Raw genomic sequence first — 72,089 nt, 5'->3', positions numbered from 1 at the left:
CAAATTAAAGAAATATTACTACTGCAAGCTGTCATCAAATTGTCTGCCATGTTGTGAATGCTGTTAACATTTTGCTTCCTTGATGACTAAAAAAAAAGATTTAAAGTGCAAATACTTGCAGTACTAGCTGCCAAGTTTTAGTTCTGTTAAAGCTGCAATGAAACTCCTACAATCAGGGTGCAACCCAAAAGATGAGAACAGACACTGTCTAGCGTAGAATAAAAGGTTTCGCTAATTCATCCAAAGGTAGCTGTCTAGGAATTATTGTTTCAATAGAGATTAACTGAACTTTGCATGGGATGTTGACAATTATTGAGCTTGCTGGTTAACCTTTCTGCTATTTTATTGCTTCCTGGAGCAGTGTTGTAATTTGTGTTTTAACTGCTATGTAGCACATCATCCAATGCAGCAACGGGATCAATAATATAGACTATCAGTTGTGAACTGTGGTAATGAGCCACTTAAATAACTGAGATATCAAAAGGGAGCCCAGGGCAGTTGTTTGCAGGATGGAATTATTTTTCAGACAAAGAAAGCCAGGTTCATTGATCAACCGCTGAATGTCCTGATGGAACATGTGAGAGAGGTAGGACAGATTGTGCAGGCCTGATGATCATCATTACTCCTCTAGAAATAGCTGGTGCCGCAAATATCGGAGGAGGTTGCAGATAAAGATTTAGTGCCGTGTCAACGAACCAAAGACATTTGGAAAGATCTGAGGAAAATTATGTCAGATGGTCCATGATAAGCGACAAACTTGGAAAAGTTAATGAAGAGTTCCAAAAGAGCTGAATGCTCCAGAAAAAAGCCGACAACTTAAACATTGTACAGCTGAAAAGCAGCTCTGGAAATACACTTAAGATCAATGTTAATTCCTCAGGGTAGATAAGTGTGATAAGTGGGGTGGCACGGTGGTACAATGGTTAGCACTACTGCCTCACAGCACCAGGGACCCAGTTTCAATTCCTGGCTTGAGTCACTGTTTGTGTGTAGTCTGCATGTTCTCCCTGTGTCTGTGTGAGTTCCCTCCGCGTGCTCCGGTTTCCTCCTACAGTCCAAAAATGCGCTGGTTAGGTGCATTGGCAATTATAAATTCTCCCTCAGTGTACCTGACCAGGTGCCAGAGTGTGGCGATTAGGGGATTTTCATTGCAGTGTTAATAATGTAAGCCAACTTGTGGCTAATAAATAAACTTGTGATAAACTTAGTGATTGGTGACCATTAGGTTACCAACAACAACTATTTAGTAACTGACACAAGCTATGCTCAGAGTCCTTCAATATGCATCTTCTCCATTCAGTTCTAAGATCAGTTGTGATGGTAAAAGACCACGCTCAATGCCATGATTCGCGTGTAAGCGCCCCATTGGTCCACCGGATACCCACCCCTTTAAGGGGCTTGCATAAGAACCTAAATTCATTTATATTGTGTTAGATTTCAAAATTTTTATTAGTACTTTGAGATTATATTCAACGATACAGTTTGTTTTTCTATTAAAGCTGAAATCCAGTGGCATCACATATGATATCTGAAAAGTAATTACACTGAGAGTGCTGTGGGATATGAACTTGTCATGTCTTAAGCTGCAACAATACCTAATATTTCATCAGCTTTATAGTAGGATAATGTATCCAAAAGTTCAATTCCTGAAAAGAGAAGTGAGTTGGTGGGAAGTAAATGTCCTAGGAATGTGGAGTGGCTGTGATGGGAGTCCAGAGACCGTGAACACAAATCCCACTTTTAATATAGATTGTTTCTGCTGCAGGATTTTGTCGCTGATTTCATGTTGACCCGACGCTATTGCTCCGTATTACATTTATATTCCTGAAAGCTGAATGTGCTCTAGGTGCATTCTATTTTGGCTTGGAGAAAATCATGCAGTAGATGATATAGCAACCTGAAGCTGGCTTTAATGTGAAAAAAATCATTTTCAAGTGTAGATGATTATGGTCAGCTGCTACTGAACAAGATAATTAATTTATTTCCTTGATTTAATCATTAATATAAGGTAAAAAAAAATGTGCAGCTCATAATCTTGGAGGCTACACTGGCACAATGGTCATTATTGCCCTTCAGCACTAATGCTGTCAGACGCTCTGGAGTTTGTCTCAATAATGCAGGCCAGATCTCTGCAAATGCCACTTCAGATCCACCTCCAGTTTTGTCCATGGCAGCCAACAATTCTGGTGATTGTCCTTGAAGTGAGCTATCCGGGCTTCCTACTAATACTGCCTATTTTCCCCTTGGGCCCCTTACATAAGGGGGACAATCTGGATTCTTGTTATAAATTCCTTTTGGTTTCTTCTCAGAGCAGTGCTACTATGTAAGTGTGGACTCCCTCAGAAGTCTTCATCTCACTGGGCATATCATGCCATTGATAGGCTGTACCTTGACTGAGTTAAAGGAGCAGGAACTCCCTTTGTAGGGAATACACATTTGAGGTTGCCCCACCTCTCTCAGTCGCCCATAATTGTTTCACATTGATACTATGGTCAGAAGAGGAAATGTTCATTAATGGTTGCACAATGTTCAGCACCATTTGCGATTCCTCAGATGCTGAAGTAGTCAATGTCCAAATGCAGCAAGACTTGGATGACACCCAGTCTTGGGCTGACAAGTGGCAAGTAACATTTGCGCCACACAAGTGCCAGCCAATGGCCATCTCTAGCAAGAGAGTATCTAACCATTGTACCTAAAAGATTGCATCTGTGACAGTGCAGCAATCCTTCAGTACTCCACTGGAATATCATTTTGTAAATACTCTGTAGAATAGAACTTGAATCCATGACCTTTTAACTCAAGAGGGTAAAATTATGCAATGTTTTGGGTCACCAGTAAAAGTCTGGTGAAATGTAATCATTTTGAACATCATACAACTTGCGCAAACAGAGATTTTAAAAGACTTGTTCTCATTTACAAATTAAGTAATTAGGAACCATGACAACTGTCTGTACTGGTGTTAATCGAGTCCTCCAGGATTGTTAAACTCAGTGGTTTGTCTCTAATTCATTTTTCCTGTATTTAGCCCTGTGGCCCTGAAGTCAGTTGGAGCGCTTCTAATCTCAGTACCAACAGAGATAATCTAACCCTACTCAGACTGGTGATGTACTCTGAGTCAATCCATGTGGGATAAACTCATGAACCGAGAAGCAGGATAGACCAGCTTGCAACTTTTATGAAAAAAGGTGCTCGGAATTCATCCACGGGGTTCTATGATTTTTCCATTTATTCCTTGAACCCATTTTCTTCTGTCACATTCTTCCACTGTAAACAGAGTTTTATAAAGAGTTTTTTTTTGAGGAAGAAGTATTAAAAACCTCTCCAATTGACACTAGAGTCCACTCGCATCACTGAATTTAAATTGTGACTTTGCTGGCAGTATTAGTTCAGATTTACAGTAGTGTAATAACTTTCAAAGTGGCTCATTGTGGCTTCAAGTTATGAAGGGTTTATTATCAAAAATATTTATATATGTACAAGTAATGGTCTACAGCACTGCAATACACTCACTCAACTCCTTCCCCCCAATTCCTGAGTTCACCTGTAAATGAAACAAAGGGACATCATTATACATTGGCATGCATGACACAACTTGATGTCAGAAACACTCTCAGAAAAAGACTCATCACTAGTTCAGTCGGTCAGTAGACTTCCAGACCCTAGGGGAATGTTTTATTTCAGTACTATGATCTTCATAAATGACTAATGCAAAAGGCAAACTCATCAATTCAAAATTGAGATTCTCCTCAGTATCCACATTCCCCTCGGCTTCAGAAACCACTGGTTGGCCCAGCTCCACGCTTATAACAGTGATCACTGTATCACTGTTGAACATGAGTCTACCACAGGGGACGTCTCTTGATCCTCTGTGTCAGACCAAATTCTCTCCCTCAAATGATCCACATATCTTTTCACTTGAAGGCTTGTAATTGTAGAATGTGGAAGAGTGGTCCAGTTCTTTCCATAATTTTCCCAGCCACCCATGTTGGTCCTGCTACAAAGTTCTTGGCCAGGACTAGAACATCAACTTGGAAAAACTCTATCCTTTCTCCTTGAGTCATGGTTTTCCTTCTGGAGTTAAGGGGCGGACAGGGGGTGGGGAGGGGGGGTGCGGTTACTTGCCTAACCTCCACCCTCCCTGCCAAATGTGGAAATACTAAATCCAAACAGAACTGATTGGGTCTGTCACCCATAGGGCTCAGACCAATCACATGGCCCTGCGGGATTGCCCCTTTAAAGGGGCAACACTGCCATAAGTTGGGATAAAGGTTAATACATTGGCACTCACTGTTATTACTGATTAAATTGGCCAGCAATGTCGAGGGTCCATAGAAGTGCAGTAAAACCTGGAAATCAGTAAGCTGCTGTCCAATTTTTGCTATTCCTCCGCTTACTACACTTCACCCATTCCTTGGTGGAAGTTTCAGCAGTTAAATACATGAAAGCTCTGAAGCTGCAAAATGTATCCCCTGCACTTGCCAAAACAGTGTGGGCAGGTATCTTCAGGTGTAAGTGAACTGTTAAAGGCATAATGAATTCTAATTATTGACAAACAACTTCAAAGCATTGAAATTTTACTTTTACAAACAAATGGGCTGGAATTTTACCATCACACCCTCCCTGGAATTGAACTCGCAGAACGATATTTTCCCTTGGCTTCGGGCGGAATTTTACGAGCCTTGCCCGAGGGAGGTCATAAAATATTGGCCTTAAAGTCATTCTTTCAAAAATTAATTACTATTGAAGATCTTTCAAAACTAAATTTTGCTTTCCTTTCTGCTTCTTTTATTTTTCTCTCTTCATCCTATCATTTTTCCCTGCTTTTATTAATGAATGGCAATTGCAGATTTTTCAGCATTGGCTACAAAACAATAATTCATAGAATTCTTACAGTGCAGAAGGAAGCCATTCAGCCCATCAAGTCTGCACTGACTCTCCATTATCTTCATATAAGATAATGAAAAGGATGGATAGGGTAGAAGTAGAGAGATTCTTCCCGCTTAGAAAGGATAGCAGGACTAGAGGGCACAGCCTCAAGATAAGGGGGGGATGTTTAGATCGGAGTTGAGGAGGAACTTCTTCACTCAAAGGGTGGTGAATCTCTGGAATTCTCTGCCCGTTGAAGTGGTGGAGGCTACCTCGCTAAATATATTTAAGTCACGGGTAGATAGGTTTTTGATAGACAAGGGAATTAAGGGTTATGGGGAGAAAGTGGGAAAGTGGAACTGATCCACTTCAGATCAGCCATGATCTTATTGAATGGTGGGGCAGGCTCGAAGGGCTAGATGGCCTATTTCTTCTCCTATTTCTTATATTCTTATGTCCAACAGAGCATCCTACCCAGGTCTACTCCCATAACCCAATGTATTTACCTTGCTAATTCCCCTAACCCACAGATCCTGGCACACTAAGGGATAATTTAGCATGGCATATCCACCTTACCTGCACATTTTTGGAATATGGTTGAAAACCAGAACACCCAGAGGAAACCCACACAGAACCAGGGAAGAATACAAACTCCACACACGCAGACTTCCAAGCCAGAATTGGACCTGGGTTCCTGGCACTGTGAGGCAGCAGTGCTAACCATTGTGTCAATATGCCATAATGTTGAATGCAGATCAGAAACAACCTCCCAGGGTCTCAGAGATGTGGAAGTCTTCATGAGCTATAAGGAGAATCTGAAATCAATGTGAATCCACTTTCATTTAAAGCACACCACTTAAATGTAACTAATTTCCAAAACCTTCGTTTGTGGAAACTGGTCAAAAAGGCAAGCATCAGATCATGTCCTTTGGACATCTCAAAGCACTTCATGAGCCATAAATGCCTGTTTGAACAATAGCCATTGTTATTACAAAAACAATACATTTTGTGATGATATTGTCACCTCTGCAGCTCACAATGTTTGAAAGTGACTGATAAATGTTCAATGGTATTGTGCTTGAATAATAATTTACAAAATAAACTGAGTGCACTAAATTAATTTACGCACTGCAAGTAAGTAAATATATTTGTGTCACGTCCATGCGATAGGTTTAGTAATATTTTCCTCTTTCTTCCTTTATGCTTAATTCTAATGCTCCTTACATAGCCCATCAATTGTACCCAAAACTTTCTTTATTTAACTGCACACGCAGCTTGTGATGCATTTGCCAAGTGAGTCAATGGAAGAATTAATAAGGAATATGAATAACTATTAACCAAACAAAATCTACATCTGAATAGATGGATGGAAGATCCTAAAGAAAAGCAAAAGTTGTTATAAAAGTGGCCCAGGGCACAGAATCTGATAAAAATTATTACAGCATTAGCAAGTGTTGGCATTGCAGCATACCAATTGCACTGCAAATAGACTGAGAAATTATATAAGGGGATCAGTATATTAACCTAACCTTTGCAACTCTCCACTGAAGAAATGGGGAGCCCCTTAGGGACATGTTGCTGCCCCTCCTTCAATCTTTTCTGGTGGCTTGATTTGCTGGTGCACAACACAGGGGTAAATGTAAAAGCCTGCACTACATTTACTGATAAGAGCTGCCAATTTAGCTTGGGAATCCATTTAACAATAGATAGAATGAAGGGGATCAAAGCCAGTGTTTGTATAAATGCTTAGCAAGCTTTTTGTACATAGTTGATTGAACTGACAAAATTTGATTGCATAAAATCACTTGCTTTCCCCCCATCTCTTTACCCAAGCTATAAAATTCTCAATTGGAAAAGATCCACCCTTTGATCTTGACAAAGAATGAGAAGGTTTTATAAGGTTTCAACTGCTGCTTGACCTCTTGAATTCTGATTTAGACTGATGAGTAGGTATTTAAATAGCATGGAGTTGCTTTTCCTGTTTGCAGTTCTGGAAAAGTTTAAACTGAGACTAATTCCTGTTGCCAGCCGGAAAGGCATCAGGAAAGGTTGTACATGCGCACTGATCCCACACTGCATTTCTAATGGGAATGTTAATAATAATGCCTGGTAAATGAGCAGAACATTATGAAGCACAGTCAATCCTAACATGATGCTGTTTTAATTTGCTCCCTAATAACAGGTTTCAGTTTGCATCTCAAAACTTAATTTAGGCTGTCTGTCTAGTTGCAAATGATAAGATGAGTTGTGTGAGAACACAGCTGAGTGTTAAAGCATCTCTTATTTTCTGTGACTGGCTGTCACTTTGCATGTGCAGGAAGTGCACCCTCTAGTGTAGTGGCACAAATAAGCACAGCCTTTCTAGAATTTCCCATTAGCATTTCTTTAATTACAAATGGAATAGACTACACAGCAGCTTTCAATTAAAGCAAGGGACGCCTGAGCAATTCTTACTTTCCTCATTGCTTGTGTATTATAATTAAGCCATTATAATTAGAATTATGAATGCCCATAGTATGGCCTATAATTAAGCCTTGCACAGTAACAAGAGTAGCTGATGGTTTGGAGACAGCAGTTGTGGTGATTCTGCCCTGGCACGTTCACAATTAAGTTACCCTGTTCTTCTTTATCACACATCTTCCTTCACAGTCATTGGGTCAAAATCCTGGAATTCCCACCCTATTGACATTGTGGATCAACCCACAGAACGTGGACTGCAGCAATTCAAGAAGGTAGCTCACCACCACCTTCTCAAAGACAACCAGAGATAGTCAATAAATGCTGGCCAACCAGCAACGCCCATGTCCCATGATAGAATTTTTTAAAAAATCACTTTACTGCTATTTCAGCTGTTTGCAATACTATCTCCTGGTTTATTTTCAGTTGTTCATAGGGTGCTAATCTATTAACACAACAAAACAAGGCCAAGAACAATTTAGTTTGCAGCACATGTTACACATGACAAGCACATTCATTGTCACTAAGCATTGTGATTCTGGCTTTGAAACATGTTAAATGCTGTTAGAGAGTGAAATAACTTCTCAGAGGGCGGTGTTCCTTCACCAGATTCCCTTTGTTTACAAACTCAATTCCACTCCTAACAACACTTAAGGTACAAAATCAGAATCTGGAGTGTCAGTAATCCTGACACCCCTCAATACATATATACAGGTGAGACTCCCTGATTGGGCAGGCAATCATTATCTCAATCAGGGAGCTCTTTTAAGGCACCAGACAAGTAAACAAACTCAAATTAACTTAGGAACAAATTAAAAGGGGCAGCCCCCCCAAAAAGGAAGGGGGCACGGCCCAAACGAAACCAAAGTCTAAAGGAAACTTACATTGAATCATAATGTGATTTTCGGGGTTTATAATACACCCCAACCCCTGTGGTGCCCAGCAGGCACGGAAGGTATATCTCAATCAGGGAACTCATACTCCAAGAAGCCAATTTAAATTCAATTAATAAATCTGGAATTTTAAAAAATATCTAATGGTGACCACAAAGAATTGTCAATTATCATAAAAACTCTTCTAGTTCATTAATGTCTTCTAGGGAAGGATATTTGCTTTCCATACCTGGTCTGGCCAATGTAGTTGCTCCTTAAATGCCCCCTGAAGTGGTAGAGCAAATCATTCATCTGTAAAACTGCTACAACTTCTTCAAAAACAAATGAAACCAGATGGATCACCCAACATCAAACTAGGAACCAGAAGCAGTCACAATTAACCCAGCCCTGATGACCTGCCAAAATCCTCCTTACTAACATCTGAGGGTTTGTGCTTAAGTCAAGCAATTGGTTATATAGTCATTGTCATGGAATCACAAATCACATCGTCCTAGATACCACCATCCCTCGGTAAGTCCAAACCCACAGGCAGGACAGATGAAGCAGAGGTAGCGGCACAGTAGTATACGATTGGAAGGGCGTTGCCCTGGGAGTCCTCAACATCAACTCTGGACGCCGTGAAGTCTCATGGCATAAAGCTGTCAATCAGTCAGTTCCTAAACCATCTGTACCTCTGTTCTGCCATTCACATATTCTGATCACTTAATGGACACTTTCACACCTTCTCAGCTTTCTGTATCCTCATTTACATTCCCTTTGTCCCATTCCATCCCTCCCACCCCTCCCTCATAGTATAAATCCCGGCTGATTCTCTTTGCTCTCAGCTCTGACAAAGGGTCATCTATGATGTGGAGATGCCAGTGTTGGACTAGGGTAAACACAGTAAGAAGTCTGACAGCACCAAGTTTAAGTCCAACCAATTTATTTGATAGTAAACTCACAAGAACCTCGAACCTCGAAAGCTTGTGAGTTTACTTGTGAGTTGTGAGTTTACTATCAAGTAAATCAGTTGGACTTAAACCTGGTTTGTCAGACTTCTTAAAGGGTCATCTAGACAGGAACTGTTGGCTCTATTCTCTCCCCACAGATGCTGCCAGACCTGAAGAGATTTTCCAGCATTTTCTGTTTCAGATTCCAGCATCCGCAGTATTTTATGTTTAAGAAAAGGGAGAGTGCAGGCTGGTGCTTCCAATGTGCTCCTCAGGGGAACAGCCAGTGCGGAGCTGTCTTAGACAGCTGTGAAAAATAAATAGCAATGGGGAATCTATGCAAAGAGTGCCTAGGCAGCACAATCTTACACAAACCTCAGTCCCCAGTCAAGTTTCATTGTAGGATAGAATCCTTACTGTGCAGAAGCAGTCCATTTGGCCTATCAGGCCTGCACCAACAGTAATCTCACCTGGGCCCTATCTTTGTAACCCCATGTATTTACCTTGTTAATCCCCCTGACACTAAGGGGTAATTTTAGCACGGCCAATCAACCTAACCCACACATCTTTGGAATGTGGGAGAAAAGCAGTGCACCTGGAGAAAACCCATGCAGACACAGGTAGAATGTGCAAACTCCACACAGACACTGACCCAAGGCTGGAATTGAAACTGGATCCTGGCACTGTGAGGCAGCAATGCCAACCACTGTGCCAACGTGTTGCCAATTTAATTTGTCAGTTTAATTTCAGCCTTGACCTTTTACCCACCCTGGGTCAAGGTTGTAGCTTAAACGTAAAGCTCTACTCACCAACTAAAGACAGACAGCTCACATAAAATTGCAGTTAATTGGCCTTTTAATTGATTGCATGCGACAGCCAAAATATAACACAAGTTCACGATGATGTCAGGACACATGCTCAACACCTTCTCTCAAGTGATTTGACATATTTCTGGGTCGGGCGCATGTCCACACTTTGCACCTAAAATTCTGGCCCAGAAGCAAAACATTACCCTAGGTTTCCCAGTGATCGTGCAGATGGAAGGAATCCCAGCCCATTAGGGAAAGGATAGGAGAAGAACATGGATCAAAGCCTAGCCATGCAAACTAAACATGAACCTTGTTCTTAATGCAGAAAATATCTGCTTAAACCAGCCGGTACCATAGAACTAAAAGCATTATGTGATATGTAGTGAATGACTGTAAAATATGGTTACTAGTTATGTTTTCCACAAGTATCAAAGAATACATTATATTTTTTTTTCCAGAGCATTTTCACTGTCTCCAGTTGACTGGAACATATTCAGGACATCCACTATAACGTTGCAAAAGCAGAGCTTATTTTTATTCCAATATTTTATTTTATTGTCCTTTTTCCAATCTAGTAGATATTTCCATTAAAATAAATGAACACTGGGCAATGCTGGGAGATGGGAAAATTGCTTTACTACATCACTGAGGCATATGTAATCCTGTGTGACACACAAGTTATTTCTGGATCCCAAGTAACCGTTATATTCAAAGGATGTATTCAACACATATCAGAGTCATGATCGTATGTAAAAATAACATTCATTTATCACTTCCATACAATGGAGAAGATTTTGAAAAAAACATAGAGTTGGGCTTTAGGAATGGTTCAGGCTGTTCTATTAGCTTTAAAAAAAACCATTATGTAATGGGTCAGGACACTAGACATATAGTTTGATTTTTTTCACTCGATATAAGATGCCACTAAAAAAGAGCTGATGTTCGGAATGGCAATTTGCTTGAGTACCAAGTGACCAGAAATAATATTTCACTTCTGTACAGAAGTTAGTGTCAGACAGGGGAGGCAGTGGTATTATCACTGGACTCGTAATCCAGAGACCCAGGACAAGATCCAGGAACCCTGGTTTGAATCCAGCCATGGCAGGTTTTGAGTTCGATAAAAATCTAATGGATGACCATGAAACCGGTGTCCAGCTCACTGATGTCCTTTAGAGATGGAAATCTGCCAACCTTACCAGGTCTGGCCTACACATGACTCCAGACCCATAGCAATGTGATTGATTCTCAAATGCCCTCTGGAAAGAAGGGCAGTTAGGGATGGGCAATAAATGCTGGGCCCAGCCAGTGATGCTCAGGTCCCGTAAAATAAATTTTAAAAAGAGAATGGTTCAGTCCATCATTGCATCCTTACGTAAAGCAATTGTGACAGAAATCCCACCCTCCACTCCTCCCACTCAACACCAACATCCTAAAATTAGCCTTTTCTATCTTTGGCTATTCAAAGAGGTAGATTGTACCTATCCATTACCATGCTACTGATGTGCTGATGCCCTGAACAACTTGCCACCTTTGCAATGGTTGAATACCCAGCCAGCAAGCAGCTTGTTTGAGGGTTGAGGGCGAGTGGAAAGTCCAGGTGGCAGCATGAATCTTGTTGTGTTTAGAGGAGCACAACTGCTCCTTCTTATCCATCAAAACGATATATTAAATATTTCATGATATTTGAAGAAAAGTAAATATGTTAAAAATTTACACCACAGTAGAATTTAGAATACACTAGAGAGAACATTAAGCATTCTTATGTAAAGAATATGAACTAAAAGGTTGTGGAGTTTGCCATTAGAAAATGACTTCCACAATTGTTACAGAAATATTAATTTTTTTTTGATCAGCATGGATAAAAACTCAAAATGTGGAAATCAAGTTTAAGCCTAGTCAGACTCTGCAATTTGCAAACTGCAGAGCTGGAACAGACAGTATTCATTTATTCTCTCTCTTTATTCATTTGTGGGACATGGGCATCGCTGGCTGGCCAGCATTTAATGCCCATCCCTAGTTGGAGGGCAGTTGAGAGTCAACCCATTCATCCTGCCAGGCCTTGGACAATCAAATTTCTGTTGAAACCAGATAGGTCTGGAGCTGCCTGGCAAGGTGCTAACGGTCGCGTTAATTCAGAATGACCTATTGTTTACACCTGCAGTGAACCTGCAAGTTAGAAGAATGCTACACAGGCTTGGTGGCACCCAGTTCAGTAGGAGGCCAAAGACAAAACATGACAAAGACAACACTGGATAGTTGGAAAGTTCAAAACCATGTTCTGCGACCTCCAAATATGGGAAGTAGTCAACTCAGTGGATCTTCCTGCCCCCACCCAATGCTAGTATTGGATACAGGCCACATTATCTTCTGGAAGGGTGTGAAAAGCAGGATAAAAGGAGCAAATTGGAGCCCCAGTTCTCTTTGCTTTTTGCCATGTCTCCAGAGAGCATCTTTGACTGGCAGCTGAGCAGCACAGCATCTTCAGCATCTGCTCTATATAAAGCTTTAAGCAAACTATTAGTGTTACCCCAAACATTCATCCTTCTCAAGCTAGTTTACATTGTTTTGACATGTGAGACAAAGATACCTTTATTTTAGAAATATTTTAACAAACAGTTAAAATGCTGAGCTTGGGACCTGTGGATAGGGTGTAAAGAATCCTAGGAAGTATGCGTCAGAAGTAGATAGCCAATGTAGATTTGAGACTGTTTACTAAAGAGTCATGGGAAAAAATTGAAGATTGTTTTTCCTTGATGAAGTGTTCAATAAAGTTGTTTTGGATCTTCTCCTGACTCTTGTCCCCTTTGTCTATCTCACCACATAATGCACCTGAGTTAAAAAGGGTTACTGCAACTGATCAGGGTTAGTCAGGATACATTTACCCACCTTTATGATCATCACAAATCGTATTGAAATAAATGTTGGATAAATATTGTAATAATAAAAAAGGAATTTGGTTCTTACTTTCCAGTGGAAGAGAATTATTTGGAGGTAGTGATTAGACAATGGAAGGGATTCCTCCTCTTCTCCAAAACCCCTTCTCACCTACTGCTCAGCAGCCAACTCTAAAATGTCTTCCTCCCCGTTGTAAGCGAGAATGGAAAATTTAGCATTCTACAGAAAGATTCATTAACTTCCAGCGGCACAGGAAAATCGGAGCTGCGAACGTGGATGGAAGATGTCGAACAATGTCTCCATTTTTCTCTTGGAGTATACACACTATAGATGCCTCTGCAACTCTTCAACTAACATTAGCATCTGCTACTTGTATACACCACTGAAAGATACAGCTACCCACTGACATCTGATCACAATAAACAAGACAGGACGTAAATTGTATTTAATAATTAATATAAGCAATACAATCAAAGCAAAAATAAATGAGAATATAAAGAAATACTATAATCCTGAATGTGAAGTAAACTGATGTCTGTGATTTGATAAATCTGACAATGGCAGGAAAGCTCAAGCAATGCTTCATTAGAGATTAATAATATTCCAGTCATGTAGAAGCTGACTGTTTTATTTTAACTTTTAAAATGCAAGTACTCCACTTTCATTTTATCCCTCCAATTACTCCATCTGGAACTGTCAGCGACATTGCTGATTTCTATTGGTTTAGCCACATGATACTAGCTGAAACTATAAGGCAGCAGAGCAACACAGCTACCAGCACTGCAGATTAGTGTAAATGCTATTTTGATGTTTCTCCTTCTCCTCTTGCCCTTGTGAGCCACATAACCCGATTCCATGCTGAGAGAGATAGCAGAGGGCTATACCTTCCTGGCTGCCACCAGACTTGGATTGTTACTGAGTATTGAGTTCAATTAATCTTGAAAGGGTTGTTTCATCATCCATCAATTTTTGAAGGAAAGGAACCCCTTACTTACTGTCTCTAAATGCAGGCGGGATTCACCCATCTGGTCACCCTTTCTTTGATCTGGTGACGTGAAGTAAGGTGAGTTAAAATACTGTAAAAAGCAGCTTACATAGAGCATAAACTCCAGCCTAGGTCTGTTGCGCCAAAGAATGATATCTAACTCTATTAATCTTTGTGCAATACATCATTCTATGTCATTCATTGCCTAATTCAGTTGGAATATCTTACATGTTTAATTAGACAAGGAGAAGCAGTTCAATTCTGCACAGGTAGCAACATTGCTCTATATGAAGCTTTAAGCGAACTATTAGTGTTACCCCAAACATTCATCCTTCTCAAGCTGGTTTACATTGTTTTGACATGTGAGACAAAGATACCTTTATTTTAGCAATATTTAGTGTGACAAATCTAGAGCTGAAAATACAATAAGAATTTATAGAAAAAGTTGAAAACAATTGGAAAGTTTGGAAAGGATTTGAAGAAAGATTTTCACCAATGTTCAGATTCAGAGTAATTAAGGATCACTAGCACAGCAGGAGGAACTTTAACCTGGTACAGTGTGTGATGATAATTGCAGGAATGGAGTAAAAGTGGGTAAAAATGTTTTTGTACCCAGAAGCCAGCTCTAACAAGTTGGCTTCTTGGTTTAACTTAGGTGTGTTTGCTTGGTTGTTCGTAGCCCCTTCAGAGAGGTGGGTTAGCAATTTTTTAAAACATAATTGTTCAATTTTAATGACATTTCAAATCACTTAAAATTAACAGCACATGTTTGGGTTTCCCAGGATTCCTGAAAATCTTCATTGAAATCAAGGCGGGTGGAAAACAGCAATTCTTTGGCCTCAGTGGCTAATATGGTACTCCTTGTTACAGAGAGGCTCCTGCATGGTCAGGTGATGGAGGCAGCCATTAGCTAAGTGTTTAGTGTGTTGCAATCCCCTGAGAGACTAATGGGTGGGAATCATTTGGGTGGCAGGGGGGAGGGGTGTGGGGGCGGTGTGGCACCGTGCAATGATCGTTGACATCAGGTGGGATTTTCCAGTCTAGGATAGCAAGAGTTTTTATAAATATATAAAAAGGAAGAGGCTGGCCAGGGTGAATGTTGGTCTTTTAGAGGATGAGAAAGGGGACCTAGTGGTAGGGGATGGGGATATGGCTAAGTTATTGAATAACTTTTTTGTTTCTGTCTTCACGGAGGAGGACGTGAATAATTTGCCGGGTGTTAGCGATGGAAAGGTGGTAGGACTGGAGGGTCTTAATGACATTACTGTTACTAGAGAGGTGGTGCTGGACAGACTGGAGGGGGCTGACTGTGGACAAGTCCCCAGGACCGGATGGAATGCATCCGAGGGTTCTGAAAGAAATGGCGGAGGTGATAGTGGATGCCTTGGTGGTTATTTTCCAAACGTCGCTGGATTCCGGGGAAGTGCCGGATGATTGGAAAACAGCTAATGTTACGCCGTTGTTTAAGAAGGGTGCCAGGCAAAAGGCGGGGAATTATAGGCCGGTTAGTTTAACGTCTGTGGTAGGTAAAATGTTAGAATCTGTCATTAAGGAGGAAATTGCGAGGCATCTTGAAGGGAATTGCTTGATAGAGCAGACGCAGCACGGTTTCATTAAAGGGAAGTCGTGTCTGACAAATTTACTGGAGTTCTATGAGGATGTGTCTAGGGCGGTGGATAGAGGAGAGCCGGTGGATGTGGTCTTTCTAGATTTTCAGAAGGCGTTTGACAAAGTGCCTCACAAGAGGTTATTGCAGAAGGTCGAGGGACATGGAGTTGGGGGTAGGGTGTTAGCGTGGATAGAGGATTGGTTGTCAAATAGGAGGCAGAGAGTGGGGGTCAACGGGTGCTATTCGGATTGGCGGATGGTGACTAGTGGAGTGCCCCGGGGTCGGTGCTGGGGCCTCAGCTTTTTACCATTTATATAGATGATCTGGAGGAGGGAACCGAGTGTAGGGTGTCGAAATTTGCTGATGACACCAAGATTGGGGGAACGGCAAATTGTGCGGAGGGTGTGGAGAGTCTACAGAAGGATCTAGATAGGCTGGGCGAATGGGCCAGGAAATGGCAAATGGAATTTAATGTTGGCAAGTGTGAGGTGGTCCACTTTGGTAGGAAGAATGGTAGGAAGGACTATTACTTACGGGGCGAAAAACTGCAGCAGGCGACGGTGCAGAGGGACCTCGGGGTCCTTGTGCATGAGTCGCAAAAACCCAGCTTGCAGGTGCAGCAGGTGGTCAGGAAGGCGAATGGGATGCTGGCCTTCATAGCGAGGGGGATTGAATATAAAAGTAGGGAGGTCTTGCTGCAGCTGTATAGGGCATTGGTGAGGCCGCAGCTGGAGTACTGTGTGCAGTTTTGGGCGCCGCACCTGCGCAAAGATATTTTGGCCTTGGAGGGACTGCAGAGGAGGTTTACTAGGCTGATACCGGAGTTGAGGGGGTTGAGCTATGAGGAGAGGCTGAATAAACTGGGCTTGTACTCGTTAGAGTTTAGAAGAATGAGGGGAGATCTCATTGAGACGTATAAGATGATGAATGGGATGGATAGGATAGAGGTGGAAAGACTCTTCCCGCTCAAAAAAGACAGTAGGACTAGGGGGCACAGCCTCAAGATAAAAGGGGGGCGGTTTAGAACGGAGTTGAGGAGGAACTTCTTCACTCAAAGGGTGGTGAATCTCTGGAATTCTCTGCCCGTTGAAGTGGTGGAGGCTGCCTCGCTAAATATTTTTAAGACGCGGGTTGATGGGTTTTTGATAGGAGAGGGGATTAAGGGTTATGGGGAGAGGGCGGGAAAGTGGAACTGAGCAGCGACAGATCAGCCATGATCTTATTGAATGGCGGGGCAGGCTCGAAGGGCTGGATGGCCTACTCCTGCTCCTATTTCTTATGTTCTTATGTTCTTATGTTCTTATGAATGAGCGTGGCTAGAAAATCCCACCCTAATAATTTTAAAAAGAGATGAATCTTCTAAATGACCAACAGAAACAACCAAAGGATATTTCATGATTTAAGGTTTTTATTGTAACAAAAAAAATGAAAAGAAATGAAATCAAACATTACTTAATACATGAATACATGTATTCTGCACACATGTATTGTGCAATTCAAACTTTTACTGAGTAAGAACACAGAGCAATACTGGACATAGCCTTGCAGTTCTTGACTCCGTGCCCTCCATTTCTGAACCATCCCCACCATCAATGGTGCCTCCCCTTCATTTCTTCTTCAAAACCCCTCCTCAAAATGTAGGATTCACTTACTGCTCAGAAGCTAACTTTGAAATGCCCTCCTCCATTGGCCTCAGCACAGCCAGGCTCTTGACTCCACCACTAGAAAGGCCTGATTCGCTTGCATTGTGCTTTCTCTTTTGCTTCTGTTGTCAACTAAAAACTCATGAGACCCTTTTTGACATGGCTGACGTTTACCTGCTCCTCCTCACCATTATTAGTCCATGTGTCCAACACATTGCAGGACTTCCCCATTCTAGCCATGCCTAACATCCTAGATAGTCCTTGACAGCCTTGTTGGACTCAGGACATTTTTGTGTCTGGGGCTGATAACGTAACACCTTCCATCCCATCAAATGCAAGCTCATCTATATACATTCATTCAAGATGCAAAGGTGTTTCCTTACCCACCCTTGCAAAGTGGAGAATGACATTCACCCTCTGTCAACACTACACCCAACTCCTGCAAATGACCCCATAGCTGCTCACTAGCACTGCCACCTCCATCCTGGCTTTCTTGCTAACATGTGGAGACTTCCTCTTGCCATCATGTGGCAGTAGTGTCTCTTGTCACTCACTGACTGCCTGATGGAAGGTACGTAACAGTCATTGGAAAAACATGAGGCTATCTGGCTGCGGCCATTTCCAAGGCCACTTGCTTGGTTTGATCCTCTGGACAACATGATTGAAATCCTTCAACAAGTTGGTAATGCTGTTTATCCTGGATAGTATAAACTGAGTGTCACCTGCTACTGCACTAACTCCCAGATTTGTTCACCCGTCTTCACCGCATCCTTCTTGGTGTCATTTTAAACTGTTCCCCTCCAACCCCCTGAGGCAGCCTACCTGGAGAAGCGCACCCTGTTCCCATTCCCTCCTCAGCCCTTCACCTCCCAATGAGTGGCTTTCGTGTTGGGTGGCTGTTGATTGGCCAGCGTGTATAATGGCTGTCAGCTGCCACTCTGGGTGGGAGTGGAGTTTAGGTCCATTTCTGGATCATGAAAGCCCACACACTGAAAAATTCTCATCCATGTTCCTGTTCAACACATGTCAGTGAATTTTCTTCCCTCTCACAGGATAACCAGAGTTTACAGGAGATCGCTTTCTTTATGAGTTAGAGTTTAAACATGCTGCTAGGACAGGGATTAGTTTGATAAAGCGTGATGTCAAAGCAAAGCAAGAGAAAAGTAAGACAAAGAACGTCCCACCCCTCCGCCTTATCCCCATAAACTTGCGCATTTCCCATGGCTAATCCACTTAACCTACACATCTTGGGACACTAAGGGGCAATTTAGCATGGCCAATCCATCTAACCAGCACATCTTTGGATTGTGGGAGGGAACCGGAGCACCCGCAAGAACCTCACATAATACAGGGAGAATGTGCAAACTCCACACAGACGCTCACCCAAAACCAGAATCAAACCTAGCCCCCTGGCACAGTGAGACAGCAGTGCAAGCCACTGTGCCAAGAGAGAAACAAAAAGTTTGCCAGTATTACAGAATCTACTGGGAGAGCAAAGTGAGTCAGGGCCTTCAGTTAAGACAAATCAATGTCATAAGTGGAAATGATAATCAAGGTCAAAATTTCAGATTTGACGCTGTCAAAGATGTTGAGAGAGCAGCATTGAGCTAATGGTTTAGAAAGAGATACCTAGACAGAGAAAGGTACCCAATAGGTTAACTGAAAATATGCGGGAAGGGTAAAGAAAATGTTCTTATTTCTTGTGAAATGTTGATATTTTTGTGGGGTGGAGTTTTGTGGCTCTGCCAGGGTGGGGGTGGGACCATATAATGTAGCGAACCATCAAAAAATCTGTTGACTTTGGCAGAACAAGGACATCCCAGTGGCAGGAGGGGCCATAAACCTCCAGTCTTTCTGGGGTAAGGAAAAGCAAGCATAAGGCAGGGTGGTATGGTGGTCCAGTGGTTTGCACTGCTGCCTCACAGTGACAGGGATCCGGGTTCGATTCCTGGCTTGGGTCGCTGTCTGTGTAGAGTTTGCACATTCTCCCCGTGTCTGCGTGGGTTTCTTCCCACAGTCCAAAGATGTGCGGGTTAGGCGGATTGGCCATATTAAAAATGCCCTTTAGTGGCAGGGGGACTAGTTAGCGTAAATGTATAGGGATAAGGCCTAGGTGGGATTATAGTCGGTGCAGACTCAATGGGCTGAATGGCCTCCTTCTGCACTGTAGGTTCTATGGCTCTATATTGGTCAAATATGCTTTGGTTGAAATTGCAATAAAAATATGTTTGAATCCCAATGTGTTAAATGCTCAATTATTGTTGATGTTGGTTTAGCCATATTGTATTCTGGGAACTTTTGTATGTGCACTATTTCACATTTTAATTTACAAGCTGTTTTTAACTGAAGGTGGAGGAGGGGGGAGTTTAGAATGTTGCAATATCTGAGCATTTAGCTTTCTCTGATTCCCTTAGTGTAAATAACATGAGCTCAGTAATGGTAGCTGCTGTGAGTCCACATGTTAAGCTGTTTTCAGTGCAATACAAAACACAATTTGTGACTATCTCTTTCTGCCACTTCCACAGCTGTGGCTGTGTTACAGGGTGTCAACAATATCACTTTAAAGCTTGAAGCCTAGATTTTAGTATTCTATAGGCAACCTATAGATGTGTCTTTAAGGTTGTTTTCTGAGTTTGCACCACACCCATCATGAGAAGTGAGTTTCTCTAACTCGAGAGTGTAAACCCCAACTATGTCACGTGGCCGCTGCTTCCTTTCAGTGAATGTAACATATAGAATCATAGAATCCGACAGTGCAGAAGGAGGCCATTCAGCCCATCGAATCTGCATCGATCACAATCCCGCCCAGTCCTAACCCCACAACCCCATGCATTAACCCCCTGACACTAGGGACAACTCAGCGTGGCCAATCCACTTAACCCACATATCTTTGGACTGTGGGAGGAAACCAGAGCACCCAGAGGAAACCCATGCAGACTCCGCACAGATAGTGTCCCAAGCCAGGAATCGAACCTGGGTTCCTGGCACAGTGAGGCAGCAGTGCTAACCACTGCGCCACTCTGCCACCCCTAACACTCAGAGAAATTTAATTCTTAGACGTTCCATGAGTCCAGAATCTCACTAATTTCAGAAAGAGTCCATAGTACTGTGCTGTTGCGGGCAACATTGGGTAGACACTACCTCAAAGAAATCTGGCCCCTTTGTGGTGGGGAAAACATTTACTTTATCCTGATCTTATTCACTTCCAGCCAAATGTGTAACCTTGGCTCATAATTACATCAGTGGTCTATGTTGTGGTTGAATTCCCCCCCTCCCCCCCCCACCTCCAATTGTCCCCAGATATGCCAGCTGTGCCATTTTGTAATTCAATCGCTAACTCACTGGATATGATGCTGGTTGCAACATGCACATAGATCAATTATTCAAACTGTTCAAACTTCCTCAGAATTAACCTCAATTGTTCCAAAAATGTGTCATCATGTTCGTCAGCCCTTGATTCATAAAAACAAATTCCAACCTTTCCTCACCTTTCTGTTTTTAATCGCACCGAGTAAAGGTAACACATGCTCAATGGCAAGCAGCCATTGTTAAACTTATCTGATTTATTGAGCCCAGCAGAGGGGGCAACATCACAAAATGCTCAGATCTTGCAATATTTTCCAACCATTATAGATTTCACCGAGGGAAGATGAGAGAAGGTTCGAGTGGAGCAGAATCACCAGTGTGGACTGGTTGGGCCGAATGGCCTGCTTCTGTGTCAAATAACCCATGTTATTCTGTGTAATATTTTCACTAATTCCAAATCATCAATAACAACTGACTTGGAAGTGAAATGATTAAATATTTTAAAATTATTGGCAAGAGGTGGGAACGTCCTCATGCAGCTATAATGAAAGTTTGGACTGGGGGTGATTATGAGAGGGCATCAACCTGAACTGTATGTCTTCTTTTAATTGATTCATTTATGATATGTGGGCATTGCTGTGCTGTTGGGGAGGGCATTCCAGGATTTAGACCCAGCAACAATGAAGGAAAAGCGATGCATTTCCAGGTCAGGATGATGAGTGGCTTGAGTGGGGAACCTCCAGGTGGTGGTGTTCCCAGGTATCTGTACCTCTGTCCTAGGTGACAGTGTCGTGAGTTTGGAGCGTTTGCCATGTAAGGAGCGGTTGAGGAGTCTGGGTCTTTACTCAATGGAGTTTAAAAGAATGGGGGGGTGGGAAGTGGGGAGATCTAATTGAAACTTACAGAATACTGAGAGCCTGAGTTAGAGTGGACATGGAGAGGATGTTTCCAATAGTGGGAGAGATTAGAACTGGGGGCATAACCGCAGAGTGAAGAGACGAATCTTTAAAACTGAGATGAGGAATTTCTTAAGCCAGAGGCTTGTGAATCTGTGGAACTCATTGCCACAGAGGACTGTGGAGGCCAGGTCATTGAGTATCTTCAGGACAGAGATAGATAGATTCTTGATCAATAAGGGAATCAAGGGTTATGGGGATTAGACAGGAGAATGGGAATGAGAATCATATCAGCCACGGCTGAATGCCAGAGCAAACTCGATGGGCTGAATGGCCTCATTCTGCTCCTATATCTTATGAAAGGTGCTATCCAAAGAACCTTGGCGAGTTCTTGCCATGCATCCTGCAAATGACACACATTACTGCGACTGAGCATTGGTAGTGGAGGGATGAAATGTTTGTGGAAAACATCGAGGGGGGGAGGAATTCAGCAACTCGTTGGTCACTGGCGGGAATCCCAACCACTTGTTGAATAGGGTGTCAGGTCTGAAATGGGATTCTTGCCAGTCAACAAGGCATTTCAGATTCACTCAGCCCACTCAGCCAGCCCAGAGTGAGCGGCAACCCAATCATTACGTAAAACCCCTCATTGACATATCGTTAGTGGGATGGAAGGCCCATTCAGCAAACCTCCCTCAATCCTCCCCCCTCCTCCTCAATGGGAACTGCGCTAGCCAGGCTTTGGTATGGTCATGACCAGCATGGATCTGACGTGTTGGTTCCTGAGAGGTGTCAAGGAGGTAAGTGTCATGTCCACGTACCCTTCTGCTGCTCTCAGTCAGAGGACTTGAGAGGGTGATTGGAGATTAAAGTGACCAGCCCACTTCAAAGTTTTCACAGTCCACAGACAAGAATGAAGACTTTGACCATACAGATGCCTGAAGTCACCATGCTCGGGGTGATGCTCAGGGTTTCCAAGACTGGAAGAGACTGTCCATTCATTAGACACCATCCAGGGGATGAGGTCCAAATTCAACTACTTGGTCCTTGCCTGAGCCCAGGACCCTTGGGGGACCCTCCCTCTGCTGCTTGGTAGTGGCAGAAGGCACATGAGCACTGAATGTAACTCTTTGACCTCAGTGTCCCACATGATAGGAAAGGGTGTCACTACCAGGGACACCTTTGGCACTGTCAAAGGGGTTAGGCTGAGCAGTGCGCCTGAGGGGAGGGGGTGTGGTGGTTGAAAGGAGCCTAAGGGATGCCTAAGGGATGATGGGAGGCTAAGTGGGGGAGGCTGAGGGATTGGGGCATCTGAAGTGGGGGCCCGGTCACACTCACACCTGTGTGATGTGGGAGAGGAGGGAGACCATTGTTTTAGAGGTGTGAGGGAAGATGCCCCTCTTTCCTGAGGGGTTGATAGTGGCCTCCTTTCCAATAGGGAGTTACCGTTTCCATGGTGGGGCGGGGGGCCGGGGGGGCTTGCCTCTACCAGAGCACGAAGATTGGGGCGCCCTTTAAAAGTGGCCAGCTTGTCTCCCGTTATGCATAATTTTGCTAACGGTGGGTGAATCTCAGCTGGGAGGTGCTGCCAGTGCCAATGGGCAACACTTGGAGTTTCCCACCTGCATGGGCACTTAGTTTTTTTCCGGAGAATCATGGGCCTAAAATCTTCAATGGGTTAAAGGATCTTTGGTTTCAATCAAAGTGTTCCGTGTTGGAAATGGCTGCAATTGCCAGGGCCGATGATGTAACAGATCCCAATGTCACTGCCACAAGTCAAAGGCTAAGAATACTGCAGCAAGTCACTCACCTCCTGACTCTCTAAAGCCTATCCACCATCTACAGGACACAAGTCAAGGATGTGAAGGAATACCCTCAACTTGCCTGGATGGGTGCAGCTCCAACAACACTCAAGAAGCTCGACACCATCCAGGCAAAGCAGCCCACTTGATTGGTACCCCTTCCACAAACATTCAATCCCTCCCTTACCAACAATACTTGGGAGCACCACCATCTGGACATTCCCGTCCAAGTCACGCACTATCCAGACTTGGAAATATATCACCGTTCCTTTATTGTTGCTGAATCAAAATCCTCAAACTCTCTCCCTAACAGCACTCGGTATCCCTACACCACATGGGCAGCAACAGTTCAAAAAGCCAACTTACTACCACCTTCTCAAGAGCAACTAGGGATGGACAGTAAATGCTGGCCTAGCCAGCAATGCCCATGTCCCGTAAAATGAATTTTTAAAGCTTCCAAATACACAAATTCCCCGAGGTTTTTAAATAAATGAGGTAAAATAGTTCTTACTTGATCTGTATGCAATGTTCATTTATAATGAAGTTGTTCATTTATACATTTAGCCAAAAATCTTTAACAGCATCATAATTTCACTTATTCGATGATTTGACTCATTAAACTGATTAGGATTCAGAGTTATTTATTATTCAGTAAGAGAAGGTCAAAGGATGACATTCTGTTCAGAAAGAATCAAGTTGACAAACAAGGCGCTGACCAATTCATTTTTATGGTAAGTGATCAGTTTTATCAGATGTATTTGCTCTTTCTTCCACTAGCCTCGTAAAATAGGATACCATGGCAACGAGTCTACAGGCCAAGGAAGATACAGAAAACAGAAACGTATCTAATCCCAGAGGTTATGCAGCATGTGACACTTAGCATCCCTGCAGGAACCAATCAACACTGAATACAGTTGCAGTCACAGTTACTGTGACATTGGCCTGTTGTGCACTCAGCTGAGGTTGGATTAGACTGGAAATTTTACACACCCTTTTTGTCATGCTTTATAAATCACAGTGTCGATCCTGACCAATCAGTAGTGACGGTTGCAGAAGTGACACATAGTTCTTAACTCACTGAGATCCATGTCAGAACCCTACAAAGCTAATAAAAGGAATGTGCCATCTCAATTCCTACACTGTCCATTCCATTGCTCAGAAAGCCACTGATGCTGTTGCTGTGTTTCTGTCTGTTTTTATTTCCATTTTTTCCAAGCTAATATTCGGTTGCTTATTTGGATGAAGGATGAATACAAAGCGTTGCTTTTAAGGGGTAACACTTCTGCTGACAGTAGTCTCTGAGTTCTTAAAATAACTTGTCTCTCCAGCTTTTTTTATTTTAATGCCCTTCTTAGTCCTTTAAACCGAGGAGGGGTTAGATTATCTGACCACGTGTTTCTCATATTGGGAGGTGGCGCATTTCTTTGAAAACACTTTTGCAAACATATTATAAACTCCACGGAGACCAATAACTTATAAAGAGAAATGTAAACCTCCACTTAAGAGCTGAAAGAATAACACGATCCTATGTTTTTAAAAACTTTTACTGTACCAAATGACTAAAAAATATTCTGAATAAACAACATGGGGGATTCTCCCAGCCCACTGCGCTGCTAAACCTGGCAATGCCCCAGTGGCAATCACCTCATACCCGACCTCCTAGGGGTCTTGACGGCCTTACTTCACTCCAGCGGGGTTGGGCTGCCAGCTCCCCGAAAGTGCAGAGCTATTGAAAACCCCGCTGGAGTGAAACACTCATGGCGGAAGGGGAGACTTTAGCTGGCTAAAGCAACACAGCGGGCTAAGAGATTCAAGTGGAGTCCGTGTAGTGGGCTCCCTGATGGGCACCTCCGTGAGTCTCCGGCTGTTGGATTTCTGGTGCCATCGTCTCTGCGCCATAATCGGCACGGAGCTGTACAATTTATTCAAATAAGGATTAGCATCTTATTAGCGAGCTCAGACTGAAGTCTCCAGACCCGCTAAAGTCTCCCCTTCCAACACAAGTGTTTCACTCCAGCGGGGTTCACAATAGCTCCCCACTTGCGGGAAGCTGGCAGCCCAACCCCGCTGGACTGAAGTCGGGCCATCAAGACCTCTAGGAGGTTGGGGGTGAAGTGGTTGCCACCTGGGCAGTGCCAGCCTAGCTCCCTGGCACTGCCCAAGGGGAAAAGTGGCAATGCCCAGGGGCACAGTGGCACTGCCCACCTGGCATTGGGCAATGTCAAGGGGGGAAGGAAAGAGGAGCGAAGCCTCTGTGGGAAAGAAAGAGGATCCCATTGCCACTCTGCACTTGGTGATGACAAAGGGAGGCCTGCAATCAGGGCTGCCATCGGGGTGCAGGAGGGTTGGCCTACTGAGGGTTCACTTTGAAACTCCTGCTGAAAAGACCAAGGGGTTTTACTCCAGTATTTACACAAATTCTATTCTTAAATTGTTTTGGGAGAATCTCACCCCATTTTCTTTTGTATTCAACAGAGACTTTAAACCATAAGAAATGAATGGTTCCTTTTTACTTATCACACAATGTCCTCTGCATGAAATTATAGCTACTTTGTAACCAGTTCATAACTGCAATTAGCTTCCAATGGGTTGCTTCCTTTTCACTTTCCCAGTCGGTTAACTTCTAATCCCAGAGCTATCTCTCATTGAGAGAGTTTCACTGTAAATGTCTTCCTCGAATTCCAAGCTCGGTAAACCTTGCAGCATCTTCTAATGCCTCACAAACCTGATCTTCATCCTAAGCATTAATTCCCACTCGTGTTGTGTAAAGAATAATAGGATCAGCATTTTTTTCTACTTAATGTGCAGGCCAGTCTGGTTCTTTTTCTTGCTCTCTACTTCCCACTTAACTACAGACCACACAAGACAAAACTGTCTGCTTGTGGTATCACTGGGCTTATAGGGAAACGCGGAACATTGGGTGGGATTTTACAGTCTTGTTCATCCCAAAACCATAAAATCCTGCCCGAGGTCAACAGACCTTTTCACGCATGTTCTGTCCCTTGCCCATTCTGATTCCTGTAGGACAGGTCAGTAAAATTCCAGCAATTATCCTGAAACGGCTTCCGTACTCTCATCCCCATGTTAATGGGCACAACATTGGTTTCATATCTAAGTAGAAGTGCTAATCAGTAATCTTCGATCTCAATCTCCTTCCATCTTAGTAATAGCATACTGGCTTATAATTTAAGATCTACAACACCTTTCCAGGACTTTGGGAGACTCAAGATTTATGCATTGTAAATCTAGAAATTGTTGTCATTGCTCCCATAAACATTTTGCATTTCCCTCTCAATAAAACAGCATGAATATTTTCGGATGTGTAACATTTAACACACCAAGACTTACTCTTAGGCAGACACCTGCATAAGTTCTGATCCCTTCATCTACCCTAAGTTTTAATCTACAGTTCCAAAACAGAACAATCTTATAAACCAAAGGATACAATTCTAAAACATAACAATCCTATAAGCTAATAGACATAACTGTAGTCATTAACACTTACAAGGACGTGGACAGCAAGTACATGGGAAAATCACCACCTGCAAATACTCCTCCTGGTCACGTACAATCCAAATTTCAAAATATGTTGCCGTGCTTTCATCAATGATAGTTCAAAAGCCTGGAATTTCCACTTAACACTACACAGAATTCTACAGTGCAGAGAGGTCATTCAGCCTGGTAAGTCTGCACTGACCACAATCTCACCCAGGCCAAATCCCCACAATTCCATGCATTTACTGTAGCTAGTCCCCCTGACACTAAGGGGCAATTTAGCATGGCCAATCCAACTAATCTGCACATCTTTGGACTGTAGGAGGAGAACGCAGCATCCAGAGGAAACCCACGGAAACACAGGGAGAATGTGCAAACTCCACACAGACAGTGACCCAAGCCAGGAATCGAACCCAGGTCGCTGGCACTGTGAGGCAGCAGTGCTAACCACTGTGCTACCATGCCACGTGGACTGCTGCAAAAAAGCAGCTCCATATTAACTAAGGATGGACCATAAAAGCTGTTCCCAACAGCAGCACTCACATTCCATGAATAAAATTTTTTTTTAAATTATTCAGAAAATAACATTAAGAGTAACAGGGTCACAGAAACAAAGAATTGGTTGCAAAAGATTGGTGGCATAATGGACAATGGAAAAGGTTATCTCAGATTGCAACAGGATCTTGATCAATTAGCTAGGGAGCTGACGAATGGCAGATGGAGTTTAATTTAGATAAATGCAAGGTGATGCATGTTGATAGATCAAACCAGGGTAGGACTTATTCAATTAATGGTAGGGCGTTGGGGAGGAAATGAAAAAATCTAGGAGTACAGGTTCATAGCTCCTCGAAAGTGGAGTCACAAGTGGACAGAGTGGTGAAGAAGGCATTCAGCATGCTTGGTTTCATTGGACAGAACATTGAATGCAGGAGTTGGCATGTCTTGTTGAAGTTATACAAGACATTGATAAGACCACACTTGGAATACTGTGTACAGTTCTGGTCACCCGATTATAGAAAGGATATTATTAAACTAAGAAGAGTGCAGAAAATATTTACTGGGATGCTACCAGGACTTGATGGTTTGAGTTATAAGGAGAGGCTGGATAGACTGGGACTTTTTTCTCTGGAGTGTAGGAGGCTCAGGGGTGATCTTACTGAGGTCTATAAAATAATGAGGGGCATAGATCAGCGAGATAGTCAATATCTTTTCCCAAAGAAAGGGGAGCCTAAAACAAGAGGTTTAAGGAGAGAGATACAAAAGGGTCTACAGGGGCAAATTTTTCATGCAGAGGGTGGTGAGTGTCTGGAACAAGCTGCCAGAGGTAGTAGTAGAGGGGGTTACAATTTTAACTTTTAAAAAGAGTTTAAGCAGTCACATGAGTAAGATAACTATCGAGCGAAATGGGCCAAGCGCAGGCAACTGTGACTAGCTTAGTTGTTCAAAAAAAGGGCAGCACAGACAAGTTGGGCCGAGGGCCTGTTTCCATGCTGTAAACCTCTATGACTCTGTGACTAACAGTTTTCTTCAGAGCTGTATCGTTCCACAATTCTGTGGCTTGAAGTACTCCACCAGAGTGACTATGAAGTTGCTGACAATCTCAAAGTGAAAGGTGTTTTAGTGCTGTGGTAAATTATGTGCCTGATCTACTAAGATTAGTGCTCTACTAAAAACTTGACCAGTTAACACAATCTATATTTAGTTGAAGAATCTTACAATTTATCTTTCCGTTAATTCTTTCAAATGAAAGTGACAAAAACATTTTTTTCATCTGGATTGTTATTTTTAATCTGGCTGAGACTCTGCAGAAGGGCCTGGGTTCTCAATCAGCGAGTGTACGCTATTCCTGTTAATCAAGGCCTTGTATCAGTTTGTGAACCATTGAACTCTGCACCATCCTTCAATGTTATCTTGCATCACCTCTGGAAAATTACTATACCTTCCATTACATTTGTAAAACATACTCTGTGAAGTATGACACCGAGGGGCCCGATTTTACATTTTCATTCTAAGCGCTGAATCTGGGCGTAACTCAGATCCGACTTAGAAATCTGCTTTCAGGGGCCCCCGTGCGCACTCAGCCTGAAAAAAAAAATCGCCAGTCCCATTCAGACTGTTGGTGAGGCTTAGCATGCCCGAAACGTTCGGAGCTCTGAACTGCGCATGGAAAATATTGTAAAAGTGCGCCTGCCATATCGCTCCTGGGCCGGATAATGTCTTCTCCGTAGCCCCCACAGAAATTGCCCCACACCCACAACATTACAGACCCACCTATTGTCCCACCCTCCACCACCCAGAACAATCACGGCCCGTTCCCCTCACCGATCTCAGGCAGAGAGATCCACCCTCCCCTTTCCACCTTACAGATATCAGGCAGAATGATCTCCCTCATCCCCAGACTGGTCCCTCCCGCACAAGACCCCATCTCACTTATACTCTGATGGCTGTGTGACATCTCTCCCTCTCTCTCCCCTGTTACTAATCATTGAGGCACTCATCCATCACCAACGCACCCCTCCCCACCACCCCCCCACCCTGCCTTTCCCCAGCAGCACACCTGCAAGTACTCACTTGCTTTCCTCTCAATGCTAACAAGCAAACTGACTGGAACTTGCTGGAATGCTCTGTCAAACTGCCCTAATGAGGGACAGCTCCATAAAAAACTCCAGAACGGACAGGCAGGCAGTACAGGACAATGTGTGCATGACCAGCCCTCCCCCCCCACCCCCCAACCCCCCGATTTTCTGAGGATGACTTGGCGGGGGCTGCTGGATGCAGCAGAGGTGAGGTGGGACACCCCCTTCCTCCCAGGAGGACGCAGACCCAGGGGACTAATGGCCATGCGGCCTGGGAAGCAGTCACCGCCTCGGTCAGTGCCAGGGCACTGGTCCCCTCAACTGCGAGGCAATGCCAGAAAAAAATCAGTGAACTCACCCGTGCAGCAAGGGTGAGTGCTGAACTCCATTTAGCATCTTCCCCCATATCTCCTGCAGACCCTCCCATCCCCAGCAACCTGCATGCTTCCAGCTCCTGACCCCCAAGCAACTCCCTTTTCCCCCAATGAGCCCCACTGTGCTTGACCTTAAGGGTCACCACCTGATTCTCTGCATGAGTCACGCCACCATTTCTTTCATGGTTCCTTCTGTCTCGATGTGGGTATGCCGGCGTTGGACTGGCGTAAACACAGTAAAAAGTCTGACAACACCAGGTTTTAGTCCAACCTATTTATTTGATAATATACTCGCAAGCTTTCGGGTTAGCCCCTTCGTCAGGTGAATGGAGAGTCAGGTGAACTCTCCATTCACCTGACGAAGGGGCTAACCCGAAAGCTTGCGAGTATATTATCAAATAAATAGGTTGGACTAAAACCTGGTGTTGTCAGACTTTTTACTGTCCTTCTGTCTCCACAGAAGAAGGCCGAGCACAACACCCATGAGAGGGCGAAGACAGGTGGTGGTGAGCCAGACCTCCAGGTCTTCACCCCATTCGAAGAGTGGGCGCTGGAGCTCACCAGAAAAGGGGAGACATGGGCTGTCAGCAACAGCATGGTCAGTCTGCCATCCAGATGTGGGCACCTGTCTTCCTGCACTCACTTTGAGGCAACTTCTTGGGGGCATGAATTGCAGGTGCAAGGGGCAAGGTGTGAAGGCGATGTATGAGGCATGTTTATTTGCATTGGGACTATAGTGGGTGTCTGGAACTCACTCCTTGGGGAGGTTGTGGAAGTGCAAACTATAGGGACACTTAAGGGACATCTTTACAGCCATCTGACTGGAATGGGAATAGAGGCATATGGCCCCCAGAAGGATAGGGGCAGACAAATCAGGTGGGCAGCCTGGTTGCTACAGGGTTGGAGGCACAATGGCTCTGTTCCTGTGATGCAATTGTCTAGGTTCAGTGTTCTATGTTCAAGGGAGCCCTGTGATTCATGTGTTTGGCATCCCAGTTTCCTCTCCCTCCTTAACCTCGTGTCCTGTGTTTCAGGGACAGATCCTGATGCCCCAGGACCTTCTGAACTGCAGGTCTCAGGTACAGCTCCCATCCATCCTGAGAATGATAGTTCGGATGAGTCCTCGGAGGATATGGGTCAAGGGATCTCCGAGGATGGCACCGTCTATCTGTCAGCTTGTACCTCACAACTCACCATCGCAGAAACAGACACGTTGGTGGGTCCAGTTAGTGTTGAGGCTTCTGGGACGCAATCTGGTGAGCACGACACATCTGCTGATGTACATCGAGCAGAGGAGGAAAAGTCCGAGGTCTCTGGCATGTGGGGCCCTGCTGGAGGTGAGGACTCAGCTATCCCCAGGCTACATGTTGGGCCTCTGAGATCACTCCTCCCTCAACTGCTGGAGATGCAGCAACAGAGCCAGGGAATGCCGGAGGGCCACACTGGACCCTGCGAGGCCTGTGGGAGGAGTCTCAAAGTTTTCAGGCGGACCAGCTATTGCCTGTCATGCGTGCTTCCAACGCCAACAAGGATGGTGTCTGCAGTGGAAAGTCTGGGGCAGCGGATCCTCACCATGGGTGGCAGGCTCCAAGCAATGGCCAAGTCACAGCAGGCCACAGTGGAGGGACTGAGAAGGCTTCTCGAGATTCTGTGCCCATGGCTGAGAGGCTCGAGAGCTTGCAGGAGACCCAGCGGGGTAACATTGGGACATAGCAGGCAATGGCAGCAACCCTTGAGAAGGTGGCCCAGTTTCAGACGGCCATGGCTGAGGGCTTGCAGAGCCTCAGAGGGCACTGAAAGATGGCCCATGACGCAAGTGGTCATCACGGAGGGGTTGACCACCATGGGTAGGACACAGGTGGTCCTCCAGGAATGGCAGTGCCAGATGACACCGGAGCTTCTGGAGCTCACTGCAGAAACACCAGTGTGTCATGGAGTGACCCAGGGGCCAAAAGGGACCCCAAGGGAGGAAGAAGGGCATGGGCCGATGCCAGGGCCTTCCAGCCAGGAGACTGTGGCTATGGCAACACCTTCTGACTATCCCCTTCCTGCCACTGGGGCATCTCAGGAGAAGCGGGATGAAGAGGACGTGATGGAAACATCCCAGACATAAGGTCCAGGGCCTCCAGCAGATGCACGCCATGCACATCACAGGCCACAGGGCAAGATCGGCAGCTGGCCCCCTCCACCCTGGGGAGTCACTGAGGCGTAATGCTAGGTCGCGTAAGGTTAGGAAGCTGTAGTTGCACTGAGATGGCATGGGTGAAGGGCTGCACTAGTTAGAAAGTAATGTAAGCACCTTAATGTTTTCTTTTCACAAGGTTCTGTGTTCCAGCAGCTTATCTGAATGCCTTTATTGTAAATAAATGGTTTTTCTCTACAACCACCTGCGAATAGGTTGTCTCGAATAGGACTCCTGCCCCATTGATGATCACCCGATCGATGCCTCATGGTGATATCAGTTGGGGTGGCTCCTCAGTGCAGGGTCACTGAGAAAAGGAAGCCATTGGTCTCTCATACTCCACAAGCGATGACCTCTCATCCCCGAACCCACATGCCCCAGGAGCCTGTATGGGGGATTTGGATTCCTTACCCACTAGACAGGTGTGAGCCCAGGTGCTAGCGTGCATGTGGATCTCAGGCAGTAGTCAGACTGGTTTGCACCAGGGCATCATCCGAATGGTGATTAGCAAATCGTCATCACCGTCCTACCTGGAAAAAAAATCATGAACACAGAGTACCCAGCACTCTGGTATGACAACGTGCAGGATAAATGGAAGGCATTTTTGGGGGTCGGGGGGGGAATGAACCCATAATTACATCCCCTAGCGGCTGAACTGCCTGGTTATCAGACCCTCCCTCGCCAACCTCGAATGCCTCAGCTGAGATGCCAGTCTTTCACCACCTGGCTGGTGTTCCAAGGCATTCTCACCCTCCTCCTCCTGCTGGTCATCTTCTCTAGTGATGGCCGGTTAGTCATCCTGTAAGAGGTCATCTCGCTGCAGAGCCAGACTGTGCAGGGCACAGCACACCACCACTATGCAGGAGGAGATCAGGAGTCTATACTGGAGGGCCCCTCCAGATAGGTCCAGGCACTGGAATTGCATCTTAAGGAGTCCAATGCACCTCTCTACTGTTGCGCGGGTGGCTACATGGGCCTCATTATAGAGGGCCTCAGTCACAGGCCTCCACACGGGCGTAATCAGCCTCGTCCAAAGCAGGTAACCCATATCACCCAGGAGACACCCCAGCAGCCTGGACTCCTCCTCAAATGCTTGCGGGATGTCCGAGCTCCTGACAATGAAGCTGTCACGCACGCTGCCTGGATGACTGGCACAGATGTGCATGCTGGTCATATTGTGGTCACACACGATTTGTACATTCAGGGAGTGGAACCTTTTCCTTTAACAAATTGTCGTGGATTCTGTAGAGAGGCCCTGAGGGCGACATAGGTACAGTCGACCGCCCCCTGCAGATTCGGCATCCCTGCAATTGCAACGATTCCCGCAACCCGGGCTTCGTGACGGGCCTGGTCCTGGTTAAGTTTGATGTACTGCCCAGCCCGGGCACACAGGGCTTCAATGACCTGCTTCACACAAGTGTGCATTGAAGACTGGGAGATGCCACACTTGGGCTCTGGAAGGCGCCATTTACATAGAAACTCAGAAAGACCATCCATCTGACAGCCACTGGGAATGGGTGCACTCACCGACCCCCGCCGTCCCTAGGCGCCAGGTCCTGCAATAGGTTGCACAGGTATCGCAAGGCATCCTTTCGGAGTCAGACGCATTGGCGGCATAAGGTGTCCGACATCTCCTCGAAGGACACTCATGAACGGAACTGCTCCCTCCTTCTCCTACGTTCCGCCCCCCCCACCCCCCCAACCCCACTCTGGGTGAATGGTGGCCACCTCCTGCCTCTGATGGTCGTCTCCCTCCAGTCCTGCAAGTGGTAAGGCCCGGGCCTCCTGTGCCCGCAATTCTTCCTCCAGCTCCTCCTCCTCAGCTCCAGCAGCAACCAAAAGAACAGCAAGATCGATTGGTTGCATGGCAAAAGCCATCACGCCACTCTGAAAGGAGGGTGGTGGGGTGAGGGGTGGTGGAGATGAACAAATGTGGAAGCCATGCAACGCTGCGTGCCCCTAGTACATCGACAATCACAGACCCCCCCATGCGTACCCCCCCCAACCCATCTCCCCAGTGACATGGTCCACACAATCACAGCTCCTGGTAAAGTTGAGAGACTGCAGCAATGCTATCTGCAAGGGCTTTGTGCGTATCCTTCAGCCTGAAGTGAGCTACAGTGCTAGGACCCAGCAGCACTGCAAGACCCGAGGTCAGTGCTGAGACCTGGGTCCGTGCTGCAAGACAAACATTGGAGACCATGCACAGCAATAGCCCCCCACCTCAACCACACTACCACCCCCCCAAGTCCTCCCTCACATACTCACACGGCCATCACCGACCCAAGACAGAAAATGTCCACGACAACACAACACTCGTGGGTAGCGGAGAGCCGTCAAACGCCACGCACTTACCTCCTCACTAACCTTCACTGATGGAGTCCCCGATTCAGACTTTTATTCAGCGGGTCCATTACGGTGCGGTTCTGGATTGGCAAACGTGGTGGTAAAGGGGGAAATGCTGATAAAGTTGGGTGGGCAGTTCATTAATTCAGTCGAAATACATGCAAATACATTTAAATCGCCGTGCGTCCATTTTGGGCGCAAAGCAGATAGCCACCATTCCCAGGTTTCGGTAAAGTCACATCCGACTTTACCACGTTTCCACACCTGCAATGGTAAAATTGGGCCCCGAATGTTTCATTTAACAAGAGGATCAATGTCAAAATCAGCTCCTTGATTAAACAGGTGCATTTGTTGAAATTATGGTCCCAAGATTGGGACTAAGTGGAATAAAATTATTTTTACAATGGAGAGACAATAAATCAGAGTGAAAGTAAATATGGACACTAATCTTTAATTGTTTGCCTATAAAGAAAGATGTAATGTTATTTGCATTTCAATTATTTACAAATGAGATGTTCAGAATGTTGTTAATTTTATTGTTGAACTATACTAGCAGCAGGCAGAATTATACATGTCTATTAATAGGGTTATTTTCAATGATATAAGCACAGAAAGTGGGCCAAATTTTAACCCTGTGTAAGTGAAGGTGTTTTCGGTGAGTTAAAATGGGATCCACTATAGTTTGAAATTTGCTTGGAGCTGCTCCAACTCTGCCAGTGCTACACTCTTGAACACCAGCCAAAAGGGAGCAAGTCTAAGAAAATAACCAGCCCATATAGCTTATGATGATAAATGGGTTAAATTTCCAGTTGCTGAACCACACACTGATTCAGCTAAAACCTTACTTTCAGCACTGTCTTCGAATGTCCTGCAGGATTTAAACTAGCTCCCCACTTTTAGGGAACTAGTGGCCCAACCCTGCTGAAATGAAGGGGGGGGCAATCAGCCCTCCCAGGAGGTTGATTGGGGGGGCATGTTGCTGCCTTGACATGAGCATGCTGGCAGTGCCAGCCTGTGCCCCCCAGAACTGCACAAAGGCCAAAGTGCCAATGCACTGGGTGCACCTTGGCACTGCCCATTGGGAGTGCCAAGGTGCCCAAGGGGTGGGGTACATGGGGTGGGGTCTATGGGGTAGGGCCTATTGGGGGCAGGGCCTGGGGGCAATCAGTTGGGTATAAGATGTCCCACTGCCACTCTGCATTGGATTGAGATTAATGGGGGCAAGAGGGAGGCCAATGATTGGGGCACATTGAGGGGGTGAGGAGCTATGATGGGAAGATGTCCGGTCTTGGGGAATGGGGGGGCTGGAGTTCGGGCCAGGCCAAGACCAGCACACTGAGGGGGAGGTCGGAGCTGGCCTGGGAATAGTCGGGTGGGCCACACTCGGGCAGTGGAGGAGGTTGGGGGTCAGCACTGCGGGAGGTTCCAGGTTGGCCAGCGATTGACAATTGAGGGCCACTGCACATGCACAGAGGTCCACTGGTTTCAGCCTCCCAGGTGGGAATACAAGGTACAAGGCAAGATGGGGAGGGATTTTCCACACCTCCACTCCACAGTATGTTTCCCGGGAGTGGGATCTTCTGCTCCCACCACTGTCAATGGGATTTCCCATTGAATCCACTCCTTGATGCTAGAAAACCCCTGGTAGGGTGGGGTGGGCGGGTTTTGCCATCACGGGAGAAGGAGATCCCAATGTCAGCCATAACAGCCAGAAAATTCCACCCGTACATTGAAAGAAAAATGCAGATTGGATGCAGAGTCTGGAATTTTCCAGCCCTTCCTTCCAGTGGGGTCTTTTGGTCCTACTGATGTGAATGGCACTTTCAGTGATTCGCCAGTCCTGCCACAAGGCACTGGAAAATTCCAAACTAGGAAAGGGAAAAGAGAAGGGATTAGTTTAGATAACTTTGGTGGAACAGTGGACAGAATATAATAGCTGGTTTGTGCTTTGCTGTTAATTTTATAATGTTGAGGAAACAATAGTGAAGGAATTGTTTAAAATTGTTTTTGATTCCTGTTTTGACCACGTTTACAGTAATAGCGATGCATTGCACATGCCACATCATGATGATCAAGGTGTGTTTGACAGCATGTTTTAAAACTTATTTCAACACCGCATGAACTGCCGCACGATTCACATATTGTTAAAAATATTCCAGTGGTTCCCCTAGCAAAAGCATTCATTCTGGACTCCAAATGAACAAGATAAACACTCCTGTGCACTCAACCAGGCAAATAAGCAGAGTTTGTTCGATTGAAGCAAGTGATCTGTCGGTCTCGCTCTTCAATCTATCCAGCCATACACACTTCCCTGGTACAGCACACAGGGGTATTTTTTATTGCTTAATGAATTGGCTGCCAGGGGAGGTCTGTTACCATTAATCTAGGCTGTTAACTAGGATAGGGATTTATGGCTGAAGCACCGGGGAAAATGACTGGATACAAGTAAGGTATGCTAAATGTACGGTAAAGGTTAGAAATTGCTACGGTTAACATAAGTTATATATAATCATATAATTAATCAAAGGCTCAAAGAGAATTGAGTCACAAATTGAACCTAGTTTTAATTTCTAAGTGGGATATCCCAGTTTGCGGCCAACTGAGACTGAATAAATCATTAAACCTGCACAAGGGAGTAGCAGAGTCAAATCCCTTTACTTACCAAAAGGATTTGAGGTGAAGTACACAGCCATGTTAGTGTTGACCTGATTTTTCTTGTCCCAGAGAAATTGTAATTAAAAAATTACAGTTTGGAGCCCTTTTGGTCTCCACAACAGCCCATTCCCTAACAGGAGAGATCAGACTTTCCTTTCCTGTTTGAAAAACATTACATTCGTTTGAAAAATCCTAATTAATGGGAGAATACATTCTTTCCATTTAATTGATATTAAATGGATTGCTTCAAATGGATTAAACATCAAGTAAGCAAGGCTCGGTTCCCCAAAGGCATGTTTAATGTTGAAACTTGGCCAGGTATAGGAAGTATATAGCTTTGCCTCTATTAGTTTTGATGAATTGCTTCTGGGCTCTGTTCATTAACCACCCTAATTTGAACCACAATTAGATTTTGCTTTCCTGTTAAAGACAAAGTGAGTTGAAGACTCCCTGGCCATTAATTAAACCTCCTGACTACAGTTTGTAAAGATGGATGTTACAGCAGAACCAGCTGTGGATCTTGAAAAAAAGATGAAACAGCTGATGTAGCCCAATGTAGCCTTGAGAAATAATTATAGATACACAAACATATGGATTAAAAAGAGAAAGAGCCTTTTTAATATTTTAATTCTTTTAAACTGAATTCCCTGTAGTCCTATCTTTGACCAGCTGTGGACGTACGGTTTTGATATTCAAATACATGGATTCATTGGAATAAATTTGCTTTTTTAACCAGTGCATCATGCAGGTTGATATGTCCCCACCTGGCATTAGTCACAAATCTTTCATACTGCACCAGTTCTCATCTTTATTCCAACCAGCAATTTACAAGTTGGCTTACTGGGGAGAAGGGATATTTTTCACTGAGCATGGCCACCCTGCTCTGGAACCACAGACTGGATAGATACTTCTGCAGGTGGCAGTTACAGATGCTAGATCTTATTTTCATCCATTCCTCCAGATGATGGTTACTAAGAACACAAGAAGTAGAAGCAGGAATGGGCAATCAGGCCCTTCAAGCTTGCCCGTCCATTCAATACAATCATGTCTGATCTGAGCCGATCTACCCCAGTCCAACGCTGGCATCTCCACATCTTAGAACATAGAACATAGAACATTACAGCGCAGAACAGGCCCTTCGGCCCACGATGTTGCGCCGACCAGCTTTTAAAAAAACACTAACCCACTAATCTAAACCAATCCCATTTCGTCCATAAACCTATCCACAGATCTCTTAAACGCCCCCAAACTAGGTGCATTTACAACTGCAGCTGGCAGGGCATTCCAGTCCCTCACCACCCTCTGGGTAAAGAACCTACCCCTGACATCAGTCCTATAACTACCCCCCCTTAATTTAAAGCCGTGCCCCCTCATGCTAGCTTTCTCCATCCTAGGAAAAAGGCTATCACTATCCACCCTGTCTAAACCTCTAATCATCTTATATGTTTCAATAAGGTCCCCTCTTAGCCGCCTTCTTTCCAGCGAAAACAACCCCAAATCTCTCAGTCTCTCCTCATAGGATCTCCCCTCCATACCAGGCAACATCCTGGTAAACCTCCTCTGCACCCTCTCCAAAGCCTCTACATCCTTCCTGTAATGTGGGGACCAGAACTGCACACAATACTCCAAGTGCGGCCGCACCAGAGTTGTGTACAGTTGCATCATGACACTGCGACTCCTAAATTCAATCCCCCTACCAATAAACGCCAAGACACCGTATGCCTTCTTAACAACCTTATCTACTTGATTCCCAACTTTCAGGGATCTGTGTACACATACACCTAGATCCCTCTGCTCCTCCACACTATTCAAAGTCCTCCCGTTAGCCCTATACTCAACACATCTGTTATTCCTACCGAAATGAATTACCTCACACTTCTCCACATTAAACTCCATCCGCCACCTCGCGGCCCAGCTCTGCAACCTTTCTAAGTCACCCTGCAAACTATGACACCCTTCATCACTATCTACCACACCTCCGACTTTGGTGTCATCAGCAAACTTACTAATCCACCCAACTATACCCTCATCCAGATCATTAATAAAAATTACAAACAGCAGTGGCCCCAAAACAGATCCCTGAGGCACACCACTCGTAACCGAACTCCATGATGAATATTTACCATCAACCACCACCCTCTGTCTCCTATCTGCTAGCCAATTCCTGATCCAATTACCTAGATCACCCCCAATCCCATACATCTGCATTTTCTGCAGAAGCCTACCATGGTGAACCTTATCAAACGCCTTACTAAAATCCATATACACCCAAGGCTGGGATGTGAGGATTGATAGGTCAATCCTCACATCCCAGCCTGGTGAATCTCTTTTACACTGCTTCCAATGTTACTTTTTAAGTAAAAGGACCAAAACTGTATGCAGTATTGCAAGTTATAGCCTCCCAGTTCTATATTCACCAATCTTTCTTGGTGGCGTTTATTTCTCTAGCCCTTCTTTTCACCTACTCCTTGATATCAGGAGCACAGGAAGGCATACCTAAAGTAGCACCAGGCTTACCTCAAAACCTAAGTATCAAGCCGATGATAATCCAACGCAGGGCTACATACATGCTAAACATTTGAAGCAGTATCCACTATACAAGTCAAGTAATCTCACAGTCAACAGATCGGATCATAAATCTACATTCCTGCCACATCAAGTCATAAATAGTGACGACCAATTAAACAACTAACCAGAAAAGGAACTTCCACAAATATTCCCATCTTCAATGATCAGAAGACGATATCTGGTCAAAAACAAGAGAATTCATAATGGGGAAGAAAGAAACAGCTGAGGAACTTCATTCATACTTTGCTTCTGTCTTTACAAAGGAAGACATGAATAATGTACCAGAAGTTCTGAGAGAAACAAGTTTTAGTGAGGAGCTGAAGAAAATCAGCATTAGTAGAGAAACAGTTTTGGGGAAATTGATGTGACTGAAGGTTAATAAATCTCTAGGTCCTGATAATCTTCATCCCAGAGTACTTAGGGAAGAGGACCTAGAAATAGTACATCCATTGGTAAAATAGTACATATAATAAAAAATAAAATAGTACATCCAAAAGCATCCATTTATCCCAACTCTCTGCTTCCTGTTAGATAGCCAATCCTCAATCCATGCTAACACTTTACCCCCAGCTCCATGTACCTTAATCTTCTGCAGCAACCTTTTGTGAGGCACCTTATCGAATGCCTTCTAGAAATCTAAAAACACCACATCCACCACTTCCCCTCTGTCAACTGCACTCGTTACATCTTCATAAAAATCCAGTAAATTCGTCAAACACAACTTTCCCTTCATGAATCCATGCTGTGTCTGCTTGATTGAACCATTCTTTTCCAGGTGTCCAGCTATTTCTTCTTTAATGATGGAATCCAGCATTTTCCCAGCTATGGACGTTAAGCTAACCGGCGTGTAGTTACCCGCCTTTTGTCTACTTCCTTTTTTAAACAGCGGCATAACATTAGCTATTTTCCAATCAGCCGGCTCTTCCCCAGAGTCCAGTGAATTTTGATAAATAACTACTAACGCACCTGCTATTATTTCTGCCATTTCTTTCAGTACCCTGGGATGCATTCCATCTGGGCCCGGGGACTTGTCTACCTTTAGTCCCATTAGTCTACCAAGCACTACCTCTTTAGTAATAGTAATCGTTTTAAGGAGCTCACCCCCTACAGTCCCACGACCGTTAATGTTCGGTAAACTATTTGTATCCTCTACCATGAAGACCGACACAAAGAACTTATTTAGGGCCTCAGCCATTTTCTCGTTTCCCATTATTAAATCCCCCTTCTCATCTTCTAAGGGTTCAACATTTACTTTAGTCACTCTTTTCCTTTTCATATATTCGTAAAAACTTTTACTATTAGTTTTTATATTTTGCGCTAGCTTTGTTTCATAATCTATCTTTCCTTTCTTTATTGCTTTCTTAGTCATTCTTTGTTGTTTTTTAAAGCTTTCCCAATCTTCTAATTCCCCACTAGTTTTGGCTACTCTGTACGCATTGGTTTTTAATTTAATACTGTCCTTTATTTCCTTCGTTATCCATGACTGGTTACCCCTTTGCTTACATTCCTTTTTTATCACTGGAATATATTTTTGCTGAATCCTGAGAAAAATCTCCTTTAAAATCTTCCATTGTTCCTCAGCTGTCCTACCAACTAGTCTGCGCTCCCAGTCAACATTAGCCAATTCCGCCCTCATCCTATTGTACTCCCCTCTGTTCAAGCAGAGGACATTGGTTTGGGACCCTACTTTCTCACCCTCCATCTGTAATAGAAATTCAGCCAGATAACATTCCCCCTCTCTGATGTGTCACAGTGTCTGCTGCTCAGCCTCCAGCCCCTGGAGTCTGAACTGAAGCTCCTCAAGCCGCAGACACTTTCCTCAGATGAGTTGGCCTGGGCTACTTTGGTGTCCAGGATCTCCCACATTCTCCAGGCATAGCACATCATCTGCCTTGCATTCTTTATTGTATGTAAATTTATTTCTCTTAATCAATTTATAATAACATTGCACCTCGCGATAACCTTTACTACAACTGTAAAGCTTGCTACAATGAATAAGCCTTTTACAAATATTGATAAAATTACGTGTGTTCTGGAGGTAAATAAGCAAAATATTCATCAACCAATTCTTTGTCTGTTTTCCTATAATGCCACACTTTGGTTTCTCTCACACCAAGGCCACTCCACTCTGACACCACTGGTGGGATTGAATTGGATAGCTCCTCCAGGTGAGTGTTGTCTCCTCAGCGTGCTCTTTCCACCCACTCCTTCAGGTGTTGCTGGCTCTTCTGGGTCCCCTTTTCACCTGCTCCTCCAGGTGAATGCTGTCTTCTTTGGGTGCTCTTTCCACCCACTCCTCCAAGTGTCTCTGACTCCCCTTTCACCTGCTCCTCAGATGAAGGCTGTCTCTTCTGAGTGTGACTTTCACCCGCTCCTCCAGTTATCATTGGACCGTTTTTCAGTTGCTTTCAAGGTGTTCCTCTGGGTTCTCTTTTTTTTATTCATTCATGGGACATGGGGGCATCGCTGGCTGAGCAGCGTTTATTGCCTATCCCTAGTTGCCCTTGAGAAGGTGGTGGAGAGCTGCTTTCTTGAATCGCTGCAGTCCATGTTCTGTGGGTTGACCCACAATGCAGTTAGGGAGGCAATTCCAGAATTCTGACCCAGCAACTGTAAAAGAATTACAATATATTTCCCAGTCTCCTTTCACCCACATTTCCAGGTGTTGCTGTCTCCTCTGCGTTCTCCATTCAATCACTCCTCCAGGTTCTGCTGTCTCCTCTAGATGCTCTTTTCACCCACCATTCTAGGGGTTGCCAACTATCTCTGGATCCTCCTTTCACCCAGTCTTCTAGGGTGATCTCCAGGTCCTCTTTTCTCCTGCTCAACAGCCATAGTCACATGTTGGAGGATGGATAGTCAGACTGTTGTGAAACCCTGAAAGCCCCTTTTGAGCACCGAGGTCTATAGTTCACCATGGCAGCAGTCTGAGACCACATGGCAACAAGCTGAGATTTCATGACCTCGGTCTGAGATTCCACAGCAGCTCTAGTGCTTGCTTGTTGTTGGCATCCCTACAAACAGGTATGAGTTAAATCACACATGATAATCCCATGCCCATTTCCCAGCCTTACCCACAATGTTTCTTTTTGTAACATTTGTATTTATATCATCTGTCACTGAAAGCCAAAAGCCATTCATAATGTCAAGTGTTTTAAGATATATTGACATAATTGCTTTCTAAATGCAATTTATAGTTTCTTTTAGCAGAAAATCCTTTAAATGAGAAATAGAGGATCAGAAGTTGCTGCACAGGTGTTTCGTAAACCATACATCACCAGTTGCTATAAATTTGAATCTGGCTTGTGAGCTAATTAATGTTGGCAGTCACTACTCTTTCACACACCAGTATTGTGTTGCAGTATCTACATTCCATCAAACCATTAATCGTGTGTCCGTGCAACAAATTGAATTTGTTATGGAAAATGGCCATAGTTCTGATTGAGTGCACAATTGTAGGTATGTTCTAATATCCTTCTCCTGGGTATTCATCATTATATTCTCAGCTATTAAATTCAGCTGGCAAGACAAGCATTTTGTGTAGAAAAAGAACATCAACTCCTCATTGGCATTTTCAATTCCCTGCATTGATTAGATAAATAGTCTCTGCAGTGTTGATTGCAGAACATTGTACTTGCTTATCTATCTCTGCTGTTAAGTTCAATCTTGGATTTGAAGCTGTTAGTGAATTTGCTCTCTCAGGCGCAGCGGAGTTACTGGATTAATTGTAAAGGATTTTGGCCATTGTTGTAAATTGCTAATGCAGGCATTCACCAATCCAATGTATTTCGTCAATTTTTTTTTGAACTGGAGCTTAGTAGTGAGACTTTTTGAAGTGCTTGTAATGAAGGACAATGCCCATATTTATGTTGAGCCTAATGAAATAAAGAACAAACAATGGAAAGGGTAGACTGGCATTTATATCCAATATTGTGAAAGGCCATAAACATTTATTTGTGCTTTCTCTCTTAGCTCTTATTCCAAACGCTTGACTTCAGATACGGCAAAAAATTTATGAAAGCTTCTAAAGCAAATGGAAATACAGAGCTGCCCTCAGAAATTTAAAGCTGCACCTTAAAAGGATCAATAAAAGTGGCAGTGAAATTCCATTAGTTGGGAAAGGAAAAGAATGCAATTCTATATTTCAACCGAATGATTAAGGAGGAGACCATTCGATCAAGTCATTCAGGCCCCATCACTTTTTTTTATCAACTATTCATTGCTTACGATTAGCTTTTGTCTCTGGAAAAACCATTGACATATGAGTGGGGTGCAGCGCCTTTTCCAGTTTATTGGTCATGTAACAATTTGCCTTAACACAAAAACAAAATGCTGAGGATGCTGGAATAAAATAAACACAGAAGGTCAGGCAGCTTCTCTTGGGAGAGAAACAGAGTTAATGGTGGGTGATTTTCTGACCTCACTGCATTGGCGCCAGTTGCACGATCCTGGAAAATAGCACACAGGGCTCACCATTCTCCCCAGAAATGACTAAGCGTGGGACAATTGCCATCCAAACCACAATGCATCACTCAGGTTTTCTCACCATTGTGACACTTAGGCCGAAATTCTCTTGTCTCGCTTATCCTGGGAATTGTAGCAGGAGAATCAGAAAATTCAGCAGACCATTTAATGGTCCATTGAGCTTGGGCAGGAATTTGCAGTCATGCAGCGTGTATGGCCGGAGAACCCTGTCCTCGGATTTTTTGGGGGAAAAATTACAGCCAACGTCTCAGAGAAAAGATCTTCAATCAGATCTGCAAAAAGTTAGAGATCTAATAGGATTAAAAAAGTGAAAGGGAAGAGGATGAAATCAAGAACAAAAAGTAAGGCCTGCAGAACATTGGAAGGCAGGACAGATTAAATGATGAAAGGGTTCATTGTGCAAGGCTGAAGGGAGAAGCAATGGGTCAAATCAAAAGATATGTGTAGATGACCCGAAAGACAGAAAGGTGAACAATTGCTGTCCAACTGCTGGGCAGCACGGTGGCACAGTGGTTAGCACTGCTGCCTCACAGTGTCAGGGACCCGGTTTCAATTCCCTGCTTGGTTCACTGTCTGTGTAGAGTTTGCACATTCACCCCATTTCTGCGTGGGTTTCCTCCAGGTGCTCCAGTTTCTCCCCACAATCCAAAGATGTGCAGGTTAGGTTGATTGGCCATATTAAATTGACCCTAGTGTCAGGAGATTAGCGGAATAAATATGTGGGGTTATGGGGATAGGGCCTGGGTGGGATTGTGGTCAGCGCAGACTCGATGGGCCGAACAGCCTCCTTCTGCACTGTAGGGATTCTATGATCTATGAAAAGCCAAAGATCAGAAAAAGATAAAACCAGCTTGAGAAAAATGAAAGCCAGCAGAGAAAAAGGAAACAAAACACGAACAGAGATTTTGACTGAAAATTGTTCAACTCAATGCGAGTCCGGAAGTCTGTATGCCCAGCTGAAAGATAAGGTGCAGTTCCTTGAGTTGTTGTGAGCTTCATTGCAAACTATAGGAGGTGAAGAGCAGAAAGGTTACAGTGGGAGCAAGGTGGACAAATAAAATTACAGATAAATGGGAGCTCAGAGCTCAGCTTTCAGTCACGATGGAGTATTTTAAAAAGCATTCACCCAATTTAAGTTTGATCTGCTCAGTTTAGAGGAGACAACATCATAAGCAGCGAATACAAATTGAAACAAGGAAACCCCTTTTTCTGTCTCACCTGCTTTCAGTATTGGGAAGGGACCATTCCTTCATCACTATACTGGTTCATTCCTATCACCCTAAAACCCCTATGCTTCCCATGGCATCTTTCCATGAAAATACGAGAGATGCAACATCTGCTCCCTTCTTATGGTCCGAGGCCCTGAACACTCACTCCTTCTATCAATTTACTTAGTGCGTCTTTCAATTACAACTATTATACCCCTCACACATCCCAGTTCCGATGCAAGATCATCAACTTCAAATGTTGGATTTTTTTTATTCATTTGTGGGACATGGGCATTGCTGGCTGTCCAGCATTTATGGCCCATCCCTAGTTGCCCTTGAAAAGGTGGTGAGCTGCTTTCTTAAATCACTGCATCCATTGTGGGTTGACCCACAATGCTGTTAGGGAGCGATTTCCAGGATTTTGGACCAACAACTGTGAAGGAACCGTGATATATTTCCAAGTCAGGGTGGTGAGTGACTTGGAGGGGAACTTGCAGGTGGTGGGGTTCCCAAGTATCTGCTGCCCTCGTGCCACACAACACGATGGAGATTATTCTCAATGTGAAGGCGGACAATGCAAGGGCAGTGTTTTATATCATATATTCTTTGATAGGAAGTGGGCATCACTGGTTGGGCCAGCCTTTATTGTTCATCACCAACTAGCCTTGAGAAGGCAGTGGTGTGCTGCTTTCTCGAACCATTGCAATATATGCGCTGTTAGGGAGGGAGTTCCAGGATTGTAACGTAGTGACAGTGAAGTTACAGCAATGTAATTGCAAGTCAGGATGGTGAGTGGCTTTCAGCAGTTTCCTCTCCTTTAAACATAAAGCTTTCCTCTGCTCCTCACCCTTGACTTCACAACAGAACTTTTCCAGATTCCTATTCTTTTCCTTTGATTTAATTGAAAGGTCTTCTTGGGCTGTCCTCCTTTTCCTTTAGGACCTTCACCCTGCAGTCACCTCTGCCAATAACTGCTGACAACTTGGTATCTCCCTTGAGATCCAGAATTCCCTCGGCATTCACTGCTACTTTAACTTTAGAGCTGGTCTTTAAAGATTCTTGGACTCATTTTGCTCCGCAATCTATTATGTCCAGTCAGAGAGATTTAAAGTGTCCCTTCAACTTACAGCACAATCGTCAACTGAATCTCAAACTGCTTTCTGTCCTCGTCTGGCCTTTCTGTTGTTGCATGTATGACAGGATTTTCCAGCCACACTCACCCCGAAACTGAAAAATCCCACCCAAGGTCAATGGACCTCTTCATGGTCTCCCGCTATGATTCTTGTGGCGGGCAGAATGGGAAAATTCATCCCGGAATGTCCTAACTATGTTAGGGGTTTGGATTTTAAACAAAAAGAGAAAGATGTAATTTGCACATGTAGATTCAAAAAAAATTTCAAAAGTTGTAAAACCTCATTAAAAATATAAACACATCCAGACCTGTTATATTCACTCTAAAATGAAACATGGACCAGATTTCACCCTTTTCACCTACAAATAAAAAAAATTAAAGCTATATTCTATTCCCATCGCCTATAAATACAAATACAACTTACTTAAGACTATCTCTTTTTCCTAACAGTGAGTGTCACTTGATAACACTATTGGGGTGGTGGGGGGTTTGGGGGGGGGGGGGGGGGGGGGGCGGCGGTAGTGGGTGGCATGATAGCACAACAGTTAGCACTGCTGCTTCACAGCTCCAGGGACCTGGGTTCAATTCCTGGCTTGGGGTCACTGTCTGTGTGGAGTTTGCACATTCTCCTCGTGTTTGCGTGGGTTTCCTCCAGGTGCTCTGGTTTCCTCCCACAGTCCAAAGGTGTGCGGGTTAGGTTGATTGACCATGCTAAAATTGCCCCTTAGTGTCCTGAGATGCTTAGGTTAGAGGGATTAGTGGGTGAAATAATTAGGGATATGGGAGTAGGGCTTGGGTGGGATTGTGGTCGGTGCAGACTCAATGGGCTGAGTGGCCTCTTTCTGTATTTTAGGATTCTATGATTCTATCGATGATCTCTTCCATCACTTTGTTGATGATCAAGAGTAGACTGATGGGGCTGTAATTGGCGGGGTTGATTTTGCCCTGCTTTTTGTAGATAGGACAATGCCTTGGCATTTTTTTACATTGGTGATTAGATACCAGCTTTGTAGCTGTACTGGAATAGCTTGGCCAGGAGTGCAACTAGTTCTGGATCACAATTGATAGTACAACTGCTGGAATGTTGTCAAGACCCATATCCAGTGCTTTCAGCAATTTCTTCGATTTTAGGAGAAGGCCAAGATGGATAATTCATTTGGTACATTTGGCTGAAGGTGGTTGCAAATACTTGAGCCCTCTCTTTTGCACCAATATGCTGGGTTCCTGTGTCATTGAGGGTGGATGGTGAGCATATTTATGGAGCTTCCTCCTCCTGCTAGTTATTTAATTGTCCATCACCATTCACGATTGGATGTGGCAGGGCTGCAGAACTTAGATCTGATCTATTCATTGTGGTATCACTTAACCCTGCCAATTGTACGCTACTTACACTGTTTGCTAAGCAAGTAGCTCTATGTGGGAGCTTCATCAGGTTATGTCTGTGCTGCTCCTGGCATCCCCTCATCCACCTTTCCCTTGAACCAGGGTTGATCTCATAGCTTGATGATAATGTTAGAGTGGGGATTTGCCAGGCTATAAGATTACAGATTGTGGTTGAATACAATTATGCCACTGCTGATGGCCCACAAAGCCTCTTGGATTCCAGTTTTGAGTTGCTAGATCTTGCTATCAGGATTACTAGTCTAGTCATATTACCATAAGGCCACCATCTCCCCTTTTGGCCTTCAGAGTATCCCTCTTCCTGATGTTGAGTCCTTTGATCACACACTGAGTGCCTGTCAACAAGGGACCCATTGCCAATGAGTCCACAGGATGGGTGGCCTTCAGAAGACATGGGTATCCTGTGTGTCTCCTGTTAAATACCTGGGCCACCATTAAACCCCAGGGCTAATTGGATTTAAAAGGATCATTATTGAGCCTAGTTGTCATTCTGTTGCTGGTGGATAAGATTCTTGCATCAAACTCTTCCAGCCCCATAAATATGGGACAGTTTTCCCATGCCGATAATTGGACATGGACATTCCCTCCCTATTACTCTGCCTTCCTACCATCGTGCCTACTCCGAAAGGCTCCATCTAATTCCACCCACTACCTCTGTATCTGTCTCCACAGATATGCCAACTGCTTGGTGTTTCCAACATTTTTAGTTTTTATTGCAGCTATATTTATTGTCTATCTGAATGAGAGTATCAGTACACTCTTTAAATATGATTGGACCTTTAATTTTTGAACATTTAAATTTTTCCAGTGCATACAAATACTAAATATACAAATGATTGCTAATACTCATATGAATGTTACAAAACATCATTCACAAATTATATAGTTGTTAGTGTCCTAAAAATCAGACATTGAGTGATTAAGAAATAATAAGTGTATTATGGTTGGAAACAGCCTTATCTTGAATAACTTTTACCATCAATCTTGCTCAATTGATTTATTTCTCAAGTCTGTTCCTGACAGTGTTGAATTGACACTTTGAATGAACATTTATAAACACTTAAAATAGAAACGTTCACACTTACAAATAATGAAACAGTTATAAGTTCTATTGGAAGTGATTTGGTACATTGGAACAATATAAGAAATTCCTGTGACTTACCACATGTGATACAATTTGTTATCTGAGCACCTACGGTAAAAAAAAGACAGTTAAAATTATTACTTCAGAGTAATACCAAATCATGAAATGTTGCATCAAAGACATCCAAGAGTTTGGTCATCGGATCTACACTAATTACTTTCACACATGAATACCTAAATTGGTCCCATTGTTCTTCCTCACACTCTATAAACTTTAATATTCAATGAACTATTTGCTTGTGGTTGACTATTCCATTTTCTAAATGATTTCTATGTAAAGAAAGTTTTTCGAACTGCCCCTTTAGTTCTTTTTGGAGATGGCTTTAATTTGCATCTACCCAGTAACAGATGATTAATGCCACAATTGATGGCAGTCATTGGCCAGTGGTCCTAACCTGCCATACATCCAGTTATAGAGTGAGGAACCAGTGACATTGCCAAAGTGTCACTGCCAAAATCTCAGGCATTGGAAGTGTTTTGAATCACATGCAGAATAGATTTAATTAGCTTCACTATTAAAGTTGATTGCACATGTTTTGGCTCCAATGCAAATCCAGTGAACTATCACTAATCTCTTTGTACCAGACAAATTAGGCATGTTGCAAATCAAAGGATCTTCTGATGGTTAACTTCACTGAATTATTGGGGCAACTTCAAGTGCAACTGCAATCGATGGGCCTCTTCAATTAAGGGTTGGATTTTTGATACCAATAGTAATCTACACTCCTAAAGTTGTAAATTAAGTAGTTAAAATTTTACAGCTTACAATCTGAGCATCTTTTTCTTCTAATTTGCAATGTGACATTTTTAAAAATGGAAATTGTCAAACCATGCATTTTTCTTTAGTTCTGAGTCTATGGTGATTTTCCTTAATAATGAAGTATTTACCACATAATTTTGTTTGAACAGTTTGTGTAAAATGGTCCTCTGCCCTGTGCTTTGATTTTCTATAATGTTCTGCTATCCCCAGCATTCATTTATTTACTGTATGCTGCAGTTTGTAAAAAGACTGGTCAAAAAAGCATGATGGTATTAAGCTCCAATGTTATCATATTTTAGGGTACACAAGAAAAGCCTTGTGAAGGGAAAACAACTTTCAGCATCCATTCTGTCAATGCCCCTCAGGATCTTACATGTTTCAATAAGATCGCCTCCCATTCTTCTAAACACCAACAGATACTGATCCAACCAGTTCACGTTTTCCTCAGAAAATAATCCCTTCATCCCAAGATTCAATCCAGTGAACCTTCGTTGAACTGCTTCTGATGCAATTATATCCTTTCTTAAGTAAGGAGATCAAAAAATGTACACGGTACTCCAGATATGGTCTCATCAATGCCTTGAACAATTGTAACAAAACATTTCTACTTTTAAATTTCATTCCCTTTGCAATAAGCAACAACATTCCATTTGCCATTTGAATCAGTTGCTGTACCTGCATAGTAACTCTTTCTGATTCACGTACCAGGATACCCCGATCACTCTGCACCTCAGAGTTCTTCAATTTCTTTTCATTTAAATAAAGGGCTGCTTATCTATACTTCTTAACAAAGTGGACAAATTCATGTGTTTCCAAATTAAACAAGGCCTGCCAAACTTCTGCTCACTGAGTTAGCTTATCTACATCCCTTTGCAAGCTCCTTGTGTCCCTGTCACAACTAACTTTCCTACCTATCTTTGTGTCACCAGCAAATTTAGAGATGATGTAAGATTCTACACTACAGAAACTGTGGAATACCATCATCGATGATGGTCTGATTCGATTCAGCACTTTATGGGGGAAGGCAGGGTCAGGATATTGGTTTTGATGATTAGCCATGGTCAAAATAAATGGCGGAGCAGGCTCAAAGGGCCGAATGGCCTACTCCTGTTTCCAGTTTCTATGTTTCTATGTCCATGAATATGAGAGACCAATATGGCTTAACCAGGGTGTAATTTTTAAAGGCAGGTAATCATAATGGACTCTTTGCAACTTAATATTCTCCAACAACTTCATCACTCACACATGGGCACAGACTGGATGAGAAAACATGTAAGTGAGGCAGTCTATTAGCTGGGTATACAAAACCACAATGAAATTGTCATCAAGAAGTGCAAAGCATGTCAAGAACATAGAATCAGTGAATCCCTACAGTGCAAAAGAGGCCATATGGCCCATCGAGTCTGCACTGACTCTCTGACAGAGTATCTTACCCAGGCCGTCTCCTCTCCCTATCCCTGTAACCCACACATTTACCTGGCTAATCCATCTAACCTACGCCTTGGGACACTAGGGGCAATTTAGCATGGCCAATCCATATAATCCATCTTTTGGCTTTGAGAGAAAACCAGAAAAATCCGGAGGAACCCACACAGACATGGGGAGAAAGTACAAACTCCACACAGACAATCGACCAAGGTGAGAATTGAACCTGGATCCCTGGAACTGAGGCAACGGTACTAACCACTGTGCCATCATGCTTCTCTATGCCATACGCCAAGTCAGCAGAAAGAACCATTAATTCCACATGAAGTTCCTACACATCCTTGGACCAAAATCACTGCAGACATCATTCATGTCAGTGACACTGACTTCATTGTCATCATCAACTAATTTACCAAATATCTCATTATTTCACAGTTGCACAACACAGTAAGCACAACTGTGACACACAGGCTAGGTGCTATTTTCAGTTTATTTGGCATGCCAGTAGAGATAATTATGGATTACAGTCTGCAATTTATTGTGTGTGAGAAGTGGAATATCCCCATTACTCTAGATCTAATAGCCTAGTTGAATGAATGATTCACATATAAAAATCCCTAATTCTCAAATGTAGTCACACCAAATAAGATTAGCGCATTACAATGTACATCTGAGGGAACACCTTTAAGTACAAATATTCCATCAGAAGCAGAGCTCATACTTGGCAGACCAGTGCATACCAATTTATCTACTCTTCCCCATTCTACTCTCTCAGAAATTAGGAAGCAACTTTAAAATTGCAGAGGAAAATGGCCAATGGGCACAATAAAAATGCAAGTACAGAATTGCCAAATTCATAGTTGGGACCACAAGTTTGCACCCAAGACCCCATAAAGTTAAGTAACAACCAGTAAAGGCAACAAGGATTTGTTCAGAACTAAGATGCTCTGAAGTCATTAATCAGGAAGGCACAACAGTGAGGCATAACCGAGGACAAATCAAATCCATTCCAGCTCCACAGCTAGCATAGTGTCCTAATGTATCTGGGACAAGACACTAAATACATCCAGTACCATTTCCAAGAATGATAATTCCACAGATCACTGTGAGCAATTAAAGAAACTTCCAGATGAGGTTAACATTACAATTACTAAACACACCTACAGATTACCTCTGCACATTAGAAACTCAGAGATCAATCAGTTCCATGTACTTGTTTAATGGTAACTAAACATGATGTAAATAATTATGTTTGTTTGAAGCAATGGGGGAGGAGTATCTTTAAAACGAAAGAGGGATGTACAATATGCCTTTAAAGGATTAAGGATCGCTAGAAGTGAAGTGTGCCATGCGATCTATAGATTCACTTTGGCCTGTGAGCAGAAAATAGCACAAAAGATGTGCTCCTGATGCCTTCAAGTTTTCTACCCTTGTATAGCTGGTCTTGTGTGCTGAGCCTAAATAAATTAGCACGCAATATGTTTTTCCAATGCCTTATGAAGGATTGATCATAGTAGTTGGATCTCCTCTTTAATGGTGGCCTTTTAAGAGAGGTGCTTGCTGAGATATGGAGTATGCTAAATACATTCCAGAATTTTTCTTTTGCAACACATATGAGAGTGATATATTTGAATGACTAGTTTGGAAAGAGGACATGCCAAGTTTTTTGTATGCAGAATTAAAGAGATAGAGAGCGATTTGCAAATCTGATGTAGAGTTGGCAAATGACGTTGCAGTCATTCACAAACTGTTTATCTATGGAGAGTGGTTAGCTTAGTTTTGGCATGGGGGTGACCCAAGTTAAAAAGTTTACCATCCATAAGGTATTTGATATTGGCACCAGAGGGCAATAAATCTTTGGTGAGGTGGGTAGCCATGTCAGGTAGTTAAGAAGAATGGAAGCTATCTCACAGTCTTGTTGACCCCAGTCAGAATTGGAACGGAGCTATTTCAGATTTCTCTTTCAAGACAATTGCAATCAGATCATCATGAAGCAATTGTGAGATATTGATGAAGACTCTTGTTCATCAAACCAAAGAGCTGGTGCATAATCCGCAGAAACTCATGATTTACTGAGTCAAGTGGTTTGGTCAGCTCAATGAGAATACAATGAAGAGCTCTTGGTGTTGTTCTTACATTTTTTTGCATGAGTCTGGCAACAAGGACGATGTTGGAAGTTCCTCTGGAGAACTTCAAGTCATATTATGTCTCGGGGGGACTTCCCAAGCCACAGGAAGTAAACGATTCTGGAGAATGTGTGTCAGAATTTTTCTGCCAAGGATAAGAAGGAACTATTGCCATCCTATTTTGCATAATGTGACATTCCGTTCCAATTCTGACTGGGGTCAACAAGACTGTGAGATAGCTTCCATTCTTCTTAACTACCTAACATGGCTACTCACCTCACCAAAGATTTATTGCCCTCTGGTGCCAATATCAAATATAATTTCCTGAAGAGAAGTTTTATATTAGTATTCAGTAATTTTCAAAGTATTAAGGAGAACTCTGGGATATTTATTTGCTAATTAATTTCCATATTTAAATCTTAGTACTCCAGGCAATGCTTCTCTTTTCTGCTTCCCTACCTCCCAGCACCATTTTCCTATTCCAGTAGTAAAGGATGTGGAAATGCCAGCATTGGATTGAGGTGGGCACAGTAAGAAGTCTCACAATACCAGGTTAAAGCCCATCTCATCTGATGAAGGAGCAGTGCTCTGAAAGTGCGTGATACCAAATAAACCTGTTAGACTGTCATGAGACTTCTTGCAGTAGCAAATGAATCATTATACACCATGGAGTATTTCATTGCTCCAATGTACATCGAGCCCAGTTTAGTCCCATTACCAAACAAGTAAACTTGTCCAGTTATTTTGTGAAGGAGTTAAACGGAGGAGCCAGTTTTTGCCGGGTATCAGTTCCAAATATCTGCTACTCTTGTGTGCGTTTAGAATGGTTTCTTCTAATCTTTTGCCTCCCTTGAGGCTTTCTCGATTCTAAATTTGTGACTGTCAGTCCTGCGCTCACAGTACTTATATCAGCATCATCTATGACTCTCAGCATTTTAAAAGACCTTTTTTATCATCTATGACTTTCAGCAGGGTGACAGGGGATGGATTGTGGGCAAAGGGGCTTTGTTTTTTTTCTAAGAAAACAAAATGGCACCAGCAAACTGATTACTGCACTGTGTGATAGGCTCCTGGGTCTTAGGGGCTAGAGCACAAAGTCTACTTTCAAACCAATTTCCTATCACTATCAGTGGAGTCAGGAGGTAGCTATAGATAGCAGAAGTGCTCTGGTCTATAACTGCTGTTTTCTATTCTATGCACTGTATTGCAGAGACTTTTTTTTATCAGTTTGAGGTGATAGCATTGTGAACTCACAAAGGGGACACTAAAGAATGCTTGCTCTTGTGCTTTTCTGCATCGTAGCATTACATTGAATTAAGAAACTACTTAAATACAAGAGAATTCAGTTGTGAGACTGAACTTGAATTTATTCGGTAAAAATTATGACATTCTGAATAGTCAAAATCATGTTCAATTACAATAACCTTAACAAAGATTATGGCCGTGATTTTCCAGTCACATCGCGCCTGGCATAGATTGCGTTCATGTGACATGGGGTCTTTGATTTGATTTGATTTAATTTATTATTGTCACATGTATTGGCATACAGTGAAAAGTATTATTTCTTGCGTGCTATGCAGATAAAGCATATCATTCATAGAGAAGGAAATGAGACAGTAGTGTTAAAGTCATGCATTACAGTCGTGTTACAGAATGTAGTTACAGTCATTGCTAGGATGTAGAGAAAGATCAACTTAATGCAAGGTAAGTCCATTCAAATGTCTGATGGCAGCAGGGAAGAAACTGTTCTTGAGTCAACTGGGACATGATCTCAGACTTTTGTATCTTTTTCCCAATGGAAGAAGGTGGAAGGGAAACTGTCTGGAGCGCATGGCGTCCTTCATTATGCTGACTGCTTTGCTGAGGCAGCGAGAAGTGTAGACAGAGTCAATGGATAGGAGATTGGTTTGCATGATGGATTGGGCTACATTCACAACCTTTTGAAATTTATTGTAGTCTTGGGCAGAGCAGAAGCCATACCAAGCTGTGATGCAACCAGAAAGAATGCTTTCTATGATGCATCTGTAAAAATTGGTGATAGTCATAGCTGACATGCCAAATTCCCTTTGTCTTCTGAGAAAGTGGAGAATTTCAAGTGATTCCTGTAGCTACCGCACCCAGAATTAATCTGGTTCCCATCCCCAAATTGCATATTTAAGTAAGCATTTAACTGCGCCTAGTTTGTTTTAAGCTGGATTGTCCCTTTTCCCAGGATTCTCTAACCTTTGGATGTGACGGAAAAATGGAGACCAGGTGTGGTGGCCACGCCGGACGGCTTAGAGACCATTGGCACCCCTGGATGGCCAGAAACAAGTCTGGGTAATACCCAACTGATAGTGCCAACCTGGCAGTGACACCTGGCAGTCCAAAGATGTGCGGGTTAGGTTGATTGGCCATGCTAAGAAATTGCCCCTTAGTGTCCAGGGTAACAGAGGTTAGAGGGATTAGTGGGTATAATATGTAGAGATATGGGCGTAGGGCCTGGGTGGGATTGTGTTCAGTGCAGACTCGATGAGCCGAAGGGCCTCTTTCTGCACTGTAGGGTTCGATGATCTATGACCTAGCACCCTGGCAGTGCCAAACTGGGAATTGCCATTAAATGAACTGCAAGTAAATGTGTACTATTATACTCGTACAACAGGCTTGCAAATAACTGGACAGACCCTTCTGCCCCTACAGGAGGTGAGGAAGGGGGCAGGTGGGCCTGACAATTTGACAGGTTGGCATCAGAACTGATTCCCAATGCCTTCCTGCCTTTACTGGAAGTTTGTTCTGGATAGGAAGGCCTATGGTTGACCTTCCTGTCCCGCCTCCAGTGGCAGTGAATAAGTGACCACTTACGGGCTTCTTCCCACCTCCATTGCTATCTTCCCAGCTGCAGGCGGACCTGGCAACATGTGTACTGCATGACTAGTAAAGATGTCATCTTGGGAGGTGGGGGGGGGGGGAGGTGGGGAGGTGGCAGGAGGGGTGGTGGTGCAGAGGACAGTTTCTCAATCTGTACTGATCTGTGCATGATCAAAGGCATAAACCTAGGGCAGGAGAGTGGCCACTGACAGCCTGACCACCTGCCCTTGCTGTTGACTCTCATGGCCCCCCTTCCCAATGACCTCCATTCCACAAGAACCCACCCACCCCATGCCCCAACTGCACATACCTTTTTTCCTGGGTCTCTCCACTTTTTTAGGCAGCGAATGAGATACCCACCAAGAACAGAAGATTCCCCTCGCTACTTTGAGGAAAATAAGGAGGTGCATTAGAGCGCTGCTAGACAGACTTCATTCCCAGTGGCAGTACACTTACCGGCAATTAAAACCATAGCAGATAGAAATATAGGAACACAGGAACAGGACTGCACTGTTCAGTGAGCCATTCAATGAGATCATGTCTGGTCTGCAATTTAAACCTTTGCACCTGCCATGGGACCAAATCTTTTTATACCTTTGCGTAGCAAAACATCATTTATTTCTGATTTAAAATTACGAATTGAATTGCTTTTGATGGAATAAAGTTCTGCACTTCCACCACCCTTTGCATATGAAGAGTTTTCTGATGCTCTTGAATGATGCAGTTATGATTTTAACATTCAGTCTCACTGCCCTGTAGTACCCCAGCACTCTAACCACCCTGTCAATTTCTTTTCACATCCTTAAAACCTCAAACAAATCGCCCCTGAATTTTCTACATTCCGAGGAATATGAGTAGCTTATGCACTCCCTCCTCAAAATGTAACTATTAGAGTGCTGTGGAACGTTCTGGTGGACGAGTGCTGCTCAGTCAAAGGTCAATATCTCAGTACTGCAGATGTGATTGAAACAAGGGTTTCGTATAGCTGTACTTAAACTTCCTCCCATTTACATTCCAGCCCCCTATTTATAGAGATTAACATTTCATTAGTCGTTTTGAACGTGATGACTATATTTTATTGATTATGTATACATGGATTACTAAATCACTTAGGCCTCCGTTGTTCCTAGTTTTCACCATATAAATAACGCTTAGGTCCATCCATTTTTGGTCCAAATAGGTAAACTCACATTTATCTGGGGTGAGGTCCATCTGCCATAGGTTTGCTCACTCATTTCATCTATCACTGTCTCTTTGTAATTGTCTCCTCCCTTCTACAGTGGTAATTAGCTGTAGTTCACAAAGGATCATAGATACCTCTCTCTGTTAGAGAAAGATAATTGGTTATATAGCTTGAGGGACACCACTTTACATTAGATGTGGGACAGGGTGCAGAAGCAGTCTTCCATAAGCTGCTAAAGCTAGTACAAGGATTGACCACATGCTGTTGGCATCATTCTGCATCACATTAGCAATATAAGCTAACCGACTCCAACTTTAATTACACACACCAACCTTTGTATCACTGCTGTATATTTTGTTATCTATATAAATATTGTGAATAGTTGAAGACCTTGAAACAAATCCTTGTGACACACCAGTTACTTCCATCCAATTTGACTACATATCTATTGAGCCAATTTTCAATTTTCTACTACCTAGTTAATTTTCTAACCAGTAACAAAAAACATGCATTCAACGCCATGAGTTTTAACTTTAGCCAACAACCTGTTATGTGGAATCATATCAAATGCCTTCTGGAAGTCCATATAGGTTAAATCTCTGGACATTCACTTATCCATTGCTTTATGACTTACTTAAAAAATAGTTTTATTAAACATAATCTATCCTTTCTAAATGCATTCTCTCTCTCTAATCACCTAAAATTGCTCTGAATGCTCATTCACTCCGTCCTTAATTATAGATACCAATAACTCACCCACAGTACCTTTGCAGTTGAACAGAGGGATCTGGGAATACAGGTACAGAATTCCCTAAAAGTGACATCACAGGTAGATAGGATCGTAAAGAGTGCTTTTGATACATTGGCCTTTATAAATCGGAGTATTGAGTGTAAAAGTTGGAGTGTAATGGTAAGGCTATATAAGGCATTGGTGAGGCTGAATTTAGAATATTGTGTACAGTTTTGGTCACCTAGTTACAGGAAGGATGTAAATAAGGTTGAAAGAGTGCTGAGAAGGTTCACAAGGATGTTGCCGGGACTTGAGAAGCTGAGTTACAGAGAGAGATTGAATAGGTTAGGACTTTATTCCCTGGAGCGTAGAAGAATGAGGGGAAATTTGATACAGGTGTATAAGATTTTGATGGGTATAGATCGAGTGAATGCAAGCTGGCTTTTTCCACTGAAAAAAACCAGAGGACATGGGTTAAGGGTGAAAGGAGAAAAGTTTAAAGGGAATATTAGGGGGGGGCTTCTTCATGCAGAGAGTGGTGGGAGTGTGGAATGAGGTGCCAGATAAAGCGGTAAATGCGGGTCACTTTTAACATTTAGGAAAATCTTGGACGGGTACATGGATGAGAAGGGTGTGGAAAGATATGGTCCAAGTACAGGTCAGTGAGACTAGGCAAAAAATGGTTCGGCACACACAAGAAGTGCCAAAGGGCCTGTTTCTGAGCTGTAATTTTCTATGGTTCTAATAGATATTAGACTAACAGAGATGGCAGTTAGAATAGTGATATGCTCCTCCTGTCAGATGTGGGAGATCAGGGAGCTTTCTAGTGTTCCTGATGACTAAATCTGCAGGAAGTGTGATCAGCTGTAGCTCTGCATGGCTCAGTGGGAGCAACAGCCAGACACGCTATGGAGCATACAGTGGACAGAGATTCTGATAGACAATAACTTCAGGAAGGTGGTCACACCACAGGTCCAGACAGGTATATGGGTGACCGACAGGAGAGGCAGGCAGGAAAGGCAGGAGTCTCCTGTGGCTATTCCCCTCTCAAACAAGTATACAGTTTTGGATACTGTTGGGAGGGATAGCCTATCAGGGAAAAATACCAGCAGCAGCCAGGCCTGTGGCATCACAACTGGTTCTACTGTAGAGCAGGGTCAGGCTAGTGATAATAATAGGAGACTCTGTAGTCAGGGACACAGTCAAGCATTTCTGTGGCTGCAAATGAGACTCTAAGATGGTGTGTTGCCTCCTTGTGCAAGAGTCCTGAGCAGGTACCAGGCATCCTGAAATGGGAGGGTAAACAGACAGATGTCATTATCTACATTGGCACTAATGGCATAGACAGAAAGAAGGAAGAGGTCCTGCGAAGACAATTCAGGGAGTCAGGGAAGGAGTTAAAAAGCAGGACATCTAGGGGAGCAATCTCAGGGTTACTCCCCATGCCATGTGCTAGTGAGGCTTGGAACAGGGAGATAGTACAGCTGAACACAAGACTAAAGAGCTGGTGTAGAAGGAAGGGCTTTAAAGATGTGGATTCTGGGATATCTTCTGGGGAAGGTGGGACCTGTACAAGAAGGATGGGTTGCACCTGAACTGAAGAGGCACCAAAAGGTTTGCTAGTGCCGTTTGGGAGGATTTAAACTAGTGTTTAGAGAAAAAAGATTGGTGGAGTTACTGATAGTGCCTGGACTTGTCAGAGAATACAACAAGATATAGATAGTACCAGGGATTGTCAAAGAATACAACAAGATATAGATAGATTGGAGACTTGGCCACAGAAATGGCAGATGGAGTTTCATCCATACAAATGTGAGGTGATGCATTTTGGAGGATCAAATTTTGGTGTGAATTATACTGCAAATGGCAGAAGCCTTAGGAATATTAATGCACAGAGGGATCTGGACTTGTAGGAGCATAGTTCCCTAAAAGTAGCAGCCAAGGTGGCCAAGGTGATTAAGAAGGCATATGGCATGCTTGCCTTCACCAGCATTGAAAATGATGTTGCAGTTATATAAAACCTTGGATCGACCGCATTTGGAGTATTTCGTTCAGTTCTGGTCACCACACTACCAGGAGGACATGGAAGCTTTAGATAGAGTGCAAAGAAGGTTTACCACAATGTTGAGGAGAGGTTGAATAAACGAGGGCTGTTTTCACTGGAAAGACGGAGGCTGAGGGGAGACCTGATAGAGATAGATAGATGCACAGCCAGGGTGGATAGTCAATGGACTTTTTCCAAAAGTGGAAGTGTCAATAACAAGAGGACAGAGGTTCAAGCTGAGAGGTGGAGGTTTAAGGGAGATGTGCAGGGGAAGTTTTTCAGGCAAAGTGGGTGGGTGCCTGGAATGCAATGCCAGAGAAGGTAATGGAAGGAGGCACATGAGCAACATTTAAGGGGCATTTGGATGGTTATATAAATAGAGAGGGAATAGATGGATTTGGCCAAGTAAGGGCAGAAGATTTTTTTTAGTTTAGTTAGGGCATCACAATCGGTACAGTCTTAAAGGACTGAAGGGCCTGTTCCTGTGGCTGTGCTGTTCTTTTCTTTGTCCTCGATATTAGCTTCTTCTAGTTTCTCTCTCACACATTTATTTAAATAACAGAGTTACATTTGTGATTTTCCAATCTAAAGGGCAATTCCTGCAACTCATTTACTTTCTTTAAAACACTAGGCGGGATTTTATGGCCTCACTCGTCCCAAAACCATAAAACTCTGCCCGAGGTCAATATGCTCCATCCCTTACCTGCTCCGATTCCTGTGGTGGGCAGGGCGGTAAAGTCCATCCACTGGATTGGAAACCATCAGATCCTGAAGGCTTGCCGATTTTCCTTCCATTATTTTTTCTTATCCTGCTTTCCTTATGTCAATGAGTTCCAGTCTTTAATTCATTATTAGTTTCTCTGAGGTGTTAGTTATACTATTCTCTTTCACTACTGTGAAGGCTAACACAAGGTAATTATTCAGTTCATTCTGCCATTTCTTTGTTTTCATTGGTACTATTTTCCACATATTTTTAAAAGGCCCCTTGTCTACCTTTCTTCTTCCAATATAAGCATAAGAATGATTTTTTTGTTAATCTTAATTTCCTTCACAAATTCCTTTTCATATTCCCTTTTTGCAGCTCCCTCATTTTTATCTTCCTTTGCTGTTCTTTACATCTCTCCCAGCCCCGGGATCTACATTATTCTTTGCACTTTTATATGTTCTTTCCTTCAGTTTTATGATAACTTTCCCCTCTTTTACTAACATGACTATTTTATTTGGTAAGTAGAGGTCTTGGCCCTTGGGGGTATTTGCTGATCCTGAATTAAGATAAATTCATGTTTCAAACTCCTCCCACTGTTGCTAACGCTTTTAACTAGCTTCCTGTCATCAGTCTGTCTCAGCCTTTTAAATTTAGCCATACCAAATCCTAAAATCTTAGTAACTGTATTAAGTTTCTTCTATCAAAATCCAATATTTAATCAATTATGTTAGGATCATGATCAGAGAAACATTTCCAAAACTAACCCATTACCCCTTAATAAAGGTAGTATGGCTTGTCTCCTTCCTAGTTGTAGAACATATTGGGGAGAAATTTGTTCATGTGGTCTCCACCTGCAGCAGCACAATGCAGAGTTACATTGATTTCCCAGAGAAGGCAGCACCACATTCCCCATTGAACTCATTGAGAAACACCATGCGAGCTTTACAGGAAATAGTCTGCACGCTGCCTTCCCCAGGAAGTCAGTGCAAGGAGAAGTGATGTTACATAATCAAACCTATCCAGTATTATTCCACAAAACTGTCTTTAAGTTGCCATTATATCCTCCCTTCCTCATGTTTTAAGTTTAAGCATGTAGGTACGGAATAGACCATCAGCATCTTGAACCTGTTCTGCCATTCAGTCAGATTAATGCTGATTTTAACCTCCACTCAAGGTATCGTACCCTACATTCCCCGTGCAACCACAACATGGTGAGCCCAGATTTCTACACCCAGTTGTAAAATGTTCTACTTTATCCACATCTACAATGTATTGGGGGAATGAAGAATAAACTGAGACCCAGATTCATTTCATTATATGCCAGAAACACCACTCAAATTCAAATGGAACTCACTGACATAAGGAAAACAAATTCGTTCATAATTATAAGTATTATTATGCATCATGGTAAATTAACAGAATGTTTCAGCTTCAAGTACATACAATCTTGATTTATAATTGTCCTCTACTATTGCCATGTTTGCAATATTATTACCCATGGTTCTGGCTATAAAAAGCTGATAATTTCAGAGTCCAAATGCAACTGGTAGTAAGCAGGAAAGCTGAGAAAGGGACAAGAGTTTATCACATGTTCTCCCATAGGCCAACACTTAAGTCAAAGTAGCCTCCACTATTATCCTGTTTGACATATTGTGACCTATGATATATCATCCAGACTAATAGTGAAAGAGCATAAAACAGTCTCAGTACAAAATGTTCTCACTATGACATTGTTTATGAACAATGCTATGAAAAGGATCTTTTCTAATTACTTTGCCCTATTTGTATTGCATTGTATGGATTTCACTGACCTGAGTCAACTGGTCCCTAAGTCCCATATTGTCACTGGCTTTTGGCATTGAATAGAATTTACTGAAACGTGCTGTAACAATCTTCCCGAATGGATATTTGACTTGGACTTGACAGAAACAATACAACGGAGGTGGGAAAACCTGTCAAATTATTCTCCTCTCTGAACAGGTTTGCTGTTTAAACCCTGGAGCCATCAGACTTAACCAGTGCAAGGTTGAAATTTCTGTCGTATGTGAATTATTTCCTCGAATATGCTTTTTGGCTTCTAAGGAGTAAACTCCATTGATTCTCTCCTTGGTTGTCAGTCTCCTGCTGAATAAACTCAGTGATTCATGACTAGAGGTGCTAATAGTTCCACAGAGAAGGCAGCTTTCTTCTCAAAGCACCCTCTGGCTAAGTATGAAAAAGACTGTAACTATAAACACTGCTTTTCATCCTTATACATGTTATCTTCTACCACTCCACTTAAAGTGATGGATTCCCATGAAACAATAATTATTCTTTTTCCCCATATTTAGTTGTGTATACGTTGTTCACAAACTCGTTCCCAGCAGGAAAGCTTGTTGAAGGGATGACACCTAATGGGTTCCATTACAGTGCAGCCGAAACAGTTTCTACTTTTTATAAGTTTATTTAATTCAAATCATCAGTTACTGCAGGAGGTAACAGCTGAGCGATTTCATATTTTGCACATATACACACATGAAGTATAAGATTTAACATGTTAAGGTATCAGAAAGATTTTCTCTTCTAACTTCAATCGTATGTGCAATATATAACATTAAGATTGGCTTTGATAACTGCGTATAATATCAGAGAATACCTATGTTTGCAGCGAAGCAGAGAACACAGTAAAATCCAAAACAACATTGACTTTACAAAATTGGAAAACAAATGACCACAAATTTCAAATCCTTATATTGTGCTTTTGTATATCTCCTTTGTCTTTTCCAAATAAATAGAAAGGGAATTGTTTAAAACTGTCTTCCTTTGGTTCTGCTGTGTGACTAAGATAATTACTGCAGGCCCAGCCTAAGGGCTCAGGTGGAATAAGGTGCAGTGTTATTAACTGTCCTGACAGTTCATCTCACGAGAGTACCATTATATCTGTACTCTAAAATATTTGAGGGCTGGACCTGAGGTTTTATTAAAAACATTCTTCTTCCCTTCTCACAATCAAAGCATTGTCCTTCTCCTCCCATTATGGTGATGCTCGAGTGCGCATTCCGCCAGCTTACTCTTTTTCTGACTGGATATTTCCATTTCAGGCTTCATTTCTTCTTCTAGCAATAATGAGGTTGGTCAAGATAAACTGCACCTGGATTTTCATATATATCAACTTAGTGATTTTCCACAATATACACATCTGAGGAATGAGAAAGATCCTCTGCTAAGATTGGAGTTACGGATTATTGCGTCCTTTCCAAAGGAGGAGAAAAGAGCACTTACACTGGCCTTGTTTACTGTGTTTATTTTCTTTTACTTTTTTCAAATTTCTCCTCCTATTTTCCAAAGCACAATGATTCATGTAAGTGTACTGGTCCACATATGCAGCAATACTTCGAAGCTTAACTCAAGTGAAATTTCTTCACGCATGAACCTCAAAAGTGGTTGTCTCCGTTTTGGGCATCCACACTGATTCTATTCTCTACCTCACCTCTACCGATATGTACAGTCCGCAATATCCCTTTCATCATAATGGAGCAAATCAGCTAAAGCCGATTTGTAACAGTTGTCTAAAGAGGTAAAGTCACCATAGTCCCAGATGACTATAATCTGACTGGAGGTGATTTTAACCTGAGGATCACCATACCTCAGACAAAGTGCAAGGTTGAGAAGACGGATCTTCATAAATAACATCAGCTGATGCGGGAATTGAACCTGCACCATTGGCGTCACTCTGCAACACAGACCAGCCATCCCAGCTAACTAACTCCCAATAGTTTCCTAGGGGTGGAAAGAAGGCCAAGTCAGGACAGTTTGCAATGTTTGAGTTTCCTTTACATTCTAAACATGCAAGTCAAATAACTGTTGCTAATCACCAGTGGTTTAATCCAGATCTTCATGTGAGGGTCTGTGAGATCTTCTGTGTGGTTTGCTTCAGTTAAAAAGCTTCATTTTAAGGTAGTTCTGTCTATGTAAGTAACTTTGCAATGCTTTAAAGCTAAATTGCCACATTTTAAAACTCAACTTGGAATTCTGGGTTTGTCTTAGAAATTGGCTACTTTCTTTGAAAGTACAATGTAAGGTAAACAGCAGTGTTTGATGGTCACAGCTACCAATGGTTTATGTTAGTTGAAAACTGCTTGTACCCAGCTCTTTAGTAACACAGATAAGAATTTAGTTATATTGTAGGCACAGATCGATGTTTAGTTAGTTCAATCTAGACTATGTTTTGAATTCTTTGGCCTGCACAATATTGGCTTCTGCTGCTTTTTCTATTTCTCTCCCCTCTTAAGTAATCCTTATTTCGCTTTCTGTAAATGCTAATTTTAAACGATGCTCGACAAAGAAGTCATACCAATTTCCCATGGTTTATTTGGAGGAATGAATGGGTCCTACAGGGTCTTTGACAAAAAGATTTGTCTGCTGTCAGCCTTCTTCATGTGACAGAATATTGAGTGCAAGATTGGTCTAAACTGGGGTTCTGGCTTCTGACAAACATTAAAACTTTGAGCAAAAACCCACCCCCTCACAGCTTGGCCACTTCACAGTTGGTTCATTTGGAAGCAGTGCTGAAGTTTCATGCAGATGAACTATTGGACTCATACCATACATAGCAAAAGATGAGAACCTGAATTCTAAGACTTTAAAGAGAGAAGCAGAGGCCCCAGGCCAGTAACATGGAGATTGAAGCAGGGCATACAACATAGAACATAGAACATAGAACATTACAGCGCAGAACAGGCCCTTCAGCCCATGATGTTGCGCCGACCAGGTAAAAAACAATGACCCTCTAACCTAAACCAATCCCTTTTCATCCATAAATCCTTTTCATCCACAACCAGAGACAAGAATGGAGTCTGGGATCAATCTGTTTCTTCCTGTTCTGGCAATCTGATGGAAGTAATTCTATCATGTTACAGTATTACAAGCATCATCATACAAACAGAAAACTTATAATAATTAACTAATAAATCTTTTAAATTATTAATCAGGGTAACACTGAAGACAAAGGCTGCAAAATCTGGTTGCATGCCACTGATATTTTAAGTGCTACAGATGTCATTTTGGGACCAAAGTAACTGCTGCCCCGTATATCTTCGCCTGGTGATGCACCACATGCTATTTTGGAAACTCATTAATGAGGCGTGTCAGAAGTGTGCAGAGTTGACAGATCATGATAGCAGTCAACTTCTAACACTGATTTGAGGCCAACATTTGCTCTGTGATAGAAAAACCCCAGCCCCAAGCATCCACTTGGCACAATGCTGAAATAAAAACAACAGATAAATATGCACTGAAATGCAACTTTAAAACCTAAATCAACTAATCACCATTGGGCATTCCCATAACATCTGTTTTCCATGTATCTATGTTGTCCTAGGCCTCACAGTATCAACCCAGTAGTTGCAATATGGCTGGTGAAATTCTGCGGGCTTTCAGTTGAGAAGAATGCAGATGGTCAGATAAACTTTGGATAGTTAGAAGCTTTTTCCCAGGCTGCAAGAGTCAGTTACTAGGGAGCATAGGTTTAAGGTGTGGGGGGTGGGGGCAAGGTTTAATGGAGATGTACGAGGCAGATCTTTTACACAAAAGATGGTGGGTGTTGGGGGAGGTAGTGGAAGCGGATATGGTAGTGATTTTTAAGGGGTGTCTTGACAAATATGTGAATAAGATGGGAATAGAGGGATGTGGTCCCAGGACGGTTAGGGGGTTTTAGTTCAGTCGGTCCGCATGGTCGGTGCAGGCTTGGAGGGCCAAAGGGCCTGTTCCTGTGCTGTAATTTTCTTTATTCTGGGGTGGGTGAAGGCTTCTGAGAACAGACAACTTGTTCCTTCCCCATTGAGCCACCACCGCTCAGTCAGGATTGGAGAGCTTCAACGATCCTGTCAATGTGCTGGAGGACAGATTACTGGATACTGTAAGCCCCTTCAAACGCTGGCATCTGTAGTGATGATGGCAGCAGTTTGAACTTGATAGCAGCACACAGTGCATGTGTAACTTTAGTCTGATTTTCCACTGCAGTATTCAGATGCTGTGCTGTCAGAGAAGTTGAAATATCTGTCATTGTATGGTGCATCACATTTGGGTCCACAAGTGTCACAATGGAGTTGGCCACTTCTTCCACGTTGGAAAGAATAAGTTCCAAGCTCCGTATAAAGCCCTGTGTCAGGTTGAAGCTGAGTCCATTCTGCTTCTTGACCACAGGCTTTCCAGTAGGCCTGCTGTTACACTAAGCATTTCGGTGTGTCTGTCCATCAGTCAGTCCATCACAGTCCTCATTTGAATCCTTTGAGCAGAATCCACGTGCAACTTTGCTCTTTATTGAGTCCGCACTTCCCATAACTTTCACCACATCCTACTCATATCCACCATTTCCAAGGCACAAGTCAGGAGTGTGATGGAATGCTCTCCACTTGCCTGGATGGGTGCAGCTCCAACAACGCTCAAGAAGCTCAACACTATCCAATGCAAAGCAGCCCACTTGATTGGCATCACATCTACTGCCTTCACTACCAACACTCAGTAGCAGCAGTATATACTATCTATAGGATGTACTGCATTTTAATATGTATGCTCATCAGTCACTCCATCACAGTCCTCATTAGAATCCTCCACAGCAAAACCCATGTGCAACTTTGCCCTTTATTGAGATGTCAGTGTTGTAGCTGTACTGGAAGAGCTTGGTTAGGGGTGCAGAAAGTAGTGGAGCACAAATCTTCAGTACTATTGCTGGAACATTGTCAGGGCCCATATCGTTGCAGTATCCAGTGCCTTCAGCCATTTCCTGATATCACATGGAGTGAATCAAATTGGCTGAAGGCTGGGGACTTCAACAAGAGGCCATGATGGATCATCCACTCGGCACTGACTATTGCAATGCCTCAGCCATACCTTTTGCATTCATGTGCTGGGCACCCCCATCACTGAGGATGGGGATATTTGTGGAACCTTGTCCAGTGAGTTGTTTAATTGTCCACCACCATTCACTGTTAGATGTAGCATGAAGCATGACTCCAGAGCTTATATGTGATCTGTTAGTTGTGGGATCAATGAGTTCTGTCTATCATTTACACCTTAAGCTGTTTGGTAGGCAAGTAATTCTGTTTTGTAGCTTCACCAGGATGACATGTCATTTTTTAAGTATGCTTGAATGCTTGATGATGGTCCTGATATGCCCTCCTGCGCTCTTCATTGAACCAGAGTTGATCCCCTGGCTTAGTGGTAAAGGTAGAGTGGGGGATATGCCAGGCCATGAGAATACAGATGTGTTTGAGTACAATTATGCTGTTGCAGAATGCTCACAGCTTCTCGTGGTTGTCCAGTATTCAGTTGCTAGATCTGTTTGAAATCTATGTGGCAGTGCCACATAATATGATGGGGGTTGGGCAGAGGGATGCTAGTAGTGGGAGGGGAGGAGCATTCTCTATGTGAAGACAGAGCCTCGTCTCCACAAGGACTGGAGTGGTCACTATTACCAATACTGTCACAAACAGTATCTGTGATAGGCAGGTTGGTAAGGACGAGGTCAAGTATGAGGTCTGTTCTGGTGTGTTGCCATGCAGCAGTGCACATATCTCTGATTTCATGCTACAGTCATGCCCATAAATAGTATGACGCTTGTGAGATGATTCCATTAAAAACAATGAGCATTGGTTACTTGCGCAATGTGAGTCCTGTACCCATTTTCAGGCCTCATTGAATTTCACAAGCAAGTCACAGAAAACTGTAAATTGCTGCACAGCCTTCTATACTGACACATGGTTTGGGCTTTTCATATTTGGTTTAATGTTCTTCTCCGTGGTACATCCCTTATACAGTTCATGGTATTTTATTGATTATCTCTTCTCTGCTTGACCCCATTCGCAATGGGATGGACGATATCAATTCAGGGACTACAAGGGGGAGAAGAAATGATCAGACCCTCCCTTAATCTAAAGGTCATTTTCCTTTTTCAATAAACTTCACAGGGCATTCCTCCATGTCTATTTTTCATAGTGTGTCATTTAATGCATAGTCAACACTCTCGAGACTAGGCAACATCCTGGTGAACCTTCTTCACACTCTCTCCAAAGCTTTCATATCCTTCTGGCAGTGTGCCAACCAGAACTGCATGCAATACTCCAAAGGTGACCTAACCAAGGTTTTATATAACTTCAGCATGATTTCCCAACTCTTGCACTCAATACTCCAGTTGATGAAGGCAAGCATGCCATACGCCTTCTTCATGTAATAATATGCCTTAATATGCCTTCAGTATATTAAGCAAATCTCCTTTCAAAAGTTTACTTTGGAATCCATGCAAAAGAGAGATAATTGGGATGTTTTTAACTGGGTTCTTGGTTACTAACAAATCCATAATCAATGTTCCTTACATCAAAGTTTGTCTTTCCTATAACATATGGCAGGAAAATACTTCAAGCTTTAGTATAATCTCAGGGTCTTGGTCGTTATAAACGGCCCGAGTTTCATTATCATGGTTTGCTATGTCATCAGAATTCCTTGATTGAATTACAGTCTCATAACTTTACTTCATATCTGTTGGTCTCTGTATAAAATTAATTTATCAATCTAGTTGTGCATAATCCATCAAGCACATCCTTTCAAAAAGGAAGATGTTTGATTTGATTTAACAAAGATTCATTGTGTTATTGAATGCTTTGATTCATTTCTGTTAAGACCTACTTCTTCATAGTTTAAACTCTAAACTTTTTTCCTTACGCATGAGATTGTTATTCCGCATAAGTCGTTTGTCAGAATAACTCATTAACACTTTAGAAACATATTTCAGTGTAAGCACAATTGAAAGCAGGGTCTCAGTTTACTGGTCCCTGAATATTCCTGGAGCATAATTTCAGCAACAAAAATGTGGCTAGTGTTTAATATTTAAACCATACCCTGTTTATTTCTACTTTATTTTCAGTATCCCCTACAGTGGTTATGCAATGCTAATAACATTTTGAATAAAGGCCAATTACAAAAATTATTCCTGTTTTAAAGTGTGTAACACATATTCCGTCAACCACTATTTTTGTTGGCATTTTCCCATACATTCTGATGTAAAAATATGACTAGTTTGTCATCCCAGATCCAACTACTCTGGGTAACATAGGTGAGGGAGGTACAGGGCAGGCAGCTCAATATTCCAGGGAATATAACCTTGAACAAGACAGCGGGGAGGGTGTCAAAGAAGAGGTGGTGTTGTAATGTTGATCAAGGAGCCAAGTACTGTAGCGAGGAGGAATAGTTTCTTAGCAAGCTCCTTAATTGAGGCCATATGGATGGAACCTAAATACAAAAAGGGGGTAATCACATTGCTGGGAGTGTACTATAGGCACCCAAATAGTCGGGGAGAGATAGAAGAGCAGATATGTAGGCAAATTTCAGAGAAATGTGAAAACAATAGGTTAATAACAGTAGGGGAGTTCAACTTTCCCAATATTAATTGGAATAGACAAAATGTGAAAGGCCTAGAGGGGGTGAAGTTCTTAAACGGCATCCTGGAAAGCTCTTTGAGCCAGCAAGTAGAAAGTCCTACAAGAGAAGAAGCAATACTGAATCTAATTTTAGGGAATGAAGCCATTGTCAAGGTGTCAGTGGAAGAGCATTTTGCAGATAGTGACCATAGTGAGATTAAAGGTAGTTATGGAAAAAGGCAAAAATGCACCAGAAATAAAGGTTCTGACTGGGTGATTCATTAGAAAAGCAAAGGTGGTTTTAAAGGATTCATATTTGTATTGGTGAATATTAGAAATGAGGTACAGTTCTAAGTGGGTTTAAATTAACCTGGCTGTGGAAGGAAGGGTAAAAAACAACAAAGGTATGTGTGTGTGTGTGTGTGTGTGTGTGTGTGTGTGTATGTGTGGGTTGGGGGGGGAGGCGGCGTTAGTTCAATTTAAACTGTGCTTCTATTGTGTTTAGAGAGGATTATGGCATAAAGAGTAAATAAAGGACAAAAGCATATGAATGTTGCTTAGCAACTGGGGCTTTTTAAGGTAGAACGGTTGTTTTGAGCTTAGTTTTAGCAAGATATATTGCAGTTAAAGACAGGACACCAGGGAGTGAACATCTCTCAACTCTGCCAAGAGAAGCTGGACAGAACTTAGAAGCTGCAAAGAGGCAGATTTCCCAAATAACTATATACAGTCCAAGTGACAGGGAATTAGAACAGAAAGAAACCTGAAGTTAAGAGAACAGAGACCACCGTATTGGTCAGGAGAATTCAAAGGAAAGTAAACAAAGTGTTCTGAGTGAAAGAGACAGTTTCAGTAACCAGAATTAAAGAGGAAAAGCTTCAGGGATAAATCAAAAGTTGGATACTAACTTAATAGAATCTGGGAATTGATGTTAAAGAAATTGTGCAACAGTCAAGACAAAGAAATCCTGAAGGGTAAACGGTAAAATCTGGATGCTGAATTCCTTGTTAAAAGTGGAGCAAAAATTTAGTTTAAAAGAGTCATTTGGAAAACCTGCATTATTGTTTAGAATGCAAACAGCTGATGGAAAGCACTGTTGTGAAAGAAGATTTTTTTTGAGGGTGGAGTTGAGAAATCTCATGTGACAATCATCTGGGGGAATTTTGAGGAGACATTACAGTCAGTCACTTTGGTTCAGAGTGGGGTCGTAGCTGACCATAACCATCTTGTGTTTTTAAAGAGACCTTGTGTTATTGAGACCACTGTAGCTTAAGGTATATTTTCACATTCTATATTGACCTTTAAAAACATTTATGAAGTTAAGCAGGGGATAAAAGAGCACTGTATGATAATCCAACTTTTCTTGTTTAATATGTTTTCTTTCTTATTGTTAAATCTAATTGGAAGTCCTTTGACACTGTTCCTTCATGGTTCCTGAAAAAAATAATAAATGTTACAGTCTTTTGAGCCAGGTTTCCATTCTAAGATCTTCCCATCCAGTTATAACACCAACTGGTATTGTAACAGATATAAACAGGAGAAGACAGAGTCTGGCCAAATGGACTGGAAACTGCTGGCTGTAGGAAAATCCACATCAGAGCGGTGGGAGCCATTCAAAAAGAAAATAGAGAGAGTACCATGTCAACATGTTCCCACAAACATAAAGGGTGGGAACAAAAAGTCCAGTGAACCCTGAATGTCAAGGGATATATAGGACTAGATAAGGTAAAAAATGATGTGGAGATGCTGGCGTTGGACTGGGGTAAACATAGTAAGAGGTCTCACAATACCTGGTTAAAGTCCAACCAGTTTATTGATAGTAAAACCCCGAAAGCTTGTGGGATTACTATCAAATAAACTAGTTGGACTTTAACCTGGAGTTGTGAGACTTCTTACTAAGGTAAAAAAGGCAGGCTTATGGCAGATATTGGGGTTTTAAAACAGTGGATGCTCTAGAGAAGCATAGAAAGTGCAGGGCAGTACTTAAAAGAAATTGGAAGTAAAGAGGGAGCGTGGAAAAATACTGGCAGGCAAAATCAAGGATAATCCCAAGGTTTAATATAGGTATATTAAGGGCAAGAGGGTAACCAGGGAAAGAGTAGGGCCCATTAGGGACTAAAGTGGCAATTTTGGGTGTGGAGTTAAAAGACGTAGTTGAGATGTTATATGAGTATTTTGCATCTGTGTTCACTATTGGAGAAGGACATTGCAGGTAGAGAAA

This window comes from Carcharhinus amblyrhynchos, chromosome 2 (genome assembly GCF_965287045.1).
Source record: "Carcharhinus amblyrhynchos chromosome 2, sCarAmb.v2.hapA, whole genome shotgun sequence".
Classification (NCBI taxonomy): Eukaryota; Metazoa; Chordata; class Chondrichthyes; order Carcharhiniformes; family Carcharhinidae; genus Carcharhinus; species Carcharhinus amblyrhynchos.
Note: the sequence above shows the minus strand (reverse complement) of the source record.